This window comes from Miscanthus floridulus, chromosome 3 (genome assembly GCF_019320115.1).
Source record: "Miscanthus floridulus cultivar M001 chromosome 3, ASM1932011v1, whole genome shotgun sequence".
In the NCBI taxonomy this organism is placed as follows: Eukaryota; Viridiplantae; Streptophyta; class Magnoliopsida; order Poales; family Poaceae; genus Miscanthus; species Miscanthus floridulus.
The window spans coordinates 103,309,409-103,379,680 of NC_089582.1; the positions used below are offsets into that span (position 1 = coordinate 103,309,409).

General features: G+C 46.1%; 5 protein-coding genes and 1 pseudogene across 6 annotated transcripts; 2 read left to right on the plus strand and 4 right to left on the minus strand.

The window, feature by feature from the left end:
- The first annotated feature begins 17,861 nt into the window (after positions 1-17,861).
- LOC136544140 (uncharacterized) lies at positions 17,862-25,009 on the plus strand. The gene is made up of 4 exons (XM_066536402.1): positions 17,862-18,068; positions 18,352-18,544; positions 19,590-19,915; positions 24,860-25,009. The coding sequence occupies exons 1-4, from the start codon at positions 17,862-17,864 to the stop codon at positions 25,007-25,009; spliced, it is 876 nt and encodes a 291-aa protein (XP_066392499.1).
- Positions 25,010-28,069: 3,060 nt separating this feature from the next.
- Positions 28,070-32,299, plus strand: LOC136546301 (probable ethanolamine kinase). Of its 2 annotated transcripts, none has more exons than XM_066538277.1 (11): positions 28,070-28,416; positions 28,697-28,788; positions 29,287-29,393; positions 29,822-29,927; positions 30,180-30,302; positions 30,432-30,523; positions 30,798-30,882; positions 30,981-31,086; positions 31,176-31,242; positions 31,614-31,706; positions 31,822-32,299. In XM_066538277.1, exons 1-11 carry the CDS (start codon positions 28,253-28,255, stop codon positions 31,948-31,950), a joined length of 1,164 nt encoding a protein of 387 aa, XP_066394374.1. In that variant the 5' UTR covers positions 28,070-28,252; the 3' UTR covers positions 31,951-32,299. The 2 variants fall into 2 exon arrangements, with proteins under 2 accessions (XP_066394374.1, XP_066394375.1); XM_066538278.1 differs by having other exon boundaries at positions 31,620-31,706.
- A 1,236-nt stretch (positions 32,300-33,535) lies between these two features.
- LOC136544141 (N-acylphosphatidylethanolamine synthase-like) lies at positions 33,536-46,075 on the minus strand (annotated as a pseudogene).
- Positions 43,238-45,433, minus strand: LOC136546303 (uncharacterized). The gene has a single exon (XM_066538279.1). The coding sequence runs from the start codon at positions 44,894-44,896 to the stop codon at positions 43,820-43,822; it is 1,077 nt and encodes a 358-aa protein (XP_066394376.1). The 5' UTR covers positions 44,897-45,433; the 3' UTR covers positions 43,238-43,819.
- Positions 46,076-46,284: 209 nt separating the features above from the next.
- LOC136541984 (20 kDa chaperonin, chloroplastic-like) lies at positions 46,285-50,398 on the minus strand. Its single transcript, XM_066534202.1, has 5 exons — positions 50,051-50,398; positions 48,903-49,082; positions 48,398-48,553; positions 47,465-47,542; positions 46,285-46,613 (listed from the first exon to the last, which is right to left on the minus strand). The coding sequence occupies exons 1-5, from the start codon at positions 50,201-50,203 to the stop codon at positions 46,407-46,409; spliced, it is 774 nt and encodes a 257-aa protein (XP_066390299.1). The 5' UTR covers positions 50,204-50,398; the 3' UTR covers positions 46,285-46,406.
- Positions 50,399-50,558: 160 nt separating this feature from the next.
- Positions 50,559-56,889, minus strand: LOC136541983 (uncharacterized). Its single transcript, XM_066534201.1, has 10 exons — positions 55,457-56,889; positions 54,397-54,555; positions 53,749-54,099; positions 53,601-53,664; positions 53,231-53,448; positions 53,037-53,150; positions 52,833-52,938; positions 52,531-52,742; positions 51,963-52,066; positions 50,559-51,046 (listed from the first exon to the last, which is right to left on the minus strand). The coding sequence occupies exons 1-10, from the start codon at positions 56,834-56,836 to the stop codon at positions 50,899-50,901; spliced, it is 2,856 nt and encodes a 951-aa protein (XP_066390298.1). The 5' UTR covers positions 56,837-56,889; the 3' UTR covers positions 50,559-50,898.
- Between the last annotated feature and the right edge of the window lie 13,383 nt (positions 56,890-70,272).

A 70,272-nucleotide genomic window follows, 5' to 3' on the forward strand; every position in this document is an offset into this window, starting at 1 on the left:
TTCTCTCTCTCCCTAGTTGTTGGATGTGCCGCCACCATGCTCGCCGCCAAAGTCTAAGTGTCGTCACTCGTCGCATCACCTACTAGCCCACGCTCACCGGCCCTGCTCATACGTCGGCCCTACTGTGCAGCTAGAATGCCATGCAGCGCATGCCATCAACCTCATGTCCTACTGTCACTGGTCAATAAAAAGAAAATGTTCTATATTCCTGAGGAAAATTTTCTTCAAAGGATTTTATTTAAATATATGCAGATGAGATCTTGTTTTGAAGCATTTATTGTAAAAAATAAAATGGTGCAACCAAAATTTAATTTAGATAATGGGTTAGTAAACTATGTCTTTTAAATTTGAAAATGTTGCCACATGTATTCTAATTTCCCCCCAAGTGCTCATATTCCTTTTATGGTGTACTTTGAAATGTTCCTATAGTATCCATGAGATATTTCATGGTGCGTAGTATCTTTGGGATGTTCCATGATATATTTTCAATTTTTTGCACAGTAACCACGATATGTTATTTATTGTATTTTTAGTTGTTCACATAGTATCTAGAGATGTTCAACTCCTTTTTCCTATGTTATGTGGCCTTTTGGTTTTGTTTTTTACATTTGCGTTATGTTTTGTTTTGGTATCTATTAATTTTGTTTTCTATTTTATTGTTGTCATTTATTTTCCTTTATTTGGTATTTTTATATATTTTATAGTATTTTTTGTACCCATGATCATATGGTGATATTCGTTTGAATTATTCACTTGAATTATCTCTTACTTAATTTAATTATATTGTTCACATAGTATTTATGAGGTGCATTTTGAATTATCAGTATTCATGAGATATTTCATGATGTATTCTGGATTGTTTTGGTTATTCTTGAGTATTCCATGATGTATTCGAGATTTTTTGTGAGTATTCATTTTAAATATTATTTATTTTGCAATGTTTTTGTAGTACTCATTTAGATGTTCCATGGTATATTTTGGGTTGTTTCCATAGCATCGATAGGATGTTCCATAATATATTGTTGACACGGTTTTCATGAGATTTCTTAGTGCATTGAAAATTATTTGCGTAGGATGCATGAGATGGGCTGTCAGGCGGACAAGGAGTCAAGCATCTCGACGGGTGCAGTGGTATACTGGTATGTGACATCGTGGTCGTGGTTAGGAAGATCGAAGGCAGTCACGTCGCTGGGCCTATTGTTTGTGGGCCGAAATTACGTGAGGGTACTACTGGATCACTAACGACTAGGATCACGGCCTTAGAGACTTTAGCCCAGGTCCGACTCCAAGTCGAGGGCACTATATCATTCTCAATGTTATCTGCTTACAATTACATGCTGATATGTTCCTAAAAAAAATTTCATGCTGATATGGCGTCTTGCAGGTCAAAATTGATTTACAGCGATAGTTTTTCAAAACGTTTTTATCAAAAAGTGTTTATAAATCACACATTTATAAGGTATAGATAAATTGATTTTTTCCTGATGCGATCAACTCAATTCTCAGAGACGGGTAGCACGTCATCCTCTTATAAATAGTCATTGTGACCTGATTAACGTGGGCAAGACAACTTAAAATGCCCGCCTCTGCTCCGTAAATGGTTTCTAGAGAACAATTTTTTTTTATCTCTTCATGGATTCGAACCCGTGCTACTCAACAAAGGCAGGTTCCAGAAACCCACCCCCCACAAAAAAAACTTCTCTACCACTATACCATACACAACCTAGCTTAGTTGGTTGGTTCCTTGTAGTGGAACCTGTCACCCGGGTTCAAGTCTCCGACTTGACACGTGTGCTCTTATTTTTTCAGTGGTATGCGACGTGCCCATCGATAGCGAGGCGCCTATGGTGACTTCGTTAATCTTGAGATTTGCTGGTCCAACTCAGTTCTTCGGAGGTGCTCATAGGGTAGGGTGTGCGTGCGTGCGTTTATATGGTTGAGTGTGCGCTCGTGTATATGAACGTCTACGTCTGTAGGGGTCTCGTAAAAAAACACTCATTTCTGACTAGGATGCTTTTTTATATTAACCTTTTGTAATCTTGTATTAAACACATTGGCTACTAAATCAACTCAAATAAAAAGGTTTCAACTATACAGTTTTATATCTTGTCAAGCACCACAACTTTATGTGTCTCCATCTAAAATTGTTTGAAAATTTCAAAAAATTGAATACCAAAATATGTGAATTGAAAACAAATATTTGAGATACTAATTTTTTTTAAAAAAAACTTATCAACAAAAAACATGTAGATTAGGTCAGGTTCTGCAACTTTGATATCAACTGTGTGAACATTCAAGGTCGTTTAGGAATTCTAATTTGAATTTCAAAATCTAATTTATAACACATATTTGGGACTCTAAATGACTAAACTTTTCAACTACAAAGTTGTAGGTTGTATTGAGAATTACAACTTTGACAACAATATTTTGGGGTTCTAAACAATTTGAAATAAAAAAACTTGTCCATTATAAAGTTGTAGATCGTGTCAGTAGCTACAATTTTGATATAAAATTTGTCTTTCATCTGAGTTCATATAGAAAAGTTATAAATTAATTTTGGATGCAACTATTTATAGAGATGTCTGCCTCTAAAAATTGGTGTTTAGAGACAGACGCTTAGCACGACTGTCTCTGTTAATAACGATTTTTAGAGATGGGTATCTTAAAATGTTCGTCTCTGAAAAATCAATTTAGAGAGATGAGAATCCTAAAGCAACCGCCTCTATTAATCAATAATTTTTAGAGACAGTCTTGTGCCTCTGTAAATGATGATTTGAGGGGCATGCGAACTCTAGATGTGTCTATCTCTTTGGATCAGAGAGATCTCCTATAATTATTTTTAGTAGTATATCCGGAAACAGATAGTATTTTATCCGTCTTTAGAAACAGAACTCTTTTTTAAAGACGTTTTTTGGGGCGGTTTATAAGGTCGTCGTCTCTTTCCTAACCGTTTGTTTATAATAGCAACACTGAAATGATTGTTAAGGCAGACAAGGCACAGCATACTACGGTGAAACTACGGGCTACGGTGCTAAGAGCATCATCCCTTTCTAATCCTTAGTTTTTAGCAAGATGAGAAAACTCTCCTCTCCAACAACTCTTAATCCATCTTCCTAATCTTTTAGAACTTAGAAAAAGTCACCATGTTCCGCATAAAGTTACGCGTTTTCGAGTCGCGTGTATTTTCTATCTCCCACACGTGTTTGTCGTCCAATCTAAAGGCAGAAGGGCGTGGAAAGAATAAAGAGTAGGTAATAGCTCCTGATGCAAATGTACAAGAGAGAAAGAATATATAAAAGTAGTTAGGATAATTTAGAAATAATATAAGATTCCTGTTGTAAAATTATCTTCTATATTTTAGAAGTGGATTATTAGAAACTCTTAGAGATGACCTTCTTTATTTCTTCCAATATTTTTTTAGAAGAGGTAAAACTTTATGTTTTTTTAAAACTAGGTAGCGTGCCCGTACGTTGCTACGGGATAACTAACAATTTATACTAAAAACACACGGATCGTACGATAAGATAACAATACTGTTCAATTAAATACCAACATTAAAGTGACATTTAATCCAAAAAGCAAAGTTTATGAATTTAACACAGTCACGGAGTGCGCGGCGTCGTAGGCTCGCAAACTCTAGAGCTTCCGAAAATTGGGTCGAATTCAACATAGAGCCTCGGAATCCTGCATCTTTTCCTGGACGGGCTTCACTTCGGATGCGCTGGTAGCAATATCAATGATGTCCAGTCGATGGACCAAGTCGTATGGATCCCCATATAATGACTTAGACATGTAGATTTTGTTCTCCTTGTACTTGGATACACTTGTTCCACTGAAGCTTTCATTGAAATGTTTAGACATGAACAATGTCTGATCACCGATGTCCCTCACCCTGGACCACTCCGGCGTATGGTCGTGGAGGTTACACTTGTAGATCGTGCTGCTGTAGGTAAAGCTCTGTGTCTCGTGGAACGTGCTCACCATGGCACCCACAATGTGCAGCTCACCATTTGATTCCAGGTAGCTACGGTGGCAGAGCCCCGCAGGTGATGACAGCGATTGCAGCAGCATCGCGGTTGGATTACCGCCGACGGCGTTGCTGCTGTAGACGGAGATTTCTCCAGTGCAGTCGATCGCCAAGAACTTGTCTTGGCAGTGGACGATGGACACCATGAAGAACTCCAGTTTGGTGTTGAGCAGCGTCCATGCGCTGTCGACTCCAACCCGGCAGAACACGACCTCCCGTGGATGAAAGCTCTAGTTTGGTTTTGGTTAATTGATGAAACTCTTAGTGCTAACCTAGTTTATCAAAGTGATTATGAGATAGGTAGCACTACTCTAAGTGATGAAGCAATGGCAAAGATCATGACGATGGTGATGGCATGGTGATGATCAAATGCTTGAACTTGGAAAAGGTGAAAGAGAAAAACAAAAGGCTCAAGGCAAAGGTATAAATAGTAGAAGCCATTTTGTTTCGATGATCAAGACACTTAGCGAGTGTGATCACATTTAGGTTAGATAGCCATACTATTAAGAGGGGTGAAAATCGTATTGAAATACGGTTATCAAAGTGCCACTAGATGCTCTAACTCATTGCATATGCATTTAGGATCTAGTGGAGTGCTATCACCCTTGAAAGTATTTGTGAAAATATGCTAACACATATGCACAAGGTAATACACTTGGTGGTTGGCACATTTGAGCAAGGGTTAGAAACTTCACCGACGGAGTGTCCACCCATAGAGTGCGGATAGTCCGATGGTGCCACCGGCGCCCTATACAGAAAAGACAGGGGTTCATAGGCGCAGGTGGCGACAGCATCGCGGTTGGAGTAGCGCCGGCAGCGTTGCTGCTATAGATGGAGATTTCTCCAGTGCAGTCGATCATCAAGAACTTGTCTTGGCAGTGGACGATGGACACCACGAAGAACTCCAGTTTGGTGTCGAGCAGTGTCCATGCGTTGTTGACTCTAACCCGGTAGAACGACCTCCCGTGGATGAAAGCTCTAGTTTGGTTTAGGTTAATTGATGAAACCCTTAGTGCTAACCTAGTTTATCAAAGTGATTATGAGATAGGTAGCACTACTCCAAGTGATGAAGCAATGGCAAAGATCATGACGATGGTGATGGCATGGTGATGATCAAATGCTTGAACTTGGAAAAGGAGAAAGAGAAAAACAAAAGGCTCAAGGCAAAGGTATAAATAGTAGAAGCCATTTTGTTTCAGTGATCAAGACACTTAGCGAGTGTGATCACATTTAGGTTAGATAGCTGTACTATTAAGAGGGGTGAAACTCGTATTGAAATGCGGTTATCAAAGTGCCACTAGATGCTCTAACTCATTGCATATGCATTTAGGATCTAGTGGAGTGCTATCACCCTTGAAAGTATTTGTGAAAATATGCTAACACATGTGCACAAGGTGATACACTTGGTGGTTGGCACATTTGAGCAAGGGTTAGAAACTTCACCGGCGGAGTATCCGCCCATACAGTGCGGATAGTCCGACGGTGCCACCGACGCCCTATACAGAAAAGATAGGGGTTCACAGAGTGACCGAACGCTGGTGGTGCATTGACCGGACGTTGGGGTCCTACGCCTGGTCAGTAGCAGCAGTAAGTACATGTCTTGGTCTTGTGACCGGGCGCTAGCGCGAAGAGTGACCGGACGCTGGCAGGGTGCGTCCGATCAATGCCGACGTACGCTGACGTGGTGGCGCATAGAGGAGACATTGAGTGATCAGACGCTAGGTGAGTCCGGTCGAGCATGATCGGACGCGTCTGGTCATGATTTTGCGTGAATGGAACCTTACTAGAAATAATCGGACGCTGAGGTCCAGCGTCCGGTCACTTCGCAGTAGTGCATCCGATCACTTAACCGATTGGACCGATGGTGAGGTGGAGAAGGTCGAGAAGACCACGGCGAGGCTACTGACGGACTAGGCAACTCATTTTCATGGTGGCGAGCACGCACGACGATGGCGACGCGTGGTCAGCAATGGCGGAGCTGCTGCGGACACGGCGCTGTGCGCGGAGAAGGCGAGAGAGGGAAATGGAGCAGTGAGCGCGTTCGAGCAGGAGCTGGCCCTCTTCTGGAGTGCGAACACGCGACGTGGTGACCTCGGCAGCGCATGAACACCACGCAGCGAGCGTCGCCTGAGCCGGTCGGCCATGGCGACACTGACTGTTTTCTAAAAAATCATGATTCAGTGATCACCGACGATGACTGATAGAGCAGGTTTGATGGTGATTAACTCCTAATCCGTGACAAGCTAGACTATGCCATAGTTAACAAAGTTGATCATCTATATGTGAACTACAACTCTTGTTATTGGAGCTCGAGCTGGTTTGGCTCTGTTAGGGAGATACAAGGTGAAAAAGTTGAGTACACGAAACTGAATCCAGTTATGACAATTAGAAAATTTTCAAGTGTTGGAATCAGCCTTCAATTTTGACTTGTGGGCCATGTTTGAGCAAGTTCTAACCATTTTCATGAAATGATCATAAAATAACTTTTGTTCCTTAATAAATTAGCTACAACTTTGGTAAAGAGTGCATAGCCATGCAAAGTTTCCAAGTTGGTCTTTTGAATCAGTCAAACAGGGACACTCCAAGGGTCAATTCAAGTCAAACCTCCACTTGAGGGCATTTTGGTCATTCTGATCTACATGAACAATGTCCCAACAAGTAACCTAAGTGTAGTTAAGGTGTAATAGACCATAATCAACCACTTTACAAAATTGTTATACCAACTTCTAATGATCACATGTGATAAAGCAACTAAAACAAGCAATTCACTCATATGTTGCAATGCAATGTTTCACATGTTGCATGACTTTGTTGTTATTCTATACTTGTCACATTACTACCATGTTGCCATGTTTTAAGGCATGAGAAATTCATGCTGCATTCATATGTTGCACTACCACCATTCATAAGCAATAAAGTATGAAACAAACAGAATATGCGAATGTTGCATAGGTATGTTTCAATGATAATGGCATGATGACATAGATGATGCATATGTTTATGAAATGACATGCAATTCAGTGGAAGCCAAACACCTAGGGTGTTACAGCCCTCCCCCCTTAGAAAAATCTCGTCCCGAGATTTGGAAAGCATACCAATCAGTATAGAAAGCTGGATAGTTTTCCTTTAAATAATCTTCCCGCTCCCAGGTTGCATCCTGTTCACTATGATTACTCCAAACTACCTTGTATAACTTAACTACTCATGTATGAGTCACTCTTTCTTGAGTATCCAGAACTTGCACAGGCTTCTCCTCATAAGAAAGATTAGATTTCAAGTTGACTTTCCTTGTTGCTATTCTTTCCTCGAGAATATGAAGACACTTCTTTAGCTGGGACACATGGAATACCAGGAATATAGCTCCTATCTCACATGGTAGATCGAGCTTATATGCTACTCTTCCACTTTTCTCGATAATGCGGTAAGGTCCAACATATCGAGGCTCAAGCTTCCTTTTAATTCCAAAACGCTTTACTCCTTTCATAGGGGATACCTTTAGATAAACATGATCACCTACTTCAAACTCAATAGGTTTTCTTCTCTTATCAGCGTAGCTCTTTTGTCTAGCCTGAGCGGCAGTAATATTCTTCTGTATAGTTCAGACTTGCTCTTCAGCTTCTTTTACAAAGTCAATACCATAGAATCTTCTTTCCCCGGGTTCCACCCAGTTCAAAGGAGTTCTACACTTGTGGCCATAAAGAGCTTCAAAAGGAGCCATTTTGATACTCTCTTGATAACTGTTGTTATAAGAGAATTCAGCGAGAGGTAACCAGTCCTCCCAAGAGCCTTTATAAGAGATAAGACAAGCCCTAAGCATGTCTTCAAGAATTTGATTAACACACTCAGTCTATCCTGATGTTTACGGATGATAAGCAGAACTGCAGATTAAATGAGTGCCAAGATTCTGATGTAAGCACTCCCAAAAGCGAGCTGTGAATTGCGGTCCTCTATCTAAAACAATGGATTTGGGTACACCATGGAGACGTACCACTTGTTGAGAGTAAATCTCAGCATAATTGTGAGGGTGATAGGTAGACTTGACTGGAATAAAGTGAGTGGATTTAGTTAGACGATCTACAATAACCCAGATGGAATCACAACCCTTTTTGGCAGTGGGTAATCCAACAATAAAATCCTTGCTAATTTCCTCCTACTTCCAGCCAAGAATAGAGAGTGGCTGCAATAATCCAAGCCTTATGTGAATAGCCTTGACTCTACAATAGTTATCGCACCTTGCCATGTAGGCTGCGATTTCTTTCTTCATCTTGGTCTACCAATAATACAGCTTGAGATCTTGATATATTTTACTGCTACCAGGATGGATGGACAATTTAGAAGAATGGGCTTCAGCCAAAATTTGATTTCTAAGTTCTTTGTCTTTGGGTACCACAAGCCTATCATTAAACCAGAGAATTCCCTTATCATCGACCCTAAAGTGCTTGGTCTCTTTCTTTTTCATCTTCCGCTTGATGCGAAACACACCCACATCAGTCTTTTGAAGTTCGATAATTTGACTTCTCAGAGAGCAATCCACAGTGATATTGTGGAGTACCACAGGATGAAGGAGGTGTGCCAGATGAAAGTCTTCACTAATTAAGGAATTGCAATGGGCCTTTCTGCTTAAGGCATCAGCAACCACATTTGCCTTACCAGGATGGTAGTGCACTTGAAGGTTGTAGTCTTTGATTAATTCTAACCATCGCCATTGACGCATATTCAACTCGGGTTGAGTAAAGATGTACTTGAGGCTTTTATGGTCAGTATAGATGTTGCACATATTACCCAGCAAGTAATGTCTCCAAATTTTTAGAGCATGAACAACTATGGCTAGCTCTAAGTCATGGGTAGGATAGTTGACTTTATGCTTTCAAAGCTGGCGTGAAGCATAAGCAATTACTCGGCCCTCCTGCATAAGAACACACCCCAAACCGGTGCCACATGCGTCACAGTAGACATCAAAAGGCTTCTCGATGTCAGGTTGTGCCAATATAGGAGCAGAGGTTAGTAAGGTCCGCAAAGTGTGGAAAGCCTCTTCACACTTCGGAGTCCACACAAACTTCTCATCTTTTTGAAGTAGTTGAGTCATGGGCTTGGCGATTTTTGAGAAATCTAAGATAAAGCAACGATAATAGCCAGCCAAACCCAGGAAACTTTGGACTTCTGTGACCATAGTAGGTGCCTTCCACTCAAGGACTTCTTGCACCTTAGTAGGGTCAACCGAAATTCCATCACTAGATAACACATGACCTAGAAAAGGTATCTTGTTCAACCAGAATTCGCACTTGCTAAACTTAGCATAAAGCTGGTTGTCACATAACCGAGTTAAAACAATTCTCAGATGTTCAGCATGCTCTTCTTCATTCTGAGAATATACAAGGATATCATCAATAAACATGATGATGAATTTGTCCAGTTCTAGCATGAATACTGAATTCATCAGATACATAAAGTGTGCCAGAGCATTTGTCAACCCAAAGGACATGATGAGGTATTCGAACAAGCCATAACGAGTAGAGAAAGCTATCTTAGGTATATCTTCAGGACGAATTTTGATCTAATGGTAGCCAGACCTCAAATCGATCTTGGAGAATACCTTAGCTTTGGAGAGTTGATCAAATAGAATATCGATGCGAGGAAGAGGGTATTTGTTCTTGATAGTAACAGCATTAAGGGGGCGATAATCCACGCACATACGCAGAGACTCATCCTTCTTCTTCATAAAGATAGCCGGACAACCCCAAGGAGAAGAACTAGGCTGAATCAAACCTTTCTTCAATAGCTCATTCAACTGACTCTTCAGCTTAGCCAACTCATTAGGCGGCATTCTATAGGGCCTTCAAGAAATAGAAGCCATACCTGAAATGAGTTCTATCTTGAATTCTACATCACGGTCCGGAGGTAATCTAGACAAGTCATTAGGGAATACATCTGGAAACTCACAGACAACCGATAGATCCTCAATGGCTTTGGCTAGGGTAGCATTGGCTATATTGTGGATAGAAATATCATGAGGTAACTGCACTAGAAAACCCTTCTTATCCACAGAATCCCTCAACATTACTATATGGGTTGATGTATTGATCAACACTCCATTCCCGCTCATCCACTTCATTCCTATGATTACATCGATTCCTACCCCCGATAGAACTACAAGATCCATAAGGAACTATCGATCCCCAATCTCAATCTTTACATCTTTAACTACTTGGTTAGTCAGGATATTATTTCCAGCAGCACTAATACAATAACCACCCTTGATAATTGTAATCACATTCATCTTATGCATAGACACAAAAGTAGAACTCACAAAGGAATGCGAAGCACCCAAATCAAAGAGCACAACTACAGGGTGATCATTAACAAGGAACTTACCAGCGGTGACCACTTCACCAGCTGGAATTTCCTCTACAGTCGTGTAGTGAACATGCCCCTGACGGACATTTCCTTGAGCATTCTGCTTGGAAAGATAGGGACACTTATTTGCCCAATGACTAGGATGGTTACAGTTCTAGCATGGCCTGTTTGCTGGTGGGGCATTGGAGCTGCCCTGCCTAGAGGTATTCTTTGGCAAGGAAATTATGTACCCCTTGCGGAAACTGGTTTTAGCTTGGTTCTTCTTCTAAGGTGGGCGGTACCAGATATTAGCATTGGGTGGCCGATACTAGGTCTTGGATACCACAGGTGCCTTAGACTGAGAAGCGCCAGCCTCAAAGTTTCTTTTACGGGTCTTGGAAGTAGCATATATCTTATTATTATTTTCCTGAGTCAGGGTGTCACTAATAAACTCATTGAAGGTGACACACTTGCAGTTGCTCATAGACTTCATCAGTTTAGGGGAAAGTCCCCTCTTGAAGCTAGCTATTCTTTTAGCATCAGTATCCATGAACTCGGGAGCATACCTTGCCAGGTTATTGAATGCCTAGAGGTATTCATTAAGACTCTTGTTGCCTTGGGTTAGCTTCATAAACTCAGTATGCTTAATGGCCATGAGACCAGGAGGGATAAAGTGTCCCCTGAAAGCTGTCTGGAATTGGTCCCAAACTATCTCAATGTTAGCAGGGAAGGTGGTCCTGTGATGGGTCCACCAGATGCCTGTAGGGCCTTGGAGCTAGTGTCCTGCATACAAAGCCTTTATTCCTTCAGTCAAATGGAGCAATCCAAACCTTTGCTCTATCGTGCTCAACCATTCATCAGCTTGTAATGGTTCTTCTACCTCATGAAAGATAGAAGGTTTTATGTCCATGAAGTCCTTAAAGCTGCTGTACTAGTTCGGCTTGGGTCCCTGGCGGACATGCCGATCCTCACGGTTAGCCATCTGGCGCATAGCCTCAGCTAGCATGCGCCGACTTTCCACGACTGTCTGCATTAGAAATTCATGTTGCCATGTTGCCATGTTTCAAGGCATGAGAAATTCATGTTGCATTCATATGTTGCACTACCACCATTCATAAGCAATAAAGTACGAAACAAACAGAATATGCGAATGTTGCATAGGTATGTTTCAATGATAATGGCATGATGACATAGATGATGCATATGTTTATGAAATGACATGCAATTCAGTGGAAGCCAAACACCTAGGGTGTTACAACCGATGTCCCTCACCCTGGACCACTCCGACGTACGGTCGTGGAGGTTGCACTTATAGATCGTGCTGCTGTAGGTGAAGCTCTGTGTCTCGTGGAACGTGCTCACCATGGCACCCACAATGTGCAACTCACCATTTGATTCCAGGTAGCTACGGTGGAAGAGCCCCGTAGGTGACGACAGCGATGGCAGCAGCATCGCGGTTGGATTACCGTCGGCAGCGTTGCTGCTGTAGACGGAGATTTCTCCAGTGCAGTCGATCGCCAAGAACTTGTCTTGGCAGTGGACAATGGACACCACGGAGAACTCTAGTTTGGTGTTGAGCAGCGTCCATGCACTGTCGACTCCAACCCGACAGAACACGACCTCCCGTGGATGAAAGCTCTAGTTTGGTTTAGGTTAATTGATGAAACCCTTAGTGCTAACCTAGTTTATCAAAGTGATTATGAGATAGGTAGCACTACTCCAAGTGATGAAGCAATGGCAAAGATCATGACGATGGTGATGGCATGGTGATGATCAAATGCTTGAACTTGGAAAAGGAGAAAGAGAAAAACAAAAGGCTCAAGGCAAAGGTATAAATAGTAGGAGCCATTTTGTTTCGGTGATCAAGACACTTAGCGAGTGTGATCACATTTAGGTTAGATAGTTGTACTATTAAGAGGGGTGAAACTCGTATTGAAATGCGGTTATCAAAGTGCCACTAGATGCTCTAACTCATTGCATATGCATTTAGGATCTAGTGGAGTGCTATCATCCTTAAAAGTATTTGTGAAAATATGCTAACACATGTGCACAAGGTGATACACTTGGTGGTTGGCACATTTGAGCAAGGGTTAGAAACTTCACCGGTAGAGTGTCCGCCCATAGAGTGCGGACAGTCCGACGGTGCCACCGACGCCCTATATAGAAAAGATAGGGGTTCACAGAGTGACCGAACGCTGGTGATGCATTGACCGGATGCTGGGGTCCTACGTCCGGTCAGTAGCAGTAGAAAGTACATGTCTTGGTCTTGTGACCGGACGCTGGCGCGAAGAGTGACCGGACGCTGGCAGGGTATGTCCGATCAATGCTGACATACGCTGACATGGTGGCGCATAGAGGAGACATTGAGTGATCGGACGCTAGGTGAGTCCGGTCGAGCATGATCGGACACGTCCGGTCATGATTTTGCGTGAATGGAACCTTACTAGAAATGATCGGACGCTGAGGTCCAGCGTCCGGTCACTTCGCAGCAGTGCATCCGGTCCTTACTTAACCGTTGGGATCGGGTGCTCGATATTTGAAGAGAGGAGACATGTGGCGTACATCGCGCGACCGGACGCTAAGGTCTAGCGTCTGGTCAATCTAACAAGAGCGTCCGGTCGGCCCGTGTTCAGAGTAGTGAGGAGCCCAACGACTCTATTTCGTTGGGGCTTCTATTTAAGCCCCATGGCCGTCTCAAGCTCACTTTCTTGGCCATTTATATTGACATAGCAACCTTGTGAGCTTAGCCAAAGCCCTCTCACTCATCTCCATCATTGTTTCATCATCATTGTGAGATTAAGAGAGAATCCAAGTGCATTGATTGAGAGATTGTGTCGGTGTTTTGGAACCGGGGGTCCCTCAACCAACGAGTGAATTTGTGCTGCGTGCCCCTAATCTCGGATGGTGATACAAAGAGACACAAGGTTTATACTGGTTCAGGCAATCGAGGCCCTACGTCCAGTCTGAGAGATCGATCTTCTGTTCCTTGCACCGGAGTGCTCGTAGTAGGGGGTTACAAGCTAGGTGAGAGAGGGAGCTAGCCCCAGGTCTCGGCGAGGGTGGTGCGGGTTGCTTGAGGCGTTGTTCTCAAGCAGCGTAGAAGTGTGTAGTTCTATCGGTGTGTTCGTTTTTTTCTCTCCTCTCTCTAGAAATGGCCCCGGTCCCTCCCTTTTATACTCTAAGGGAGAACCAGGGACGTCCATACATAGCGCTCTATAAATGGGGGTGGCGTGTCCGAGCCCTGTAGCCGGCCACTGTTGTGGTATGGTCGATGGAGTGGCCCCGTCCTTGTCGTGCAGAAGTGACGCGCCGGTCATACTTGATCTTGTGCGTCGTGGGGCTCCAGTATAGCTTGATGCAGGACATGGCGGGCGACGTGCTGGTCATCGTGCGATGATGTCGTAAGGAGCTGTGACTCTGCAGATGCCGAGGCCGAGCCATCGTGGGGGGCTCGATGGACATGGATCCTCAGGCTGCCGAGCCCCTAAAGCAAACTGCCGAGGCCTTAGAGGGAATTATTGGTCCTGGGTACTGATTCCGAGGCCACAGTATCCCAGACGTGGCTCCCCATGCTGCGTTGTTCTCGGAGCAGGAGTTGGCAGCACAATGAGGCATGGGCGTCAACCATGTGCATAGTGGTTAGCACAGTGGCGGGTAACCCTTGCCCAGTCCTGCCTCCTATCCCATCGGCCATTCCGCTGTACTGTGCCGAGCATGTGGCCGATGTCAGGGGTAGTAGTTGGCTGAGTTAATGTGACACGACATTTTGTCAGAGGGACGGGTGAAGGAAGAGGCAGCGGAGTGCTGCCGAGCCCGCCTCGCGCGAGACGGAGGGTCGGCGGCCCGGCCGAGGCCTGCGACGAGAGGGGGTCGGCCGAGGCCTTCGGTGGGGGATCGCCCGAGGTCAGCGGTGAGGGGGCCTCGGGCGAGTCGGAGAATCGGCCGAGGCTAGCGGTGTTTAGCTGGTTTCGACTTTTACGAAGTCTAAGCGGTTGTTTTTTGGTTCTTGCTTAGGGTACCCCTTCTCACGGTATCCGACAGTAGCCCCTGAGCCTTGGGGGGAGTGGAGGCACTCCCCCTGAGGTTCTGACGAGAATTGGCTCTTGATAGTTCCTGTTGGGATGGTGTTTTGTACTCGAGGTTTCGGTGGGTGCGCGCGAGCGCACCCGCCGGGTGTAGCCCCCGAGGCCCTGTAGGAGTGATTTCACTTCTTCAGGGGCTTTTTTCTCTCTCGAGTGAGGGGTTTTCATTGTGTTTGCCGGGCCCGTGGGTGCGAGTTCGGATCGCAGGGCCTCGACGATGCTGCGGAAAGAGCCCCTTAGCCTCCGCCTGGAGCGAGAGGGCCGTCAGGGGTTCCCCCGGCTTTTTGTACGACCCTCGTGCTTCCTTTTCGCTCAGAAGGAGGGGTGGAAGATGCCATGCTACCCTCGGTGGGCGCGAGCGACGGCATTTCTGGTGAGCTATTATCGGGTAAGTCCGAGTGGAGGCCCGTACCCCGTTCGCTGGGGGTCGGCTAGCGGTCCGGAGACGCGCTCCAAGAGTACCGGTGGGTTTCTCTAGTGGGTGCCAAGGCCGTTTGCTGGGCCTCGGTGGCTCGGTGCCTCCCTATAGTGGGATCCCATTCAGAGACCTCCCTGCCGGTCTCGGACACGACACAGGGCGCACTCGTACAGGCTCGCCCGTAGTCGTCCCTGACTCTTTTGCCCTAGGGCAGCTGTCGAAACCCCTGGGGGCCCAGCCTTCGAACCCCTGGACCGTAACGGGCTCGGGTCGCTTGTCTTTATCTTGGGTGTAGGAAGAGCCCCCGAGCCTCCGCACGGAGCGAGAGGGTGGTCAGGGGTCCTCCAGACTTTTTTGTCCGTCCCCCGCACGTCCTTTTCGCTCGGACGGGGGGCTATTTGCTGAGCCCACTCGTGTGTGAGCCTGAGCCGCTGGGTCTTGGCAAAGTTGCAGGAGGAGCCCCCGAGTCTCTTGCACGGAGCGAGAGAGCGGTCAGAGGTCCCCCTGGCTTTTGGTTCGCCCCTCGCGCGTGAGGGTCTGTCTGCCGAGCCCCCCTCGGGTGCGAGCCTAGGTCGTGGGGTCTCGGCGTCTTTTGCAAAAGGAGCTCCCTAGCCTCTGCACGGAGCAAGAGGGCCGTCAGGAGATCTTCTGGCTTTTTGAATGACCCTCGCGCTTCCTTTTCGCTCGGAAGGAGGGTTTGTTTTGCCGAGCCCCCTCGTGTGCGAGCCCAAGTCGCTGGGCCTCGGCAATGGTATGCAGGAAGAGTCCCTTAGCCTCTGCGTGGAGCAAGAGGGCCGTTGGGGATTCTCCTGACTTTTTATTCGACCCTCGCGCTTCCTTTTTGCTCGGAAGGAGGGGCGGAATGTGCCGCGCTACCCTCGGTGGGCGCGAGCGATGGCATTTCCGGTGAGCTGTTATCGGGTAAGTCCGAGTGGAGGCCCGTACCCCGTTCGCTGGGGGTCGGCTAGCGGTCCGGAGACACGCTCCAAGAGTACCGGAGGGTTTCTCTAGTGGGTGCCAAGGCCATTCACTGGGCCTCGGTGGCTCGGTGCCTCCCTACGGTGGGATCCCATTCGGAGACCTCCCTACCGATCTCGGACACAACACAGGGTGTCCCAAGCGTTTCGCTTGCTTGGGCCTTGACCTCGTATAGGCTCGCCTGTAGTAGCCCCTGACTCTGTTGCCTTGGGGCGGCTGTCGAAACCCCTAAGGGCCCAGCCTTCGAACCCCTGAACCGTAGCGGGCTCGGTGCCCAGTTCCTTTGCCTGAAAGGAATCGGGGGGGGGGGGGTTATTTGTCTCCCTACGGCTAATAACGGCAGGTGCGTCCTTTGAGGCGGCTTTTTCGGGGAGGCGAAACGGTGCCTGCTGCTGCTGTGGTTGGACGCGATGTGGCGTCAGCCGATGGGACGTATCTGCACGCGCGATTAATGAGGAGGGAGTGGGCGCGTGGGCGGTAAGACCGGATCTAGATAACCGCGCCAGATTTTTTGGGGGAAACTTCCCCGATTTCGTCGTCCGATGGTTTCGTCTCGTCCCTGCATAAATACGCAAAGAGCCTCGCCCTCCCCCTTCTTACCTTTTCTGCATTCGCTTTCGCTGCCTCTGTGCCGTTGCTGAGAGCATAGAGCGCCGGGGAGGAGAAGGGCAAGAGCGAGAGACTGAAAGAAAGAGAGAGAGAGATTACCACCGTAGCAGCGACCTCCACCGCGCAATGGCTGGTGGTCCCGTCATCCTCTCGGCGGATCCCTGGGAGCGGTCTGATGTCACCGAGGAGAAGCTACAGTCGCTCGTGGAGGCCGGTCTTCTTCGCCTGATCACCGACCCTGACGAGCCGGAGTGGATTGCTCCGGGGAACGAGTCGGAGCCGAGGCCGCGCGACGGCTACGTGGTGAGCTTCGTCGTCTTCCACGAGCGAGGCCTCGGGTCACCGGTGGATAAGTTCATGCGGGCGCTCCCGCACTACTATGGCGTGGAGCTTCACAATTTCAGCCCCAACTCCATCGCGCAAGCGGCCATCTTCGTCGCCGTCTGTGAGGGGTACTTGGGGATCGCTCTCCACTAGGAGTTGTGGCTCCACTTGTTCCGAGCGACGTTCACCACCAAGCCGGGGGGAACGAGGGGGCTCGGAAGGTGCAGAGGGCCGGCGGCTGCACCCTTCACGTGCGCCAAGACCGGTAGTCCCTCTACATCCCAGCCCAGCTATCATCGTCCAACCGTCGTTGGTACGACGGCTGGTTCTACCTCTGCAATGACGATGGAGGACTTCCTCCTTATACCGGGCGGGTTGTAGAGAGTCAACCAGAGAAATGGGGATACAGCATTATCAAGGTTGATCAGCCTAGGCTAGAGCCGCTCTTGCGGGCCTTGGGGAAGCTGCGTGACCGCGGCCTTTCAGCGGCCGTGGTCGTGGCGGCCTTTCATCGCCGGAGGGTGTTGCCGCTGATGGCCCGGCGGCGGCGGCTGTTCGAGATGACCCCGAGCGACCCGATTGCCGGTATCAAGATGTCCGCCTTCGCCCTTACCGACGACGAGACCCTACATCGGGTGAGAGAGGCGGTAGACGGGAAGCCGAAGATCGACGATTTGATGCCGTTCCCGATGCGCCCGTCGTGGGGGCACATTTCACTGGTGAGTTGGATGTTGATGACGCTTTCACGGCCTTCTTGTTTTCTGCCTTTTTTGTCTGTTGTCTTACTTCGTCGTTCCCACAGGGGATAAGAGACGTGCGAGACTCCCCACCGCCCGTTCCCGAGGATGCCCGGCGGCGAGCCATGAATAGGGCACGCGCCAAGGAGGAGAAGAAGAAAGATGCCAAGGAGGCGAAGCGCATGAAGAAGCTCCTCACGCGCGAAAAGCTGGACGCCCATCGCCGGCGTTAGAAGCTTGACGGTCTCCCGTTGGAGCCGTCTCCCTCATCATCGGTGTCGGATTCTTCGGGCGACGGCGGCGGGCGCGAGGTGGGGATGGCCTGCCTGGAACACCTCCCCGACATTAGGGAGATGGTGCCCGGGGCGCCGGCAAGGAGCCTGACGCTCCTAGGAGGAGGAGGTGTCCTAGGGCCGGTGGTGGCCCGTCCTGGGGCTGAGGCCGACACGCCCGAGGCGCGGGTGTCGGAGGAGCGTGCCGTCAGCCCGATGGGTTCGACGGTGGAGGTGGAGCGAGCGACGGTGGGGGCGACCCCATTGTCTCCGCGAAGGGTCGAGGAGGTGCTGGGGTCCGGCGGAGGCTAGTTGGCACCGGTGGACACCGAGGCCGCGCTGCTGCCACCACCGCCACCGTTGCAGAGGAGGCTGGCGGTGTCAAAGCGGCTGCATCCCCGTTCGTGGTAAGCGTCTTTTCTGGTGGAGTCCGTAGTACTTCTTGTTTGCCCCTTGGTCGCATGCTGACCTTGGGAGTGTCTTTGCTTCTAGCCAGAAGCATCTGGTGGAAGATCCTGCCTTGGCGCCCCGTAAGGCGCTCAAGGTGAACGTTAGCTCCTCCGCCCATCAGGCAGCGGAGGCGCAGGCTGGCGTGCAACGTGGTGCGGCGTCGGGTGGGGCCATTTCGGAGGAGGCGGCTGCCCAGGAAAAGGGTGCCGAGGTGGCCGCGAAGCGAGTGGAGGAGGAGGAGCCCACGCCTCGTGATGTCGTGAGTCTTGGGGTGAAGGAGGCTAGGGCGTCCACCATTGCCGAGGCCATTGAGGGTGAGGCCGGAGCCCCCAAGACCTTCGAAGTCAGGGCGGTGGACGCCGGGGCCACCAAGGTAGAGATGGCGGAGGCCAGAGCCCCTGGATCCGTCGAGGCCGAGGCGATGGAGGTGGAGACGGAGCAAGTTTTGGCGCCGCCCCTGGTTCAGACAATCTCGTCTGATGATTCCTCCCAAGGGAAGGAGGCGGCGGACATCGAGGCGGCCAGTACCATGGAGCAGCCAGTCCCAGATCCCACCGAGGGGAGTTCGGCCCTTGCCCGGCTACGGCCCGAGCCTCGTGGGTGGAACTTCCCGCGTGTTTTCTGGCGGAACCGGGCTGATCCCAAGGGGGAGCCTATGTTCGCCCTTGAAGATATCGTAGAGGGGGGGCGGTGGGATACCCTCGAGCAGTACCGCCAACTGGCAGTGCGGTCGCTACAGACAGCGATGACTATTATGGGAGGGGACTTGCTCGGTGTCACCTAGGTAAGTACTTTCCTCTCCCGTGCCGTGTTGTTTTCTCTCTGAGCCCCCTCGCAATGTTTGACGTGCGTTTTTTGTTTTGCCTCTTTAGGAGCTCGAGACCCGATCCCTTGGGAAATCGGTATTCCTACGAAGGGAGAGGGATATCTAGGACCAGCTCCGGCGGTAGAAGGGCCTGCTTGCCGATGCTCAGGGGCTTTTGTCGGCGTGGAGTGCGGAAGTGGAGGACCTCCGCCTTCATTGTGCTGACATTCAGGCCGAGTTGGCCACGGCTAAAGAGCAGTCTGCCCCTCTGGTAGCGAAGATCAAGGAACTAGAGGAGGAGTGAGACACCTCCAGGTCTCGGGCCCAAGAAGCGACGGCCTCTGCCAAGGCCATAGCCGGGCAGCTGGGTGCAGAGCAGAGCGAGCATCAGCTGACAAAAGTTGCCTTGGCCGAGGCTACCAAGGCGGCCGAGGCCTCTCGGGTCAAGGCCTTAGACTGGAAGAGTAAGGCCGAGGGTAAGTTCTGCCAAACCGTGCTCCTTGTTCTTTTTGTTCTGGTTCGCGTTTGACTCCTGACCCCTCGTTGCGATGTAGATCTAGAGAAAGAGGCCTCCCAGGCGGCTGAGGCCTCCATCGTAGCGCAAGCGGCGCTGGATGTTGAGGTCCGGGAGCACAAGGCGCTACGCAGCGCAGTCCGTACCGCCTATGAGGCCCTGGACGTCGAGGGAGTCCAATCGGCCAGCTCCCTTGGGAGCCGCCTGATTGCGTTGAGCGGCCGCGTCCACGAGAGGCTCCGGGGGGCGTTGCACATGGGCGTCAAGCGCGCCCTGGCTGTCGTTTCCTCGCACTACGCTATCAACCTCGAGGCTGTCAGCGACGGCTACGTGTTGCCAGAAGATGACGAGGAAGCTGATGCAGAGGTCGTGAAGCTGTTGGAGGCGGCCGAGGCACCTGGCACAGCGCTGGCTGGTCTATTTGAAGAAGAGGTGGTCCCTCCCGCGCCGGCCGCCGATCCTTGAGCTTTGACCTAGGCCAAAAGGGGCCATGTAACCAGATTGAGTTAGTTGCCGTATCGTGACATTTTTGTGGCCGTCGAGGCCTTTAAAGTATTTGCGTATGTGGGTCTTTTAACCGTTTTCTGTTCTACTTCCGAGCTTGTGCCCTCTGTCTCGATCTTGGGAACCCGCAAAGAAATCCCTCAGAACCTAAGCCGTCCTTCGGCGAAGGGTGGTGAGGGAGCTGCCGTAGCCCAGAGGCGTAGACCGTTCTCACGACTCGACCGGCCCTTTGGCCTCAAGACAAGCTTTTAGTCTTTGGGTTTCTTGTGAAGGTCCTGTCGGAGCGCGAGAGAGTTTGGCGTAGAAATTTTTTTGAAAGACCATTAACAAACGGTGTTCGGGACTTAGGGGGTTCCCCCTTTTTAGCCCCCGAGGGAGGCTCGGCTTTGCAGAGGCAGAGCCGAGTCTCCCTTATAGCGCTATTGTGACATCGAGCCCCTATTGATAGACAAGCTCTCTGTACAGAACTTCCTCGGAGCCTACGTTGTCCTTTGGGTGAAAAGGTGGTGAGGGAGCTGCCGTAGCCCAGAGGCGTAGGCCGTTCTCACGGCTCGGCCGGCCTTTTCGCCTTTGAGACGATCATACTGTCCTTAGGTTCTATACAATCGACTTGTCTATAAGGGGGTTCCTCGAAAGATTATAACAACTAAGAACGCTTCTTTATTGTATTTCGAGAAACAATGTAAACGACGTTTGGAAATTTAAGGGTAGAAATGATGTAGCTGTTCTATGTTCCAAGCATTGGTGAAGATTTTGCCCTTTTCGTTGGCTAACTTGTAGGTCCCGGGCTTCAGCACTTGAGCGACGATGTACGGCCCTTCCTAGGGTGGGGTCAGCTTGTGGCGACCCTTGTTGCTCTGCCTCAGTCTCAGCACCAGGTCGCCCACCTTCAGGTCTCGGCTTTGGACGCGCCAGGCTTGGTAGCGTCGTAGGGCTTGCTGGTACCTGGCTGAGTGTAGCAGCGCGACGTCTCGGGCTTCCTCCAGTTGGTCAAGGGCGTCTTCGCGGGCGGTGTGGTTGCTTTGCTCGTTGTACGCCTATAGCCTCGGGGAACCGTATTCTAAGTTAGTGGGGAGGATGGCCTTGGCTCCATAGACCAGGAAGAACGGTGTGAATCCCGTGGCTCGGCTCGGGGTGTTTCGTAGGCTCCAGATGACTGACGGGAGTTCGTCAAGCCATTTCTTGCCAAACTTCTTCAACCGGTTGAATATTCTTGGCTTAAGGCCTTGTAGGATCATGCCGTTGGCACGCTCTACTTGGCCATTTGTCCTTGGGTGTCCTACGGCCGACCAGGCCACCCGGATGTGGTGGTCATCGCAGAACGTTAGGAACTTGCGACCGGTGAATTGTGTCCCATTGTCAGTGATGATGGTGTTAGGAACCCTAAACCAGTGGATGATGTCCGTAAAGAACAGCACCGCTTGCTCGGATTTGATCTGAGTGATCGGACGAGCCTCGATCCATTTGGAGAATTTGTCGATGGCTACCAGCAGATGGGTATAGCCCCCGGGTGCCTTCTGCAGAGGCCCAACCATGTCCAGCCCCCACACAGCGAATGGCCATGTGATGGGGATGGTTTGGAGGGCTTGGGCCGGGAGGTGCATCTGTCGAGCGTAGTACTGGCATCCCTCGTAGGAGCGTACTAGCTTCGTGGCGTCGGCCACCGCCGTTGGCCAATAGAAACCTTGCCGGAAGGCGTTACCCACGAGCGCCCGAGGCACCACGTGGTGCCCGCAGACTCCCACATGCAAGTCCCAAAGTAGGGAGTGGCCAGCCTCGGTGGTGATGCATCGTTGGAGAATACCCGATGGGCTACGCCTATACAACTCGCCATTGCAGAGGACGTAAGTCTTGGCTCGTCGCGTAAGCCGCCGGGCCTCGGTTCTGTCCACAGGAAGCTCTCCTCAAACGAGGCGATCAAGGAAAGGGACTCGCCAGTCCGTTCCTTGGTCGGCCTTGGGAGGCTCTGCGTCAATTGCCATGGCCTCGGGCTCGGCTGGCGGGGTCTTGGTGGCAGAGGGGGCCTCGGGCCCTGCGTTGGGCTCGGCCGATATGCCCTCTTCCGTTGCCGAGGCGTAGTCGACAGATGGCTTGTGGAGGTCTCTGGCGAAGACGTTCGGGGGGACCGGGGCAGTAGTCGCTTGCGGCCAAGAATTGGCGTAAAGCCCCAGGGTTGTGGAGTTCGGAGAAATCCACCCCGGGCCATGCCTCGTCCTCGTCCGAGGAGTCAAAGTGGGTGCTCAGGTCAAGAGCGAAGCGCTGGCGGCGTTCCGAGGGGTGCTCGTGAGTGGCAGTGTAGGCGTAGGCATAAGAGGCAGCGGCATTCCTCAACCCAAAGGGGTATGGGGACGGTGCCGTCTCCATATTCTGCCCCACCGGGGTTGACTCTTCAGGGAGTGGTGGAGTGGAGCTAGACGATTGGGCATCGCCGCGAGCCACCGGCGATTTTCCTTTGTCCATGCTCAGGCCAGATAGGTCCCCAGCCAGGGACCCCATACCAACAGCTGGTCATAGGATATCAGCGGGGAGTGGCGTGCCGCCCCGGGTTCGTGTAGCGTCGGGGTGGCCTTCCTCGCGTCGTGCCTGGCGAGCGCGGCGAGAGCGGCCGCCCGGGCGCCGCCTGCGCCTGGGCTGCCGGGGTGTGACTTCATCGTCGGACGGTGGGGCTCGAGGGGTGAGGAGCACCATGTCGTACTCATGCCCTAGAGACATGAACTCTAGGCTCCCGAACCAAACTATGGTGCCGAGACGCAATGGTCGTATGGGGTCTGCCATCTGGGTCCTGCTGGGACGATGAAGCTAACACGCAGCGTCCCCTACCCGGCGCGCCAACTATCGGTGTTTTGGAACCGGGGGTCCCTCAACCAACAAGTGAATTTGTGCTGCGTGCCCCTAATCTCGGATGGTGATGCAAAGAGACACAAGGTTTATACTGGTTCAGGCAATCGAGGCCCTACGTCCAGTCTGAGAGATCGATCTTCTGTTCCTTGCACCGGAGTGCTCGTAGTAGGGGGTTACAAGCTAGGTGAGAGAGGGAGCTAGCCCCAGGTCTCGGCGAGGGTGGTGCGGGTTGCTTGAGGCGTTGTTCTCAAGCAGCGTAGAAGTGTGTAGTTCTATCGGTGTGTTCGTTTTTTTCTCTCCTCTCTCTAGAAATGGCCCCGGTCCCTCCCTTTTATACTCTAAGGGAGAACCAGGGATGTCCATACATAGCGCTCTATAAATGGGGGTGGCGTGTCCGAGCCCTGTAGTCGGCCACTGTTGTGGTATGGTCGATGGAGTGGCCCCGTCCTTGTCGTGCAGAAGTGACGCGCCGGTCATACTTGATCTTGTGCGTCGTGGGGCTCCAGTACAGCTTGATGCAGGACATGGCGGGCGACGTGCTGGTCATCGTGCGATGACGTCGTAGGGAGCTATGGCTCTGCAGATGCCGAGGCCGAGCCATCGTGGGGGGCTCGGTGGACATGGATCCTCAGGCTGCCGAGCCCCTGAAGTAAACTGCCGAGGCCTTAGAGGGAATTATTGGTCCTAGGTACTGATTCTGAGGCCACAGTATCCCAGACGTGGCTCCCCACGCTGCGTTGTTCTCGGAGCAGGAGTTGGCAGCACAGTGAGGCATGGGCGTCAACCATGTGCATAGTGGTTAGCACAGTGGTGGGTAACCCCTGCCCAGTCCTGCCTCCTGTCCCATCGGCCATTCCACTGTACTGTGCCGAGCATGCGGCCGATGGCAGGGGCAGCAGTTGGCTGAGTTAATGTGACACGACGTTTTGTCAGAGAGACGGGTGAAGGAAGAGGCAGCGGAGTGCTGCCGAGCCCGCCTCGCGCGAGACGGAGGGTCGGCGGCCCGGCCGAGGCCTGCGACAAGAGGGGGTCGGCCGAGGCCTTTGGTGGGGGATCGCTCGAGGTCAGCGGTGAGGGAGCCTCGGGCGAGTCGGAGAATCGGCCGAGGCCAGCGGTGTTTAGCTGGTTTTGACTTTTACGAAGTCTAAGCAGTTGTTTTTTGGTTCTTGCTTAGGGTACCCCTTCTCACGGTATCCGACAGATTGCATCTAGAGGTACTTGGTATTCGTGTTTCGCTGCGGGATTCGCTTATTGGTCTTGGTGGTTGCCACCACATAGACGGCTTGGTGCAGCGAAGGAGGATTGGCACGAGTTGGTGATTGTTCGTGGCCATCTCCGGTGATTGCGAGGGTCTTGTGCCTTCCCCGGTGGAGCGCTGAAAGGTAACTCTAGTGGATTGCTCATGTCATTGAGTTACCTCACTTGTGGATAGGTTCTTGCGGTGTCTGATTGTGTGGACGAGGTTCGTGCAACACCTCTTAGCCGCCAAACCACCAAGTGTTGGTCGACACAATAGGGACGTAGCGTGTTGGCAAGCATGTGAACCTCGGGAGAAAATTGGTCGTCTCTTGCCCTTTGGTATTCTCCCAGTGATTAATTTAATATTCATCTTGTGATTGGTTCACTCCTCTATACGGCGGTATAATCACCCTACTCACTCATTTATATTCTTACAAACTAGTTATGGCAAGTTCTTTAGTGTAATTAGAATTGAGAGCTTGCTTTGTTGTTTTAAGTTCATCTATTGGAGCTCTTTAGTGTATCAAGTGTGAGAGCTCTTAGTGAGTAGTAACATAGTAAATTATGTGCCTAGTGATCATAGCAACTAGAATTGTTGGATAGGTGGCTTGCAACCCTTGTAGAGCTAGAGCAAGTTTGCATTTCGCTATTTGTCATACTAATCAAATTGCTCTAGTTGATTTATAGATTTTTAAATAGGCTATTCACCCCCTCTAGTCATATTAGAATCTTTTAGTGGAGCACCCAAGCATGGCCATGGCCACGCACTCGAGGCCAGCGGTGTCAGGCGGCGTCGAGAGCATGATCTCATGGAAGAACACGTCCCTCATGTCTTCTAGCTTGATGGCTCTGCTTGCGACATCCGTGTCCCCGTAGCCGTTAGTGGGATGGAGGACCCATCGGTCGTGGACCCTAGACACGCGTTCCGATGAGGCCACCGCTGCGACGTGTTCGCCTGCTAGCGGGAGCTCAACGCGGGGGGCACGGGTACCGACGAATGAATTCAGCAGCGTCACGGACGCCACCTCATCCATGAGCGCCAGCTACCCACACGAGGAGCCACACGCCACCTTGCCGCGCACGTCAGGCAGTGTCTTAGACAAGACCTTCTTCTCTGGGACGCAGTAGAAGCCGACGCGGTCCGAGTCGGGGTCGAACGGGAGCAGCAGGAGCGGCCCGAAGGTCGTGAACGGGACGACGGTGCGCCATGGGGAGCAAGCGGATCGAAAGGACGTCGCATCGTGGCCTGACGCGAGACGCTGCTCGATGTACTCGAGGAGATCCTCTGACAAGCCGGATCTCCAGTCATGGAAAGGTAGGGACCTTCTCTTGGAATTAGAAGGCTAAGCCATGAAAGACATATGACATCAACTATGGTTCACACAAGAAACAGCAAGCGAGGGTGATGGAACATGTGAGCGCGAAACCAAATGAAATGAGGAAAAAACTGTCCCTTTTGCAAATGCAAAGAGGGGAAGTAATTAAATGTAGGCAGATTTGGCAAGATTCTCAGAAATACAAAGATGTTTCTTTTGTCTTAGTTCTCTTTTCCTTCTGTGTTAATTCTCTTTCCTTTTGCTCGTTGTCATGTATGCTGGTGCATGCAAACATGCAATGTGTATATGGATAGCACAATAATTTTCTACTTTCTATTTTTCGTAATTCCTCTATCACATGACAGACAATATTCAATCAAGGAGATATCGTGGAATCGCAGGCGTGGACAGACGGACGAACCAAAATAAGGGTGTGTTTGGTTGAGCTGTGGCTGTGTGAAAAAAGCTGCTGTAGGCTGTGAGCTGTGGGAAAGCTGCTGTGGGCTGTGAGCTGTAGAAAAGCTGAAAGCTGTTTGGTTAAACAAGTATAAAATATACCTTCTATCTTTATCTCTCTTGAAACAACTATGAAAAAGCTTTTTATACCACTAATTTCGAAAAGCAAAAAGACAAAAGCCAAAAGCAGAATCAAACTAGCTTTTAAAAATGTACTACGGAAAAACAGCTGCTTCTGAAAAAGCAGCTCCTTTGGTTGGGCTTTTGGCTTTTTAGACTAAAAACCAAAGCCAAAAGCCTAACCAAACGCACCTTAAATATCACACCAAAAAATATCCGCACTTTATTTTTTTTAGATACTTTTGATAGGCTCTAACGTAGCAAGTACAGGCTCGCCTAATGCGTGCAAAGTCTGTGCATTATTTAAAGGTACTTAAGCGAGTATCACGTGTACTACGTGTGGCAGGCGTGTGCAGCACGATCAACTTCCATAAAGATGATGCTAATATTTGCTTCGGCGAGTAGAACACAAACAACGACCATGCACGAAAAGGTATCTTTTTGTCTGGCGTGAAACACTGGACCTCGATTATTTCCGTTGTTCCAGTTGTCCTGATTACTTTGCGCGTTGAGACCACGCAACGGGAAAAGATACTTCCTTAGCCGAGCCCAAATATATGACACTGGTCACCTTTTTTTTTCTTTCCAAAATCATATTATCGTGTATTTATCTCTATGAACCTGCGTAAACTACTCTAAAAACTAAAAATAAACCAATAAATCTTGAGATTCATAAAATCGTTACAGACGTCTTGCTGCTCGATGGTCCTGAAAATGTTACGTAGTAGTATTGGCTTATTGCTCTTACTCTTGATTGGATGGTCCTGAAAATGTTACGTACTTGTGGTCTTGAGAATCAGGCTGTGTTTAGTTTAGTTCGTGAAATTTGGGAATTTGGCTACTGTAGCACTTTCATTTTTATTTGACAATTAGTATTCAATCATAGACTAATTAGGTTCAAAACGTTCGTCTCGCGATTTCCAACCAAACTGTGTAATTAGTTTTTTTTTCGTCTACATTTAGTGCTCCATACATGTATCGTAAAATTCGATGTGATGACTACTGTAACACTTTTTGAGAAATTTTTTAGGAACTAAACACAGCCTCGGGTAGTTTGCCTCTCAAAATACTGTGACAGAACTGTTGCGCTATAAGGAGCGTAACCGTGTTTCATATTTGTTCGTCTATATGTTTTCACGAGTATAATAATCACATCTCAAGTTGATTGCCCGCACTAGTAAAAAAAGAGGAGATGTCGTGCTTGATCACACACTCACTCGCACCAAAAAAGTATAAAGAAAACAATTCTCATACAGTGTTATATTTTAATATCTTTAGTTTGACCGGCTATAGAAAAATATTAATATTTATGATATCAAATAGATAATATTTTGAACATAAATTGATTTTGGAGCAGTAAATGTTAATACAATTTGTTAGAAACTTGGTTGCTGTATTATTTTTGGGACACTAGATATATGTCTGTGCATTGCATATGGGTCATAATTTTTTTTTAATTGATGAAGCTAATCGAATGCGGACGGGTTAGTTCTGAGAACTTCATATCGGACACTGACATGTAGATCCAATCTTCGTATCGAAACTGGGTAGGGACATGGACGTGTGAGCTTTTAGTGAAGTACGATTCATGTCGAACGCGGACGCGGACGCGGACGCGTGAGTATGGATCAAGATTTGGTATCGCCGGGTTGACGATGGCTTTAGAGTATTTTTAGATATATAATATATATGCAATAGATAGATAGATAGATAAATAATATAGGTGTAGACATAGATATAGAATATATAGATAGAGAGAAGTAGATGACACGGACGAAATGGAATCCGTTGTCCCCGACTCGCAATCGCAACAGTCGTGGTCTGAACAGCTGTGGCGTGGAGTGCAGTCACTCCAGATCCCCAGGGGCCATCTCCGCCGTCCATGTCCATGGGCCCCGTGGCCCGTCGCTCTCCGGCCTCCGGGGTCAGAGGCCCGCGCCAGACGCGCACGCCACGCGTTAGGTCGGGTCTAGGCACGCACGAGCACGCGACCGCCCTAAACCGACGTGGTTCGGGCCCGCTATATAGCGCGCGCTGTCCGCACTCGCGCTCCCTGTCTTGCCTGCTCTCACGGTCACGGCTCACGCTCCCCTCGCCTCCGATCGAATCGAGTCGGACCGGGTCGTGTGGGCTCGTCGGTCCCGATCTTGTCTTTGGCTCCCAGCCAGGAATAGAATAGCGCAGCGAGATCCCTCTCGCGCGCGACAGGGCGTGGCCGCTAGGGGAAATGGGATCGGAGGGACGGGCCTGGAACGGAGCGGGCGTGGCCGCCGGCAGCGGCGGCGTAGAGGCGAAAGCGATCACCGCGGCTGTGTCGGCCGCGGAGGTTCCCAGGTTGGCGGTCTCCGTCGACATCTCGCTGCCGCTCCCGGAGATGTCGCCTGACATCATGTAAGTACAACACCGCCGGACCGCCCCACCCCCCCAATCTCTCTTCGATCGTCTTGCTTCCGCCCGGGCTGGTCTCAAGCTCCACTGCTCAGCTGCGTCTGTCGGCTCGTGTCGTGTTCGAGTAGTCGCGAGCGCGCGGGGCGGTGTAGGTACCCGTGCCCGCGAACGATCGAGCCGGTAGTGTTCGAGGAAATGCCTCCGCGTGTGTGCGGGAGACAGACAGGAGTGTGCTGATGCACGGAAAGTCTCTCTGATTTGGGGATCGCTGGTGCCTTTTCAGATTTCTCTGCAAGGAATTGGTCATTGGGTGGTGTAAGTTTGACAGCTCGCGCTTCTCCATCGAGACCGTGTCTGGAGGCATCACCAATCTATGTGAGTTCCTGTTCCCCTGCCCTGACAGTGGCATGGCATGGCTTGTAGCGCCGTCCAGATTCCTCACCTTTTCGCCTGAGCAGCATGGTGATTGTAGTAAATAAATGGATACAGTAATTCGTAGTTAGTTGTTGCTTGAAATGTTGCTTTGACATGAGGACATGACCTTTTTCTTTTTCTCGCTGTAAAGTCTGCTTGTCCGCTTCCTGCTACTCATTCTTCCCATTTGCTGATGAAGCAGCAGAACCTAATGCTTTTTGCAAACTTTATGCGATTAGATACTCCCCCACCTCTGGCCTGTATCATTTCTGCTGTCATTGTCACATCTGCCCCATCATGCTTGCAGCATTACAAAATAATAAGAGCCTGCTGTCTCTGTATCTGCACCTAATTCAACCATAGTGATGATTCGCATGAACAATTATTCACTGATTCATGCGCGCAGCAATAATTTCTTTCAATCTGTAGTCCATGATGTTTATTCGTTATTACCTACAGTGCTCAAGGTTTCTGTCAAAGAAGACAACGGCGATGAGTCTTCTGTTACTGTCCGGTTGTATGGACCAAATACGGACTTGGTGATTGATCGGAAAAGGGAATTGCAGGTGAGAATCTGAGTGGTATTATATGCTTTCAATAGAAGCAGGGCTTTTGCTTTTGGTCTAAAAAAGAATCTGAGTGGTACAAGATTGTGTGTTACCTATAGTATTCCACAATGATTCTAGGCTTCTAGCATTACCCCTTGTGTTGGTGCCATATTTTTATAGTGGCACATTCTCAATTCTTCTAGACACAGAATAGTCATGGTTTTGTAGTAGCATCTGTCCTACCAAGTGCATTACCTTTTGTTTAATATCTGTACCTTTTTCCCTGACGAATGGATTTCATTTCATTTTCTGAAAAATGCTAACATAGAATGATAATTTTTAAGGGTCCCTAGACTGTACACATAGTGTAATGTACCCACAAAATTAAATCTCATTTCGGTTCTAAAATATTTCCTAATGCATACATCTATTACCGTCATGGTTAGGCGATACCGTATCTCTCAGCTGCAGGGTTCGGGGCTCGGCTACTTGGAATATTTGAGAATGGAGTAGTTCAGTCATTCATCTATGCTCGAACACTGTCACCTGCAGGTAGGCATACTTCCCGTCTGAATAACGTATGGGTGTGGGGTCCTAATCAACTTAGTGCAATAGTTTCTCTATTCTCCTTTGTAGTTTTAGTTGCAATTTCAAATGCAAGTTCAAAGGAATTGTGTTTTTTCCTTTCCCTGTAGTCAGCATTATCCACGATTTGGTATGTCAATTTGAAGCCTTGGATGTTTGGAGGTTTTATGAAATGCTTCTGTAAACAAATCTACTGATCCTCATTATTTTGTTTTCTAGACATGAGAGATCCTAAAATAGCAGCTGAAATTGCCAAGGAGCTACGCAAATTCCATCAAGTAGACATGCCAGGGTCTAAAAAACCGCAATTGTGGAATGATATATTCAAGTTTTTGAAGAAAGGTAGGTGACTTATGCTGCCCGTTTGAGACTGTTGCTTTTATGTCAATGGCATCTCAAACATGACACCTTTCTTGGCACAAGTTAGTAACATAAATAATATTTTTGTGTGCTATCAAATGCACCTTGCAGCTGCAGCATTGAAGTTTGAGGATAACGAGCAGCAGAAGACATATGAAAATATTTCATTTAGAGAAATACAAGACGAAGTTCAAGAACTTAAGGTACCTTGAAGTTGACAATGTACCTTCTGATATTTCGGGTCCATTTTGCCCTTCTTAGAGTGATATTTTCCTATTTTTTCCTTGGGCACAAATAGTAGTTGATCCTTCCCTGGTATAGTGGGCCATGTAGCATAGTTACGAAGCAAAATGCTGGTTGTGGTGGTGATGGGTTTAGGCCCATACTAGGGAACTAAAACCGAAGATAGCAGTTACTCCTGCCAATTCCTACTATCTGTACTTCATATTTCTTCATCAATGTCCGTGCACCTTTTAGGATCTCTTGGACATTCTGAATGCGCCTGTGGTTTATGCACACAATGACTTGCTTTCAGGAAATCTGATGCTCAATGATTTGGAAGGTAAAATATTTTCCTTTGTATCAGTTTCCCCCCTTTTTATTATTACTCATTTGCAAAACTAACCATAGTGGCGGTGTGCCTGTTGTTTCCTCTGTCAGGGAAGCTATATTTTATTGATTTTGAGTATGGGTCATACAGCTACCGTGGTTATGACATTGCAAATCATTTCAATGAGTATGCAGGATTTGATTGTGACTATAATTTGTAAGTTATCTCCATGTCAATGAAATACTCCAAAGCAATATATTGTTGTCATGTTCTTAGTCAGCAGTTACATTTGATTGTGTTTTTAGGTACCCAGATAAAGATGCCCAGTATCACTTCTTCAGGAATTATCTACGCCCTGATAGACCTAGTGAGGTATGTGAAACAAAACCAATTGAAATCTATTTTTGGAATTCGAGTTCTTTCTAGAGTAAATGAAGCTTTCTGCTAGTACCTTCTCTTGTAACATATATTTGACGCTATGAGTAGTTCCGTCTTTGCTTGTTTTTTTGAAGTTAGTAATGCCTCCATATGTGCTACATGTGTTTGATATTTAGAGTGTTCTTAAGCTGAACCTGGTTAGCATTTGTTTGTATTAGCTACTGGGATATCTCAGATGTTTGGCATTCATAGAAGGCTGAAAGACATACAGGAGTTCTCATTTTTTTCTTTACCGACGGCAGAACATTTGGAATTTTCTGTTCTGATGTAATTCATAATTCTCTGTTTTCTTTGGCAACTGAAAGGCGCAGGCACAAGATATGGAAGTGCTTTATGTGGAAACAAACACTTTCAGACTAGCATCGCACATTTACTGGGCATTATGGGCCCTTATTCAGGTGAGCAAAGTTATTGATTCTGCACACATGATTTTTTTTTTTTTTTGGGATCACCTAGGTTCCATGTAAAAGATACTGTGAATGGCAAAACTTAATGATTAGCACTTGAATGCAGGCAAAGGTATCCCCAATTGACTTTGACTATCTTGGATACTTCTTCCTACGGTACGGTGAGTACAAAAAACAGAGGGAGTCCTGCTTCTCCTTGGCACAAAGCTTCCTCTCCGAGCTAAGGAATGGCTAGAGCCTGAGAATCTGTTGACGAGTTCATACTGTTGTACGGATATACTCGGGGCGGGTACGCGTTGTGATCATCGGCTGCTACTCAGAAACTCTATTATAGTGGTGGTAGCAGCCCCGCATTGTCTATCTGATGTTAGGTTCGTCATTGCCTGATAGGAAAGTCGCATGATCCTTCCTCGGGAACACGGGGTGGCAAGATCTGTTTGTTATATTTGTAATAAACACAATCCTGGTGGGTTCTGCCCTGTGCAATTTGTTGTGCACATAAGCATTCCGTGTTTTGATACATTCTTGTGAGGAACTGCATAAGTTTTTTTTTCCGATTAAATCTTATACAGTATTGTTTTTCATGTCTGGGTAGTCCTTTGGATGTGCGTACACACACAACGCATAAGGATCACAATCAACTACTCCTTCGAACCAGTTTGTTTTTTGGATTATATATATATATATATATATATATATATATATATATATATATATATATATATATAGGGGATATGATGCAAGCCATACCTAATTACAAACCTACACCCTGTTCGCTTGTTGGTTTCAGTCAGGCTTATTCAACTAGCCAACAATGTTTTTCTCTTACAATAAATCAGCATCAGTCAGCCCAGAAACCAATCAGCGAACACGCCGATAGTCACATAATAAGTCTTTTGAAAGCATGTTTGAGTTTACATCAAGTTCAATGTTCACATAAGGTTTACAAAAGCATGTTTGAGTTCGCATCAGGTTCAAAGACTCCACGCTCATGCACATAGGCCAAAAATGCTACAATGGCACTCATACAGTAGACAACATAAGCTGGTCATGAGGCCAAGACATCATTCTCGTATCATATAGCCATCGGCCGTCTACTCAGCCCACTCCATCAGCGGGAGCTGTTATGCCCCGGTTGCTCGAACGGAAACGAGGCATATCACAGAATTATTTGAGATTGAGAAGAAATATTAGAAAATAGGAACAAAAATAATGTGTCGGTCGGTTGAATACAAGACTAAAAGATTAAGACAATCATTGCTCACCACTACACCATTGTAACCTGAGACTTCGACAAAGGTACCCCTTTGCTAGTTCCTTGCATTAGTTGTCTTGTTTGAATTGTTTGCATAAATAATACATATCTGTGAATTCAAATGTTTTCGACATTAGGTCCAAATTCTCCACTAGAAATTATGACCCAATAAATTTGGAAGAAATTGGAAAGGGAAATGAAGCTTGGATCTTAGAAGACAATCCACCTTGCTTAACTCTAAAGAGCAGAGCGCCTTTAGCTCTGAACTATCCGCACTAAGTATACATTGCAGCGATGGTAATGTCTCTTGTCAGTTGTGAAATCAGTTCAACATACTTTGTTTTTGCTTATTTACCATCAAATCTAAATTCATAAACAAAATTTTAGAATTGGTGCTAGACTTGGATGTTCTTGAGGCTGATGCAATGGAAGAAAGTGATTGAGATTTTGGACAACAGGAAAGGGAAAGGCAGGAAGATGCATTTGATTACCATGGCATTGCACTTGACGTTGATGGAGCAAGTCCTGATGCTACTGCATGAAGATGAATGGGATCCACTGAATTTTATTGAGTACCAAGTGTTTTGTTCTATGTTTGTATCTTTTCAGTACAAATTTGTTTGGAACTTATAGCATGTTAGTACGTTATCACGCACTTGATATTTTGTATTAAAGAACCTGCCAGCCAGGTTCTGCATTTCTATATTTTATTATTTCTATGATGTATGAACTACGAAGATGAACTTTATGTTATTGTTATCAGGCACTTGATCTTTTGAATTTTAAGAACATATTATTTTGTACCTGCATATGTATGAACCTTATGGTTGTACAATTAAATTGTGCCGTTTACCATCTGTCAATTATTAATTATATTATATATGCCGACTCAATGTATTTGTGTCCGGTCCAAAACAATTGAACTGGCGGTTCAACCGGTTCTAAACAGTTGGACCAATGAACTATCGTCAGTCGTCCGGTCCTAATAACTATGTTATAAACCATATACGACCATGTAAATCTAAGAAAAAAGTATTTCCCATAAGAATAATATTTTAGATAAAAATATATCACGTGACATCTCATAGAGTGTAGAAAAAACTACGTAAGAGATAAAACAAAATAAAATATAAAAAGAAATAAAAAAGAATAGAATAAGAAAGATTATAATCAAAAGTAATAGAGGAAATGAAGAAAACAACCTAAAATACATTAAAGAACATCACATGGACACTACTTGAACAACCTAAAATATACAATAGAACATCTCACAGGTTCTACGTGATACTCAAAAATAATCGGAGAACATCGCATTTATATAATGTAAGCATTATAAAAAATATCATAAAAACATCGCATGTATACTATGTGAACATCACAAAAATACATTGTAGAACATCACATGTATACCACGTGAACATCACAAAAAAACATCATAGCACATCACATGTACATTACGTGAATGTCACTAAATACATCATGTTACATCACATATATGCTACATGAACATCATAAAATACATCATAGAACATCACATGTATAATACGTTCACAACACAAAATACTTCATAAAAATCATATACATACTACGTGAATATGACAGAATACATCATACAACATGACATATATATTACGTGAATATCACAAAAATACATCATAGAACATCACATGTTTACCACCCGAGCATCACAAAAATATCACAGAATATCACACGTATATTATGTGAACATCACTAAATATATAGTGATGATTATGAACATGAGCCTGCTTGCCGACGCCGCAAAACATCCCACTTGCAACTCGATACCTACGGTGTTATGTATGTATGATGATGGAACCATTCCAACCCTCGGTCATCATCTATATCTCTTAGCCCGCTACGTAGCCAGTAGCCTCTTCTGTTGCATCTGCTACGTCTTCGACCCCTCCAACCATGGCAGCGATGTCCATCGAATCTGCTACACCTTCAACCCTCCCACCAAAGCAGTGGAGGTCTTCCCACAATCCAAATGGAGGAAGAAGCGTTCCTAAAAGGGCAAGTACAAATTCAACCTTCTTCCACTGAAGGTAAGAATGCCAAAGCCGCTGCTAGCAGTCCGCAAGCTGAGGAAGAAGACGGAAGCCATTGATAGCGTCATCGAAAACCCCATGTGTCGTAGGCTCGACCTGGAGGAGGAAGCTGGTGATAGCGGTGTCGGCGAAAACCCCCTGTTGGTGTGCCGTAGACTCGACCTAGAGGAGGAAGCCGGTGATGGTGGCGTCGTCGAAAACCCCCTGCTGGTGCGCCTTAGGCTCAACCTGGACGACACCAAGATTGGCAGCAGCACACTACTACTATGCTTCAACAGGGCCACGCTCAAGGACAACCTAAGGTCCCTTGCCAAAGTTTCCTTGGACGACAACAAGAAGCCACACCACACGTCAGCATCGTCGAAGATGGATCTGCGCTCCTACAGCTGAGCAGAGCTGATGGAGAACCTGAGGATCCTTGCAAGAAAAACACCCTGTTGCTACCCCTCGCCATCATCAACACCAGCTCCACCTCCACGACAGATGAACAGGGCACGCCAACAAGGGAAAGAGCAAGGCGATGGCAACAAGAAGGATGGAGAAACTTACCTTGGTGCCTTACAAGAGCAAGTGTGCCACTGCCGCAGTTGACGAAGGTGACACATACCGTTGCCGACGAAGACCTTATCGCCATGGTGCTTGTCATTCGTAACGAGTCAGCTAGACCAGAGGTAATGTACGTACTGGATTGGAGGTCCAAGTCTGTGGTACTCCTTGACGTGAAGACGCTACGATAGCTAGTGCGCATCACCCCTGTGATAGATGCGACATAGAATGAGCTGGTGCAAGCGGACGAGACGTGCTTGGGTGAGGACCTGGACAGCGTCCCAGAGGGCCCTGAGCTAGAAGAGGAGCACCAGCGTTTGCATGTCTTGGTGGATAAGTTCATGGGGCATGTACGCGCAATCATCGGTAACATTCATTTGTAATTCCTGTGTTCATGTCATGCATTATTGACGCCTTTTTTAAGTTAACATGAAGGAAGCCCTAAGATATATTTTGGTGTATTAATGTGTTTAAGTTACCACGAAGCAAATCCTGAGATATATTTTCGTGTACATACAGGTAAAATGGAGTTTTCTAATTGGAAAGGAACCGTACTTACTTCCGTGGTCGGCACTTTTCAAACACAAAATGTCACGAACATTCACTCAAGGTAGGTTGAACTCATATGTATTTGTTTTTAATACAATTTCAAAATTAATTGTTTGGACGATCCTATAACTAGCCTTTTGGATTTTTCAGCAATGCTTTTATGAACATAGATGTGAAGTTCTCCTTTGAGAAGAATGAAAGCAATGTTGCCCAAAGTATAAATGTAACTTTGATAATAGATGGGTGTGATTTAGGTTTAGGAGTGTCTAAATAGCGTGATAATGACAAAAACGAACTCATTACATCGCTTAGAATAGGAGAAATATCAAATTAGTCTAGGGACAAAGAGCATATAAAGAATGTGTTGCTAGAAAGGCTCAAATTTCTGATGATGATTACGCAAATTTCACAGGACATTAAATCTTTCATAGAAAATGATACCTCTCGTTGGAAATATCTGCTTGAGGAAGCCTACAAAATGGGTATAGGAAGGAAGAAACAAGTGAAACAATTGATTGGGAAGCTCTGTTGCATGCATCATTTGGTGAAATTGAAGAATTATTGCATCAAGTGCCATGGAACTCAAAGCCAGATGGCATTCATAAAACTGGTACATAGTCACAACTTATACCATTTAAAATTTCAATGCATGTCTTCTTCTTCTCTTTTTATGACACCTAATTTTTATCTACCACCTTTGTTTTGAATGCTAGTATTTCGAACATGTATACAAAGATTTCTAACTACATAATAATTATACAAAATAAACTATAGAAAGGTGCATCCAACATGGAGACATTTCAATCTAGAGATTTTATATTTTGTTTTGTTTTACAAGCATAACTATTGTTAGTTAAAATGCCAATTTCTTGATTCTTTTCATTAACATCACAACTCTGTTGCATTGTCCTTTTGAAAGCATAATCTTTTTACAATGTAGTACTCTTTGCTAACATTCCATTTTATTTGTTGTAATGATGTTGAAACTAACTTTCTAGTCGATTAAATGAACATAAGGTGTATTCAGATCAAGAGAGACCAAGGAAACATTGACCTCGAGTGGCTTAGATACGTCCCCCGTGCAAAGGCAAAGTAATATATATATATATATATATATATATATATATATATATATATATATATATATATATATATATATATATATATATATATATATATATATATATATATATATATATATATATATATATATATAACTACTATCCTGTAGCTGGCTACAGAATAACTTATTCTGTAGCCACTTTGAGTTATGATAATTACTATGTTAATTTACGAGATTATAGTAACTCCTTACTAAGTGGTTTAATATAACGTTATGGTAAATATCCCCATGTGTTATAGTAACCCAACTATCGTAAATATGTATTGACATTATGGTAAATTAGTATATAAAATTATAGTAAATGGAGGTGGCTACAGAATAACTTATTTTGTAGCCGGCTACTGAATAGCCTCTCCCTATATATATATATATATATATATATATATATATATATATATATATATATATATATATATATAGACACACACACACACACACTCGTATTAGTGCTTTGTAAGCTTACACAAAATATGTGACTCTTTAAGGGACTTTAGCAAAGTAATACAAATACATTTATATACTTGTATTAGTGCTTGTAAGCTTACACAAAATATGATTCTTTAAGGGACTTTAAAGAATAGCGACAGTAAATTATTCATTTTAGTGAATTGATAGTATACGTTTATACATTTGCAAATAAAAAATTTCAGCAAAGAATGAATAAGTATTCATATTTTCTTTTGTCCATCTAGGGAGTAACTACAAAGTATAATAGGGATTGGATTGGATATAAAAGCGTTGACTGCATATGTCTCCTATCGCTGAGACACAGAGGATTTCTGGCAAGCTACCACTTCCAAATTGAAATAGTTATTGTCATAGGAGAGTGCATTTAGAACTAACAAAATTATGAAAAAATCTTCTTATTTTAGGTTGAAGTAAATGTAGCTTGCCTAGTGACAAGGTTAGGATAGGTCCAACTTCAACCTTTAGGTGATTCTAGAGTTCCATATGGTGGACAAGTAAGATCATCTTTTAGTTTTTTTTGTCATGCACATTTACATATTCGAACTTTAATATTTCTCAGCAACATCTTTTGTCCATGAGTTAATGTGTGTTTGAAGAATCGAGACCTTGGTTAAAGAGATGGTGGCTTATGACAAGGCAGGTTACGATTTTATTAGAAGATTTGTATTGGTAATGCTCGGTACTGTGGTAGCACCAGTCTCCTAGGACTATGCTTCTCTATCGTATATAATTTAGTCCGCAAGCTTTTGTGGACAAAGATCCCCACAACCAAGAGCAGACTTTTGTTGATAGAGGAACAGAAAGCGTACAAACAGGAAATAAGAATTTGCCATGATGTTCCAGGAGAGCTGAGATGCTGCTATAGAGAAGCTCGTTTGTCAAGTGCAGTAAAGCTGAGATGAAGAATTCTCCACCTCCATCACTTGAATAATGAAGATTAGCAATATATGAACGTCCATCAAGAAAATGGCATGCGTGCAATGCTATAGAGAAGGTTCAGTTCTGTGTTTTCTAGAACCATGTATGAACTATTGAACGCTTGACGAAGAGATGAACACAAGCTTCACTTCTGGTTGCGCGTCCATATAGGAGTAGTAAAGTCATCGTGACAACCAAGTGTAAGACATCGAGCACTATATTAGTTCTCATTGCATATATGTGATCCATGACAGTGTAAAAGATGATCCAACTACAACATCATTTAAAATATTTCAGAATGTTATCTAATTGTCACAAAAACATGTATGACAGCTTCTGGTAAAGCCATCTCTACGTGGCCTTGTCTTGCCCATCTGGTGTAATGGTTGGCCACCCCTTACATTCAAAGGATGAATCACAGGGTACCATCATTGATGCTTCTTGCTTCAAGCTTGGCATGTCAAACTCTATTGGTTCTCCAACAATGATATCTATCTTCTTACTACAAAGTGGCACAAGTGATCGCGTCCAAAGAATGATTTTTTGGCATGACCTGGAAGTAAATGGCAGCATGCTAAGAATATATTCATATTTCAGAAAGAATGTTCTATACCACATACTATGAGGTCTTCACTAACAGGATGCCATATCAGTTCCATGTACCTTTTCAAAACTAGAGTGAACAATTGGCAAAATTATTGGAGTTATAGGTGCTCAGACAATAAGATTAGCAGTTCCCCACTTCAATCTTCTAATTGGTTGATCGTCTTGCGCCATTTTTCCTTCAGGGAATGTATGCAACTGTTTGAATATGTCATGATAAAATTTGGAATTAAATAGAGGACAGAATCCATAGGTAGGGATATGGCATCTGTTGATGACGGAAAGATCAGTATGTAATTGTAAAAAATAACCCATACCCATCCTCCATTGCTAAGCACGTCAAGGGCTTCATTCATGTGTTCTTGATAGATCCCAGACCCTCTTGTGATTGGTATGCATTTCCCTATGGGCACAATTATTTGTCATCTTAAAAGAGAAAATTAGAATAACTGAAGAATGTGAAGGGCAAATAATAAGCACTAGACATTTAAATACTAATTGAACAAAAGAGAACGAGGCAATAGATTTGATAGCATTTGTTTCTTGTACTAGTACGATAGCACATAGCTTAGAAATCATTAGCTAAACTTATCTAATACACGATACCCTGCAAATGAGGTACTGAAGATATTATGGCAAATGCAGAATACAAACTATACAAACTCTGGCAAACTTGAAAAAAGCATGTATAACTATTTTTGACCCGTCTCTGTCTGACTCTGTTCATAAGTCATATTTTCCTGTCTTTGGGTTCCAAACTTGGTGACATCTCAAGGATCTAAATCTACTGTAAGGTTGCTGGTCTTCATCGTGCAACAGTTCTGAACGTACATTCACGTTGAGCTGAACAAGAAGCAAAGTTTCATCTGTAAAACACAGGCTAGGGTCTTCAGATGATACAAACGCTTATGTGGACTCTATATTTGGTTCTATTACCATTGGATCCTACATTTCGAAATTATTCCCCACCAAGAAAAGAAGCAATCCGCAAGCAAACTTAACACAAGAAATGTGCAATGCAGTTTCTCAATTATTTGGTGCTTACATTAACAAAATGGATGATCACAACACCAAAGCGTGATGCATACCTGGTTTCAATGCCCTCTCGTCGCTCTCAACCATCGTGGATGGCCCCTGGCACATAGTGCTACGCGGTGAACTCTCCAGGCCATCTGTTGTGACCACCTCCTCAACGACATCGGGGGATGCAATGGTAGCTTGACATTTTGGTGGTCACGCTGCCTCATCGGTGGGGCTAGTGGCACCATCCATGGCACAGCCGCGCTGTCCATCCTCGCACACTTGAAACATGGGCAGCAGTTGGTGATGAACTTCCATCAGTATATACACCGTGCTGCCACCCTTGGCCCGCTCGGTGGTGACCCCGCAATTGTCACCGCCACCACCGAACCTAGCCTAGTCGAGGACGTGGATCTCCTCACCCTGAATCTCAAGCATTGCCTAGTCAAGGACGTGGATCGAGGCACCGACCTCCTCATGAGGCAATGCCAAATCGGACGGCGCCGCCAAACCTCGGCGGCTGCCAGCACAACGAAATGGGATCTAGGGAGGAGGCATCGCCCTCTGCTCCAGTCCGGTAGTCGCCGCTGCTCTGGATGTCATCTCCTTCGACGACGGCGTGAAAGGACTGAGGATGCCGCCTAGAGGGGGTGAATAGGTATTTCTAAACATTCAACCCTTTAAAATGCGGAAACGATTAGCGTTGGATTTTCCAATTACATGAAGCTCCAAATCAGAGAAATAAATCCCCCACAAGTCAACCATAGAGAATATAAACTATAAAGAATAAGCCTGAAAGCAACAGCTCTGCAACACAAAGATTAGAGCCGTGAATAAATAAAATCAGCGCAGGGGTGAAATACCGGACACGTCCAGTATTCACGGGCTAGGCAATTCAGCTCTCAAAATGCTCCTTTTGAATTTTCCTTCACTCCAAGTTCTAGGCAATCACGGGTAACCTGCAGACAAGCTTAAGCAATGCAAATAGATCACAAATACCAAATGTAAAGGAGATCGAGACACGATATTTATTTTACCGAAGTTCAGACTCCGTCGAGTTCTACTCTCCATTGAGGGGGCTACGAGTGACCCAACAAAGGTCAGCTCTAGAGGACCACGAAGGTCACCCTAGCCAGAGTTTTTTTCAACTCATTTTCCTCCTTTCACTAGTTGATCACTTCCCTTACGGTGGTGGAATCAAACCGTTACAAACTTTCGAGGCACACCACAGTCTCTTGGGTGCCCTCTAGCGACGCCTAGCCATCTATGACTGAAGAGTACAAGAGTAACAAATGCAAATCACGGGATCGACAAATATGCACAAGTGATCAAGGGTGGATTGCTCTCAATTTTGAATCTCACTCAACCCATAAGTTGGATTTTATAAATTAAATCAATCACTCACTAAGAAAGGGTTGGAGTGTGTTCTCAAGGCTCAAAAATGTGTATAGAAGTCAGCAGAATCAACAACCTCTAAAGGTAGAGGCCTGTGGGTATTTATAGACCCCACTAAAAACTAGATATTTTATAGCCGTTGGAATACCGGACACATCTGGTATTGTCTGCACAGCGCCAATGGTCACTAAGTCAATAGCACGTGTGAGGCGTCGGAATTCCCAACGATTGCCGACACTTTCGACTGCCGGAACTCCCGAAGATTGTCGGAACTCCTAACGAACCAAACCGAGAATACCGAGAAGGATGCTTGGCCAGGCCAATACCAGACACGTCCAGTATTTCCAGCCACAGCTAGGTCAAGTTAGCTCTGGAGCCTCTGTCTCACTCAAACCTCACAAGGGGTGGCTTGAGCACTTATGAATAATCATCTATCAACGTGATGCATCCCTCTTAATAGTACGGTATACATATTTACTCAAGATCAAATGAAAAACAAAATTTGAAGCGCTTGAGTTGATTTCCTTCATACCAATTGACATAGCTTTCAATCTTCAACAAGTGAGGGTATCAACATGTCAATTTTGATTTTCTCCTTGAGCATAGCCATCTTGAGCATGTGACTCGATTCCATTCATTGAATGTGAGTTAATTTCAAATGTATCAAATCACTTCTAACAATTTATCAAATATATTTGATCCTCCATTTCAATGTGACCACCATAGTTTGATTAGTACCTCAACTAAATGCAAGTACTTTCTTCTTCACTCTAACTAGGTTCCTCGGTCGCCAAGCCATCGCTTGCCCTTCACCCTTGCTTAGTACCTCGAAGCTTTCCTTGCTATCTTCACCATCTCAAGCCATCAGGTTACACTTTTTGTTGAATCATTTATTAGTTCCATAATCCATCCTTTCATTTGTTTAGCAAGATTCAAATATGAGACCATTTTGTATGCAATTCTCAACGTGCTTGCTTTCTCATGAATCATAGATATCCCACCATGAATAAGCCTTACATGAAGTTTATTTGTATTGTTGTCTTGTGTTTGAACTAGATTTTTATGCAACAACACATCATTTTTGCTTTTATCAAATACATGTGAGATGACCCATTTCCTGTCTAACACTTTGCAGATTGGTTAGACCTTTAATCATGTTGTCATTTAATTATCCAAAATCCACTAAAGGGCTAAATGTACTTTCACGGCGTCGCCGAACTTCCTCGCCGGCTGAGATAAGGGAGGAGGGGGAAGGAGGGGTGGCCCCTGGCTCGGTCTGCCAGCAGCCGCTGATGAGGCCGTCTTCTACTTCGACGAAGTAACAGAGCAGCACGGAATAAAGGACGTGAGAGCTGGCTGGACTCGGGGCTGGGTTGGACAAATTGAAGGCAACCGTGACACAGGCAACAAATCAATAAGAAAATAATCAATTAGTTTAATAGAATTCTTTGATATTCATGCTGCTTTTAAAAGAAGTACCAGATCAGTTGCCTTTTTTCACAACACATAATTTAAAATATTTTTTATAGCTCATTTTTCATCTTTTTCGCAGCTCACTATAATCTCTCCATGTCTAGTAGCTAAACCAAAAGAGAGCCCTTAGTCTGATGTTCCGCGGCCCTAGTCCGTGTGGATACGGCAGCGTACGCAATGCCTTCCGAAATCTGAATTAAAACAAAGGGCACCGCCGAAATTTGAATGCTCCAGCGGCGGCGGAGATCGCCAGCAACACCGTACGTTACGGTACGGCCGGGACCGTGCCAGATTTCGCTATTCATTCGTAGGATGCCTCCATTTCGCAAGCATAATCCAGACGTTCAGATGGGAACACAAACCTTGTTGTAGTACCATGGAAATTAAAGCTACAGAATTCATCTCTAAGCTCCAGCGGTAACAGCAAAAACTTCTCAACACGGCCCGTTTGTAAAGGCGAATTCTCTACGAAAGACTCTAAACCGACTTTGCTCACTAGTTTGGGGCGTTGGGACTTGGGGGTGGTCTCTGAACTCTGCTTCACACCAACAAGCAGGGAGGCACAGGGAAGGGCAGTGAGCGACGCTCTGGCTCGTCGAACCACCTGAGCTGACCTGAACGCGGAGCAATCAAGGCGGTTCTCATGGCGTGTCACACACTGTTCGGCGCCGTGCCGCGCAGGGCCTCATCCGGAGATGCCAACTGCCCGCGTCATGGGGAACCGGTGACCGTCCAGGCTTGGGCGGTCGAACGGGACGTCGACGTGGGAGCAACCAGACCACTCCTTGCTCACGGGCTTCCCACTCCCGCGCGGGCTGGGCGCCGGGACAGGCTGGTCACCGCCGCCGCTCCTGCCGCCTTTCCTCACGAAGCTCAGCAGCTTCTTGAGCCCCTTGGACAGGTCCCTGTGCGAGTCGGAGAACATCGCCGTTGGCCTCTCCGGGCTGCCCCACCGCTTCCTCGACCGCGCCTGCGGCGAGGCCAGCGCCGCCGTCTCGAACGGCAGCTCCGACACGGACCGGACGTGGCGCGGCGCCTGGGTGTGCGCGTGGGCGTGGCCGAGCTGCTGCTGCTGCTGCTGGGGCAGCGGCCTCGGGGTGATGGCCACGTCGAGGGTCGGCAGATCGTGCACCCGCGTCGTCCGCAGCCTGGCCGGCGCGGCCGCGCCGCCCGTGCCCGTGCCGCGTTTCAGGAACGGCCTCGGCGTGGCGCACTCGCCGAACTCGGCGAGCACGCCGAGGCTGATCCGCCTCTGGTGGTGCGACGACGGCCTCGCCGGGCTCCCCGTCGCGCCGCCGCTCACCGTCCTGCTCCTCGGCAGCGCCGAGCCGTCCCTTCTCGGGGTGCTCGGGATGGACACGACCGGCGTCCTCTTCGCCGGGGCGATTACCAGCCGCGGCGTGGCGCCCGCCTCCTGCGTGTCGCGAGCCGCGCACCGGAGCGCACTACGCGGGCTCATCGGCGTCGTGCGCCCCGCGGCGCGCACGCCCCGAGGTTGCTGAACCTTACTATTCCCCGGTTGCTGCTGCTCGGCCGACGCGGCCACGCGCCTGGCGTCGCGCCGGCGCATGTAGGCGTCGTACTGCCTGCCGCGGGAGGTGCTGCCGCCCCCCGGCGTCTCGGCCCCGTCCGCGAAAGCGAAACCCCCGACGCCCGCGTCGTCCCCATCCCCGCGCGCGGCGCGCAGGAGCTTGTACGCCGCGAGCTGCACCTCCAGCTCGTGCAGCTTCGCCCACAGCGCGTCGTGGTGGGTCGCCATCATCACCACACCGCGCGAACGAGAGCGAGCAACTCCAGCCCGTGCGTGCCTGCCAACAACCGGCTGCTGCCGCCACGACCGCGAGCGGTGCCGCTATATATACGTGCCTGCCGCGCGGCGCGCGATCAATTGGGCGCCGTCGAGCCGTGACCGTGTCGGGGGCAGCGGTCGCGCGTGGCAGGCTCAATTACTAGTTTACTACAGGTTTGCTGCGTAGGCAGCACGCGGGCTCTGGAGTGTGGACGTTGGTGGGGTAGGAAATATAGGAGTGGCTCGTCGGGGTCGGGCCGTTTTGATTTGATTTGGTCACGGCAGGCAGATGGGAATACCTGGTAGCTTGAAGCCTTGAACTTGGCTTGGTGGTGCAGACAAGCTGATTGCAACGGCGGCGGCGTACATGGCAGGGCAGCGACGACCTGGCCAAGTTCTGGCATCTCCAGAAAACTACGGGCTTGTTCAGGGAAGTCATGCTTTGTAAGATCCTATCACAGGCCGTGTCGTCGTCGTTGTTCGATCGTCGGACTCGTTAAAATAAAATGACTTCCCCCTGGACGTCGTCTTGAATCGTGCTTGTAGTTACAGATCCAAATTTTGTTCTTCTTGTCCGTCGAGCAGCATCGTGCCATCCTAGGAATAGCCATAGGGAAGTCCGGTGCTATTGACGTGGACTTCGGTAGACGCACCACTGGTGATGCCGACTGTTGCGGTCGTCCGGTCGAGATTCTAGAATATGCATGTGGCAGTGTGGATGGCTCACAGAAACTCGGCGCATGCTCATGCAAAGCCCGGTCGTCAGAATGGACTGAAGACAATTAATTCAGGTTCTGCACGGTGCTACAAAGCAAAGCATCGTCTCTGATGGAGTGGCCCCGTTCAGCTGGCTAAATGTTGGCTAAAAAACATGGTTCCGGTTCCGGCTGAAAAAAAGAAGTCAAACAAGCTAGATATGGGGTAAGCCAAACCGAGCCACTCTGTCTTCCAGGCTCCAGCCGTCGCAGTTGGCAGCAAGGATTCCACCAAATCTATTCTTCCCGGCATACTTAAAAAGAGGGATGCCATGAGCGGATGAGGCCATGACGCAGCTTTTGTACAGGAGTTAGATACCCTCGTGCCGATGCAGAAATAACATTCCATATGACCCTTCGTATTGGCGCCAACTCTCCTATCATTATCCACTATCATCACCCTCCACCAACCGAACCAATGCCCCCGTTCACCGTTCACGCCTGTCGACTACGAACTCCCCATGTGTCCTTGCAAGAGTGAAAATGTTAGTAATATTGATGCTGTTGGCCAATCTTGGTGTAAAACGCTGACTGCCAAGAAGAACAGCCGAATCCGACGTGCTGGTCAGCTCACCTACCAGCCAAACAGCATAGCACAGTCCTGTCTCAAGTCTACGCTACTCAGCTTATTTTCCTTATAATTCGCACCAAAATACAGTTAAGACCTTCCAACAATTCCAAACAAGAGAAAAATGAAAGATAAGGATCGGCCTCAACATCAAAACTTCCTACATTTCATAAATGGCGCTGTATGCTTTGGGGTCAGAGGTAAGAACAGCCATCACGTCAGACGCGCTGAGCACAATGTACTCACCGTCCTCGCCCTTGAACTCACTCCCCGCATACTTGCTATACATCACGTTGCTTCCAGGAGTGATCCGCAGGGGATTCCTGCTGCCAACCTCACCCAAGGGCCCTGGGCCAACGGCTACCACCTGTGTACACCGTGTATTAGACTCAAGAAAACGAGCTCAATGTCAGGACTGAACGAATAAAATGGAGAATGTATACATAGTATGTAAGGAGTACAGACGGATGAAGTATAATTCTGTTTGATTGTTTGTTCTTTTTTAGTGAGGTGGTCACTCTATTGTACGAGTAACTCTTAGGCAGCTGCACTTTCCGCACTAAAGGCTGCACGTTGAACTCTGTGTGTCTTGTGTTTTTCCATATAAACAGACGACCAATGGTATTTAGGGCATGTTTGGAAACACATGGCTAGTTACTAGTTGGGCTAAAAATTAGCCCCAATTAGCTATTGTTGGCTACAAAAAAGAAAAGTTGGAGACTTGGCTAAAACATTAGCCCACCTATTAGCCCTCTTGTTTGGATACACCATAGCTAATTTGAGTTAAAATTAGCTAGCTAACAATTAGCCCATGGTATCCAAACATGCCCATAGTAACCATCTCCAAACCTCTGTAGCGAACCATACAAGCAAGAGACAGCTAAAGGGCATCAATTACTGGCCAAGACCTGCAGCTTTTTCAAATCAATTCCCTTTCCTTGCAGCATGTAAGCAATAATAAAACTGTTGAAACTTAAAATTCAAGCATACTTCATACTCAGCTGTTACTAGTCCACTAGAAGTCTAGAACATGTTAAATGCACTACTGATGCCCACCACCAAAATTCAAAGGCCCAAAACAAAATAAGCAAGTCTTTGAAAGGATTCAGCTGTTGAGCAGCTAATGTGTTCATAACTTGAAAACATAAGCAATCATAATCAACAGATAATCAAATAAATAACTGCAAATGCTGCATATACTAAACCTAAAATACTCACTGTTCCAACAGAAGGCTTCTCCTTAGTCGCCTGTATCAATAGCAAACCACCAGCAGTTTGTTCTTCAGCTTCAGCAACCTGGCACAGAAGGAGAATAAAAAGATTCAGTAAAAAATGGTATTGTAAATGTAGATGTCACAGTTCACACTCCAACAGCATAGACCATAGCTGCTGCTTAGCATGCACTAAAACACAGATTTCCTCTTGACCAGATGGAATATGCCGAGTTATTGTCCAATTTGACTATTTGAAGAATAAACTAGTATAGAACATAATATACATTTGAATCTTTAAAGGAGAAAATGTCACTGCAGAGGCCAGTATAGTAGTATGTTACTATTCCATTATCCCAAAACAAGGAATAACGTGTCACAGAACCACTATCACAGTGCATGCGTACGAGATGGATAACCTTAGGCTGGGGTACTCGACATGGTGCAAATGTAAGACAAGTGCCAAACAAGATTTGACTCAGAATGGGTCAGTGGTGGATTGAGTCAAGCCGAAGAGTTCCCATCGGCTATGGAATGCACGAAATGGAGCTTCCTGGACAAGCTTTGCTTATAGTATCCAGACTTGACAGAAGAAATGAAGACATATCGCGAATAAACAGAGCATCTGCCAAAGACATCATAAAACTTTTGTGACTTCTATCCAATGTGTGGCTTTCCTGTTCTGTTGTTAGTGGATGAATATGTCGTATTATATGGTTTATTTCTGCTGCAAATGGTGCAAACACAATTTTCTAAACTTGATATAAGTTGTCACTAGGGATGAAATCTTTCATATATGGCATATGCAACTTGTGAGTGAAGTTGGCAAACAAATTGTGGCATGGAAAAAGGTTTGCTTCAAATAACATGAGCAGAACAGGAGTACAGTAGCCAATTAATCTGGATAGTGTCACAATAGTAATATTCTTGACAAGCATACCTTAATCAGAATGCGATCATTCAGTGGTTTCAAATCCTTCACATCATCACTGTCGAGAATACCAATTATGTCATCTTCTTTCAAAATGAGATGGTCGGCGTCATTGAATTTCAATTCTGTGCCTGCGTATTTCGAGTAGACAACTTGTGCACCTACCTGTACAAGATTATAAATCGATGTCAAATTACTCAATTACTTATATAGGACAGTACCAGTGTGTTCAAGGAAAAAACATGTTACTGGTGACAAGGCCATGAGGCAAATGGTCTTCCAGAACTAAAAGTTCAAACCTAGAAGAAGATTGGATACAGCAAAAAGCTCAGCATACAAAACATACAGCTACTTTCTTACCTTTTTTATCATGGATGGCAGTGCAGCGGTAATAGCACTTTTAGTTCATTGATTATTTTTCATTTCTGCTATTCGTAATGTTTAAATACATAAGTATAGAATTACAGACATGTCCGCTTGTACAAAGTAAACTTAGCTGTGCAGAAGTACATACCGGAACACTGATCTCAATGCTGCTACTTCCGAAACTTCTCCCCTCACCAACTGCAACAACTTCCCCTCCTTGTGGTCTTGTCTGAACTGATACTGGAAGTAAAATCCCTCCATCAGATTTAGCCTCAGAGGTCTTGATCTTCACAAGTACTCTGTCTCCCAATGGTTTTATGGAAGTATACTGCAAATTGCATGGATGTATATGAACACAACTGCTTACATAAAAAAGAATCGCACACATTGCTAACTGAGCAATAGAGGTTTGCCACACACGGAAACTGTAATATCATGTGGACACGAGACAGCAGATTTGTAAGTGCAAGACTTGACAGCATAGGTGTTCGTATACATGGCCAACCAGGCCGCACAGCACGGCACTGGCACGAGCACTACAGCCTGTCATCCATGCCGTGCCGTGCTAGTCATCACTCATGCCTGGGGTTTGCATCAGGTCACTGAAATAAACAGGTCTCATCACGCATCCCCTTGAGAGCTAGTCTTTCTCAGTCAAGGGGGGCAGGAGCCAAGTTTGGCTCCACTAGGCTCCACCCCTCACCCCTGGCTTGCATTTGTATGCTGACTAGCTAGTTATTCGGCATACAGGGAAGGATTATCATAACTATTTGGAAAACCGGAGGGATTGTAATTCACTTTAATTCAACCTTGGATACTTGAATCTTCTAATGGGAAATGGCTGATATATCAGGCAAAAATCCTATTGAAAAACACCAATCATACTCTCCATACCGAGCTGTTATGCTATGAAGCAAAGGTGGAAGTCCAAGTTACATCGATGATATACAGCAGGCTCCATTCTCTTAACAAATGGAGAGAAACATTGCTCCTCATTTGTGCTCTAAGATAAGTTTAGCTGTGGGCTTTTGTTCTTTCAATCAGAAGGTTCTCTTGCCTCAGTGAATGACAACTAATACAATCTTGCTCCACAAAGGATTTTCAGTCTTCCTAGCAATCTCCCCAACCACGACAAATAAGTGTTTATATCCCGTTTACTTGAAATTTTGAGATTTCTCATACGAGCGTACCGCCCAACACCCACAGAACCGAACACAGGCCACCAGGCGCGGCCTGCAAGTCTGCAACCACAGAACCCCAACGCGATAAGCGGCAGCACAGCGCTCTGTTTGTTACCTTGGGTGACACGACCGTGGCGGCCCTCACCACGAACCCCCTGGCCCTCCGCCCCCTTGGCACCGCAAGGGACGGCGTCAGGAGCATCCCGCCCAGCGCAGCCGGTTTCGCAGCCGCCGCCACCCGCGGCCCAGACAGCTGCACCGACGCCATGGCTGCTGCCGGCAACTGCAAATGACACTGAGCACGAGGACGACAACTGAAGAGCGGGGCGGGGGCAGGTGTTGAGCTTAGGATAAGGGCCGGTTAACCTATCTTGAAGCGTTGCTGCGGCGCTAATTGGACTGTTGCGTTTAGGGGGAGGACGCCGGATAGTTCTAGAAGATCTGGGGCGGTGGACTGGTGCGGATGGCCGCAAGTGCTTCTGGTTGGCTGGCAAGTAGGCCTCCACTGATTTGGCCAGTTTGATCAGCGTTTTAGGAGCTCATGGTAGGACTTCTTCTGTTTGCAGGTAATCCCTGGTTCACCATCCCTGGAAAACCCTGTACAAGTTTGTGTACAAATGGACTCATAATGAGATGCACTCAATTAATCGGATGCAAGTTCACTCGTTTGACAATTACAATTCACGGTTCACAGGGTTTTGGCAAAAAAAGAAAATCAAATTCATAGCTTCCGGGTACAGATCTTGGTTGACGATTTGTCAACCAGCCCCCACGGCGCCAACGGTCGCACACCCTGTATCTCTGGATTTCCACATCAGAACTCCGGGTGTCATCATCAGGAATGCTTCCGCCAACACTGCATTAATCCTTGGAAGTTAGCTCTCCGGCGTTCATCCCTTTCATCAGATGGTCTTCAAACAGAGATCTGTAGTCAAGCCGAAGATGTTGGAGCAACGAATTCCACTACTCGTTTAACAGCTGGGCAAGCATAGCATCTGCACTCTCAGGGCCATCGTTGTTTACACTAGGGATTATGTGCTCCGGTGATATGAACTTGACAAATTGTTGCAGTTCCGTGAAACTGCTGTGTTCACTGTAGGGCACTTCGTATCTGTAGAAACAAAACGAATGGCATGTCAAACTTTAGTCCAGACACGGTATAGGTTTCTTAAAATTGTGGATATTTCTTTAGGGCAGGCACTAATAGCTTGTTTGGTTGCCTCTACAAGGCCCGGCCAGGCTCACTGGATGCAGTTTTCGGCTGTTTGGTTGCATCGACAAAGACCTAAGCCTGTTCCGCCGGATGCAAAAAAGCTCCTTCAACTTGGCTCCCAAGAAAGAAGTTTCATTTGCGTTTCCTGCAGGCCTGGCTCGCTGGATGCAAGGTGTTTCCTAGCTAATGATATAAGTACTCCCTCTATCCACAAAAGGATGCAATTCTCACTTTTCAAGTCAAACGATTTGAAGTTTGACTAAACTTATATAAAAAAGTACTAACATTTATGATACAAAATAAGTAGCATTAAATTACTTATGAAATATATTTTCGTAGTAAACCTAGTTGAAGACATAAATGTTAATACTTTTTTTGAACGCAACATAAATGTTAAGACTATTCACTATAGACAGTTAAAGTTAAGCTAGTTTGAACAGAGGGAGTATATATTAAGTGATATTAGTGTTTTTAAGAGCTAATTAAGGCTTAATAAGGAAAACTAAGACTACCAAACATACTTATATACAATAAATTAAATATAATAATTATTTTTATCTTAAACATTTTATCTCTTGTGACATCTTCTCATACGGACAACCCCTACACTATACCTTAGACAGGATGGGCAAATACGAGCAACTAAACAAAGTGACCTTGTATGAGTTCAGCCTGTCTTAATGAGCCTGGTTCAGCTCATACGAGGCAGGCTAGGTGATACAAATAACCAAACAGACTACAACACTGTCCGATAAGCCCCAGGACAGATTAACAAAAGGAAAAATGTATAAAATGAAAAAATCCAGGATGGTACCTGATGATTGATCCTTGTTGCCACCTTTTGCCTGGTGTCTTTTTCCTACCTTTGCCAAATGCCCAACCAGTAGGACAAAACGCCACTATGAGGTCAAACCGACCCTGAAGGTAAAGTAGCTTTTCAGAAAATAAAAATGTATCACAGAATTCGAAATAAAAAGGAAAAAATGGAGTGAGTTGTGATTTCTTGCTGGATGGGAATCTGGAACAAAGATGGAACCTCTAGACAGTTCACCTAAATGAAATGCTAAACATAATGAAGGGAATATAGCAATTTGTCTCAGTTCTGAAGTCCTGACTCCTGATAATACAACCAGAATATATGGTTAAAGATGAGGTTTTTAGTTATCTCTTCTAAGTAGAATAATTCCTAGCAACATCTAGCTATGAGCATCCATGGACCTATTTTTCTTGGTGGTGTTTCATCTAGGAATTTCTGGTTCAGTTTGAAGTTCAACAAAATTCCTAGGAATTTTGATCATGCCCACTATCAGGAAGGCCCTTAAATAAAAATGAAATCTCTCTTACAGTCTTCTGAAGGCATAAGACAGAATACAAAGACTTACAGCATATTGATTTGATAAATATTTCATCCGCTTGAAGCTTGCTAGAGTCCACATGGGGACAACATGTATGTGACTTTCTGCTTCATTGGCTGTAAACCAGTGCATAATATCCTGAGGAAGCTCTAAATGTTTCAATATTTGCAGCTTTGCAGCTCCAACATATATTTTCTTCTGAAGCAAACGAGCAACCTCCATAAACAGTCTTTCTTTTCCTGCATACAAGAACACTTGTAAGTAACGATCCTAAGTCGTAACTTAGAGAAACACCAAAATACCCCTAAACAGAAAATACGAGATAATACCAATTGTGTAGCTACCAATCAAAAACAATGTTTTTGGATTGAAAGCTTCTGCTTGGATGGCCTCAATAACGAACTGTATTACAATCTCTTGACTTGGGAAGTCATACTGCAAAATAATTTTATTCATGGCAGATTAACCATGTCAAAATTCAACTCTAAACTTTGGAAACATATATTTTTTCTGGGCAAACTAAAAAGACATACCCGTGGATTGCAATAGGTTGTGTCAAGTATTAGAGTGTGGATATGAGAAGACTGCAAAACAGGATTGTTGGCCATCTCGGAAGAAAACCGGAAGTCTCCAGTGTGCAAAACAGCCTAAAAAGCAAGTAAAGAAAAATAACATATTGAATAGTTATGTCAAATAGATGGAACAAAATACTCAGACAAACACTTACTTTACCGTTGGGAGGCTCAAAAAGAATAATGATTGATCCAGGGCAATGGTTGGCATCAAAACATGTCAAACTAACTCCAGCTATAGTGTGCTTTTCATTTAGGGTCAATACATGCAATCTATCCCATGGGATACCAATCTTATGATGCACAAGACTCGCCGTAATTGACGAACAGTATATCTTCCCATGACAAAAGCTTCTAGTCAAGCCTTGATAATCTGTTGAAATAGAAATATGTGTTAGACATTGAACATCAGCATTAGGTGCCTAGCAATAATGAGAAAGAAAACATGTGGGAACCAGTTTGCTAATATGCTAATAGTTCAATTCAATATAAACTCAGGCAACAAACAATAGAGGTTGTACTTACGATCCACATGGAAGTGTGTGAGAAACCAGTGGGAACAATCGCCTCTCAAGTAGCGAAATGCATCCTGCAGCAACATTTTAAGTTATGGAACACGCTGATTGATATTAAGGATAAATGTTCTTGTAGGTCTGCAGAGATAAACGCATACCACTCGAAAAGGGGTCCCTGGGATGCAACACCAAAGAGGTGTATCTTTAACCTTTCCTTTACCAGCACTTCTTCTAGTGGGTATTTTAGCACTAGAAATTTTCTTCTCGTTCAGATTAGATGGCTTGTTGACTTTGCATGCCCTTCTTTGTCTTTGATCAAATGAGGAACATTGAAAGTATTCAGTAATTAATTTATTACCATTCATCGGAACTTTAGTCTTCTTAGTATTTTCTGAATTTAACACATCTTCCACTACACTGGGATCATCATGTTTCTTCCGTAACTCTCCTAGAGCATGGATAATTTTCTTTCTTGGTCCAAGAGAGGTGATCCCGATACCCAACAGATCCTGCAGTCGATAGGGCAAGTGTTAGTTGTTTTACCGAAAACCAGAAGTATCATTTGCCTATTGGAGTCACATCCAATATATTAACAACCAAGCAATTCTCTCAAAATCTTAGGATTTTGTGGAGAGCTGATCCATCTACTCATGCTTCAACAAGATCAAATCAGCAAAACATGCAAATGAATGCTGCGTCAGGAACAGCCTCGACTTACAAAAGATGGGTCACATAATTTAAGCAGTAATGAAGTTATGCTCTACACTTGAAAATAAACTTGCATCTAAGAATAAGACAGAATGTACCTCTTCAGTGAGCCACTGCAAGGTTTCCCAGTCAACTTCTTCTCTGATAAAAACCTCCTCATACTTGGATAACCCAAGGTTTCTTAACCATTCGACAACATGTCCAATTTCAACATTTTGTCCAGCACAGGGCTCTTTTTTATGGTTGGGACTAGATTCCTGAAAAAGATAATTCAAGTATATGACTACTTTAAGATATATGTTATTCTTATTGCAGAAGAAGAAGAAGAATTAGGGATGTCAAATGAACTAAGGGGGTGTTTGGTTCCATGGACTAAATTTTAGTCCATGTCACATCGAACGTTCGGATGCTATTTAGGAGAACTAAATATGAGTTAATTATAAAACTAATTACATAGATGGAGACTAATTTACGAGACGAATTTATTAAGCCTAATTAATCCGCCATTAGCACATATTTACTGTAGCACCACATTGTCAAATCATGGACTAATTACGCTTAAAAAATTCGTCTCGCAAATTAGCCACAATCTGTGCAATTAGTTATTTTTTTCGTCTATATTTAATACTTCATGCATGTGTCCAAACATCCGATGGGACAGGGACTAAAATTTTCCTGTAGGAACCAAACACCGCCTAACTCATGTTCTTTGTATCCACACTCCACTAACTTCATCTCTGAGTTTTGTTGCTCAGCAACCAGTAAATTGGATGATAACATGAATGTCTTATTGATGATTAGTCAATTGAATCTAAATAAACAGATTTCATTGCACCACTTGTTCTTTTTTATAATTCATTATCAGGCAAATATGGTAGGAAAGCCTCCACATCATTGACATTGTTGTAAATTACAATCCACTGTTGATACATTTTCAGTGATGTTTGTTTATTGCCCCAAATAGGCAGGTGATGATGTACAAAAACAAACCATGATGATAATGGTCAACACTATGCAAAGAAACAATACCATCAAGCAGAGGATCAACACAAAAGCAGCAGTACTTTTGAGCTTCTAGCCAAAACATTAATTTAGCATGTATATTTAAGGCACATTAGCACAAAAGAAATTATAATATTAGGACATATTGAACATAACCTTAGCTGGTTCGTCAAGACAATTGTTAGTATGCAGCTGCCGGAGCTCCTCGCTTAAATCAGATATATCCGATCCACAGAGAGGGCATTTCACTTCATAGTCTGAACTGAGTCGCTTAGAGTCTAATGTGTTCTGTTCCATGGGAGATGCACTTAAGTTTGACTGTCCCTCTATGGAATCCTTCATACACAAGTTAATGAGCTCACTGAGCTGTGTCCCAATCTCAAAATCATCACAACCATCAACTTCAAAGTCATGGATCATATGGGATTCTAGAAGCTTTGATTCAGATGAATTAGAGCGGCACTGCCCCTTACAAGCCTCAGGTTCACTTGATTTATTCTCCATAGTCACATTTTCAGGGGTTGCAAATGCAGAATGTCCTGCTGCTACTTTCCTCTCTTGTGAAATCAAGTTACAGGCTCCCAAACCAGGCTCTTGGATTTCATTGCTAGCACAAACTCTAGAATCATACTTTATGTTCGACATTAGAAGCTCTGACTGTAGAGAATCCAAGTGATAGCTCCCGTTCTGAAGCCCAAAACCACATTCAGATGCCACCCCATTTGCTTTCTTCGTGTCCTGTTTATCAGTCAGCGAGCCAAGAATCCCTGAATCGAGCCCTTCTGAATCATATGAACCTGCACTTAAAAACTCGCGGTTTGCATCTGATTCAATAAGCGCCGGTTCAATCAACCTGGAGTTGTAATGTCCCTCTACAGCTCCAGAACTGCCCAGCTTCTTCTCCGTTTTCGGAGGACCACACTCAGAGCCAGCCAGCTCCGGTGTGGCGTGCCCCTCTTGAAGAACTGAGGTACAATTTTGGGAGCCAGCTACTTGAGCCTCCTCACAACGCCCAACTCCCAAATCACATACCGCACCGAGCGCCAAAACCCTCGATTCTATCGAATTGGGCAAGGAGCTGGAGCTCCCTTTGCCATATCCGTATCTATCCAATCCTATCTTCGGTTTACAGCTTAGTTTGGCGCTATCAGATCCGTACCTCGAGAGGCCACAAATTTCTCCTGTCTTCCGTTTCTTCGGTTTGGGAACGCCGCCACTAACCCTCGAGCCGGCAGCTAGGGTTTCGGCATCCTTCGCGGCCGTCGAGGCGCTCCCCACCGCGGTAACGGCACCACCGGCGGCGGAACTGTTCTCCTTCCCGGAGGAACCGGAGGAGGATGAAGCCTTGAGCTTCTTACGGAGCCGAAGTGCGGCGGCGCCATTGCAAGGCTTCAAGGGGCGGGGGCGAGGAGGTTGGAAGTCGTCGTCGTCGTCACTGTCACCGAGCAAGGTAACGGCTGTGAATTTGGGGCGCAAGGCGGGAGCGACCGTCGGCGAGGGGGAGGGCTTCGCCGAGAGCTTGCCACTCGCCGGCATCTGCTCGCCGGAAGCGGAAGGGTGGGAAAATGCGAAAGTTGAAAGTGACCCAAAAAAAGTTGTTTGTCAAGGCGTTTTGAAAGAGGACCGCAAAATTAGTGAAATTTTTGTATTTTGATTCTTTTTGAAAATATTTTTTACAAATAACCTCCTGGAGAAAATATTTTTTACAAATAACCTCCTGGAGAAATATTTTCTAGAAATAGACTAAACTCAGCGTGTTAGGACACAACGCCGTGGTCTGTGCCTCGGTGCAGTGTCAGTTGACGCCGAGGTACCGCCACGTCAGCGTTGACTCAGGTCGTATTTTTTACCGTGGCCCTAGGGCCCGCAGAGCTCGGCATGGGCTTAGTTAACGTCGAACCTCATACCTTGGCGTGGCCCGATTCAACGCCGAGGTCTGGGCACATAAGGCCGCGCCACGGCCCCCTTCTTCCTCCCTCCCTTCGTTCTTCTTCTCTATTGGACGCGGCTCCCTGCTGTCTCTCTCTACCATTAGGCCCCCAACAAACCCTAACTCCCAAATGCTTCTCTAGGCGACCGGATCTCGCCTGCCGACGGTTTCCCGAGGTAATGCTCCTTCCCCTCTTCCAATCTTTCCGCATAGATTTACTTGCATTGTCCCTAAAATTGTGGAAACATGGGGGTATGTTGCTATGGTATTTTTGTAGATGTATTTGTGTAATGTATGACTTAGTTTGATTTGGTAGGTCATTTGAGGTCTGGTTTTTAGGTAGTTCTTGTTAAATATTTGTTAGTTTGCCTAAGAGTTGATAAATTGGCATTAGGGTTTCATGTGGATTGATGTACAAATTACTATTGTTAATTATTTGGTGTATGCTATAATTGTAGTAGGCATCAGTGTGTTAATTAATACCTAGTGGTAATTTTAGTTAATTGTTTTATTGATTTGCGTATTACTTATGTCCGATTTGTTATTAGTTCGGCTCTGATTGAATGATATTAGCTTGATATGTGACAACATTTGTTGTGTGATGGCAGTAGATGGATAAATTAGTGAGGTTGCATCATGGAGGATATGTTGTTAGGACAAGAGATGATAGTGTTGAATTTGAGGACATGTTTAAGGATGTATTGATTTTTTCGGAGTCACCCTTTTTGACCCAGTTAGTGGATCGAGTGAAAGTAAGGTTAGGTTGGTCCGAAGGAGACGTGCATGTTCAGTTTGAAGGGGTCATTGATGTTGGGTCGTGTAAGGGTCCACGCATCAATAGGTTGCTTAAAATTACAAGCGAGTCCGAATGGAATGATTACAAGATAGTTGTGTTGGCCTCCGAAGTGCGATCTTTGGATTTGGTGGTAACTAAGGAGTATGACATAGGAATTGAGAACATTGAAGCATGTCCATCGTTCGACGCTCGCATAGAGAATGGTCCTTCACTAGAAGAAATAGTTCTTACACAACAAACCTATGGCAGTATTGAAAGGTTAGGATTGGGCGAGGGAGATGAAGGTTGTTGTGATGGCGTCGGAGATGATCATGACAATGCGGGAGCCGATGGTGATGATAATTATGGTAGTGATGATGATGATGAGTCTTATGGAGTTGGTGAGAGAGAAGAAGCTTTGGACGATACTAGCAGAGATGACTTAATTGATGATGATCTTAGTGACGAAGCTGATCTTAGTAGCGAAGATGACTTTGACGATGTCAGGGCTATGAACCAATTTGATATGGAGGTAGCTGGAGATGATGAAACCTTTGTAGAGAAATTAGCTAAAGACTCTGACGATGATCGTCCTGTTCGTCGTCTTGATGATAGGGAAATAGAGATATTGAGGAGAGTGTTTCCTAGGAGGAATCCACTAGTTCCTGATTTTGAGGACCTTAGCCATGGGCATGGGGTAGTAGCTGATGGAGGACCAAGTGATACAACAGTACCTGATGTTAGTGGTTGCAACATTATAAGAAAGGGCATTTTGTTTGCTACCATGGATCACTTGAAATTATGGTTGCAAGAGTACTCCATTGTGCACAACCGTCCATACAGGGTCATCAATTCATGCAAGGACTCTAGGTACACTGTTGCATGTGAAGAACAAAGTTGTGGGTGGAGAGTATACGCTAGGAAAATGAAGGCAGGCACATGGAAGATTACTTCAGTGAAGCAACCACATGCTTGCGTCATGGCTGAAGCAAAAGAGAACCATTTGTAGCTCAATTCTAGGTTCATTGCTAGGCAATTATGGGTCGTGGTGAAGCATTTGCCAACCATTTGCGGTGTTCGCGTTGGTTGAGATCATCTTCCTATGTTACAATTACTATGTCATGTATGGAAAAGCATGAGGGCAAAGCAACGTGCTCTTGAACTTATCTTTGGAGATTGGGAACAAGCGTATGAGCGTCTTCCTGTAATGTTGAATGCAATGAAAGCTGTAAATCTCGAGATGCACTTTGAGTATTTGCCTAAGGAGGGTGAAATGAGGAATGGGAGGCAAGTTTTTGGTAGGGCATTCTAGGCTTTTGGCCAGAGCATCGAAGCATTCAAGCATTGCAGGCCCGTCGTCTCAATTGATGACACGTTTCTTATAGGAAAATTTGAAGGCACAATGCTTATATGTATTGGAACTGATTCAGAAGACCAACTTGTCCCATTGTCCTTTGCGATTGTTCGAAAGGAGGACACGAATAGCTAGTGTTGGTTCTTCAGACTAGTAAGACAAGTGGTTATTAGGGCGAGGCATGATGTTTATGTCATATCAGACAGGCATGCTGGCATTCTAAATGTTGTACAAGAAGAGATGCCTGGTTATAGCCAAATACATCACCAATGGTGCACGAGACACCTTGCTCAGAATCTTATAAGGTGTGATGGCACAAAGGACAACTTCAAGTTATTTGAGGAGGTTTGTAGGTAGCTTAAGGTTAAGTTATTCAATGAGAAGCTAGACACCCTGAAGTTAGCCACAAATGCTAGCGAAAGATAGTTCCTCGCTGAATTGATGTCGTCAAAGGAGAAATGGACCCTTGCATACGACACCAGAGGTTGGAGATGGGGCTTTATGACTTGTAGCATGGTAGAGATGTTCAATAGTCTTCTAAGAGGGTGATGGGGTCTTCCCATGACTGCTATTACCTCGTTCACATTCTACAAGTTGAATGCTTGGTTTGTTGTGAGGAAAAAACATGCGAGATCTCTATGGATAGCAAACAAACCTTGGCCACTGTTAGTATCTCAACAACTCTCTTTCTCAAAGAAGAAGTCTAAAACACAAAAGGGAGCATGTTTTGATCCTTTGAACAATGCATATGAGATTATAGGGAGTGGTGGAACTAACATTGGTGGTGAAGACCATGGTGCTACAAAGCATAAAGTAATAATCAACAAGAACAAATGTTCATGTGGGAAACCAACCATATACCATATGCATTGCTCCCACATGATTACGGCTTGTTGGATTAAACATGTTGATGTTGAGGTCCCTCCCGTTTGGCAACTGAGTTCTCATTGAGAAACCTTATGAGCACTTGGAATCCTCAGTTTGAGCCATTTCTAGACGAAGACCAATGGTCGTTGTATGATGGCCCGAAGTATAAGGCTGATCTAGGCTTGCTTTGGAAGAGTAGAGGACCCAGGAGGAGGAATAGTTCAAGATGGACATGGACCGAGCCGCCAAAGGAAGATCAACCACGAGTAAGGTCGACACACATTTTGTAGAGGACACTCAACGTAGTCGTTGCTCAAAGTGCCATAAGCTAGGCCACAATAGAAGGAAATGTCCTGAAGTACTTAGAGAACAGGTATCTAATGTATTTGTTTGCTTAGTAGTTATTAGAGTGTTATTACTTGTTTTATTATTACTGTTTTGTTATCTTTTGATGTACTTGTTTTTCTCACAGGCATCTAAAGTGTTTTTATTTAAATTTTGTTACTTGTTCTCTTACCAATGTTTCATAATTTTTGTCATCAGCACTAATGCTTTATCGCTTGTTAACATGCAGGATGGACCAGTTTCCCTTACTTGATCCAAGGTTTGATGAGAAGCATCGGGCTCAGAGGATAGAGTAGGGAGAGGTAAACTTCAATTGCCTCCATTTCTGTGAATTCAACAAATGTAATACTTACTTTCTATTCTATCTGTTTTGCAGGTGCTCAACGTCTTGAGGCCAATGACACATGAGTCTGCTACAACCATGGTCTATGACGAGCGCTACATGCCCCTCCTGAAGCGTGTGAAGCTTGCTACCGTTGCTTATGTCTGTCCTCATGGGGTGCCACCTTTCAACCCGGTGTCCCTGACAGCGATGATTGATAGGTGGCGACCAAAGACACATAGCTTCCACCTGCCGTGCGGAGAGATCACGATCACCTTGGAGGATGTAGCCATGATCCTTGGACTAAAAATCTAAGGATTCCCAGTCACAGGAGACATGGAGTCTGCTGGCTGGGAGGACCATGTGGCTCAGTTCTTGGGATGTTTGCTACTAGAGCTTTAGCCTGGCAAGAAGCGGCGCAGCAGTGGTGTGCCACTTAAGTGGCTTCGGGAGCAGTTTCATCAGTGCCTACCCAGAGCAAATGAGGCAACCATGAACTACCACTATAGGGCCTAGATCATGCACATGTTTGGTACTGTTCTATTCCCTGACAGCACCAGGGACACAGCATCATGGATGTATATCCCTTGCCTTCTTAACTGCGACGATGCCAAGAACAGGAGCTGGGGCTCGGCGGTACTTTCGCTCATGTACCATTAGCTGTGCAAGGCTTGCTAGTAGCCTTTAGGCACGCATGCTACAATGTCACGGTGCACCACACTTTTGCAGGTAAATGAAACTTGTGTAAGTATGAATTCTTCGATTGTTGTTTGTTTAACACATTTTTGTAACTTTGTAGATTTAGATGTGGGAGAGACTTCTAGTTGGGAGGCCACATAAGATTGAACACCCTCAGGCTTGGTTCCTAGAAGGAGATGTAGTCATCACCCCTACTGTGGCACACCTCTATGAGCGAGCCTACGATACTTACCACATCTCCCACCATGCGTACATCAGCTACACGAATGAGCTCGACATCCTATTGCCACAACACGTAAGTTTGTGAACACGCTAACTCCTATTTGGATTTGTGTACATATTGATCACCACATTGTGTGCAGGTTGAATGGTGGCCATATACTCAGGAAAGAATTATGGGGATGAATTTGAGCACCCTATGCAAGAAAGACAAGGAGTTGTGGACCATGAGGTGCCCACTTATTTGTTTCTACGCAGTGGAGTACCATCTCCCTCACCGTGTCACATGATAGTTCGGTAGCCTATAGCCTTGTTCTCTAGAGGACTTCTCCACCAACTGGCAGCTCCACAAGTATGTAACATTGGAATGTACCATTTTCCACTATGTCACATGTCATTGGAATGTACCATTGTCTTTGAATTGTTGTCAATATTGTAGCTTGAATCGATAATGCCAAAAGAAGATCATGAACTGGCAGAGCGAACACCAGTGTTTCATCGACGAGTGGCATTTGTTTGAGCAGAACAACATGTGAATCCATGCCGTCCATCAAGATAAGGCATTCCATGAGTACCTTGTTTGGCTAGGGGAAAGGACAAGATTACATTTGAAGCTGGCCTAGACAGAGCAAGATATTGCTGAGATCACAAGCTCGGATGAAGGTGACAACCCCTATGACCAAGCTACCCGAGGAGGACAATAGGTTGAGGTTGCCCCTCTCTTAACCTGAGCGGTGAGTGAGAACCAAAGCTTGTTTTTTAGTTTTGGTGGGCAACATACTAACGAATTGCTTGATTAGGGAAAGGAAATCATGAGGACAGTAGCAGAGCAAGGAGTGGCATTGATGATCCCCAAGGGTGATCCTGATGAGGCTAACCTACTATGATAGGTGCTTTAGGTGATCCTCAAACTTTTGTTGTCTTCATACAAGGATTTTGAACAATTGGTTAGCTTGCATCATGTTGACAACCACAGCATGCCATTTATCGCCTACGCAAAATAGTAGCACGCATTGGATGTTGACATGGCCAAGACATTGTAGTCCCACCATAGCTTGTTGCTACTCCATCTGGTTCACATGGTGCAGGACCATCGGCTTCACATGGTGGTATAGGTATGTCCAGCGATGCCCATGAAGATGAGGAAGGACACCAAGGAGGCGACCAAGTAGAAGATGATGACGATGACGATGATGATGACGATGACAATAATGACATTGACTATGATGAGCTAGGCATGTCACAGCTTGATGATGCACCTCTAGGAACTCAAGGATCCTCCGCTGCTGGACGTCCACATAGGACGAGTCAACTAGTGGATAGGTACACTCTAGGGACATATGCACTTGGCAGAGGCAAGCGTAGGACTCGAGCTCCATGTTAAGGTACAATCCTTAGCTTTCAATGTTACATTGGTTAACCCCTTTGTGCTATTACTCCAAGCCTTACTCCAAACCCCACTATGCCTTTTAGTGGTCTACTCTTGTAGAATGCATCACGTCAAGTGAAGTGGGCAAAGTTGAGCCAATGCCATCTTATGACGCACACGAGTGCTTCCTTTTGATGTGCCAACTTTTGTGTCAACTGTTGGCAACATGTCTTGGCTATGTTGCAAACTAAATGGATGGATTATGTTGGAAACTTGTATGGACCATGTGTTCTCTTTGAATAATTATTGGGAACTATGTGTGCAACTTGTATGAACTATGTTGAAAATGTCGGGAAATGGGGTGTATTCAGTTATGTGGAATTACTTTATTGCAAATAGGTCGAACTAGTTGCCATCATGTGTATGAAATGAACAAATCCCATGGTCGGTGTTCAATCAACAAGCGCCGAGATAAGTAACCTCGGTGTCATACAATTTCACATTGAGGTAGGCACCTAGAGCCAATTCCTTGCTGAGTATTTGTTTGCCATGACACCGACATGCCCCACCTTGGCGTTAAGTCAAAAGACGCTGAGTCGTAGGCCTCGATGCTGACTGACTCTATGCCGAGCTCCGCTGACCCCAAACCTCGTGATGGTGGGCCTAATCCTCGTCGCTCTACCACCATGGCAGCACTAACCACTTGTGTGGTGGCCGCAAGGTAGAGCAGAACTGATTCCCCATCGATCGGGGGGACTAGGATTGGGGCCTTCATTAGGAGTTGTTTGACCCTGTTAAGTGCCTCCTGGACCTCGAGCGTCCATTTGAAACAGTCAACCTTCTTTAGAAGACAATAGAGGGGGAGACCTTGTTCGCCGAGGCACATGATAAAGTGGTTGAGTGCGGCGAGGCACCCTGTGACTTGTTGTACCCCCTTTATGTTTTGAATCAGGCCCATCCTTGTGATGACTGAGATCTTCTCCGGGTTGGCTTCGATGCCATGCTCGGAGATGATAAAACCCAGTAGCATACCCCTTGGGACCCAAAAAATGCACTTCTCGGGATTGAGCTTAATGCCATTTGCTCAGAGTTTCGCAAAGGTCTGCTCTAGGTCGGCTACAACCTAGTCAGCCCATTTAGAGTTGACCACGATGTCATCCATGTAGGCCTCAATGGTCTGCCCAATGAGATCCCCAAAACACTTGAGCATGCAGTGTTGGTATGTAGCCCCCATGTTCTTTAGGGCGAACAGCATTATGACATAGCAGAACGATCCGAATGGGGTGATGAAAGATGTCATGAGCTGGTTGGACTCTTTCATCGTAATTTGATGGTACCCGGAGTATGCATCAAGGAAGCAAAGGGTTTCGCACCCTGAGGTCGAGTCGACTACTTGGTCTATGTGTGGCAAAGGAAACAGATTCTTTGGACATGCTTTGTTGAGACCAGTGTAGTCAAACACACATTCTCCATTTTCTACTCTTTTTTCGTATAAGAATAGGATTGGCTAACCACTTGGGGTGGTATACTTCCTTGATGAACCCGGCCGCCAAAAGTTTTGCAATCTCCTAGCCAATGGCCATGCGTTTCTCCTCGTTGAAGCGACGCAGGCACTGCTTCATCAGCTTGGAGCCTGGCCTGATCTTCAAGGAATGCTCAGCGACTTCTCTCGGAATGCCTGGCATGTTCGAGGGGCTCGACGCAAAGATGTCTCTGTTGACGTAGAGGAAGTCGGCGAGCGTGCTTTCCTATTTGGAGGAAAGCGTGGTACCAATGCGCACCACTTTGCCCTCGGAGCTGCTAGGGTCTATGAGGACCTCCTTGGCGCCTTCTATAGGCTTGAAAGACCCGGCCGACCACTTGGGGTCGGGTGCTTCTTCGATGGCCTCCTCCCTAATTGCCGCAAGCTCCTTGGAGGCGATAATTGCCGTGGCATGTTCGCAGCACTCGACCTTACACTCGTAGGTGCGCTGGAAGGAGGTGCCGACGCCGCTTCTCGGTAGGCTGTCCCACTGCTGCTACCGCATCCGTCTCAATTGTGCTAGTGTTGGCCAAGGTCATATTCATGAGGCCAAGCTGGTGCCGCTAGCCGACATGAGATGGCTGACGTGGCACCTATTTTACCGCCTATTACACCTACCTTGCTCCTGCCCATGTCCTCTGTTGCTGTGTTCGATCGGTGGTCCATCCATAGCGAGGATGGGATGTCTCCCTACCCTGCTCTACCGCTAGACAATGGTGGTGCATTCCCCCTTGCTTGGAATCAATCAATTCTGGTTTATTAGCATCACACTATGTTGTCGGGCCCTGTTGCCGTGTACGCATGTTTGATTGCCACCACCGACGGAGCCTGTCTTAACTGCTCGTGCCATGCTACCCTACCCCTACATTCTTATGGTTGGTGAGCTCGGGGCTGAGCTCAACGCCGCCGCCCCCTGCTACTCCTCCCTTGGCGTCCTTCCCTACTCCTAGTTCCTTCGTGCGTAGCATCGGTGCCTCCTCACTCTTCCTCTTGCGCCGCTCTTCCCTACCCCTATCTTTGCATGCTCTGTCGAGCCGAGCATCCACCTAGGTTGGGCCCACCATCGCTGGCCCTCCCTCGTGAGCACATGCAAACCCCATGGCTCTACACTAGAGCTACAGCCGGTAGCACTGCCCCACCCGCATCCCTGCCATCGTCCACGTTGGTATGGCTTTGCCACCGCTGCCGCTTACCTCGAGCCGCATGCAGCTCCACCTCGCCTTGAGCCTCCTCTGTGTCACCATTGCTGTGCCACATTTCCCGTGTGGCTGCGCCCATGGCTCGTGGCTCCGAGCGACCTCCAGCGTGGGCTCGGTGAGGTCAGTCGGCTCATCTGCGCCTCATAGCTCCCCACCGTGAGCAGCCTTCTATTTTGGCTAGGTTCCAGTGTGCCGCCTTCCCTGCCGCAGCCGCGTGTGGCCACCGTGCCAAGCTCCACCTCAGTCCACGCCGTGGCTAGGCCAGGCCTGGTGATGGACCGCGCACCTTCCCACCGCCGCCGTGCCTTCCCTGGTCAGGATTGACCATCGGCCGATGCTCCTCTGCTACGCCTTAGGAAGGAGCCAAGGTGAGAAAATTTAAATAGAGAGTTTTAGGGTTCCCAACACAATAACTGTGACTCATATGAATAGTAGCATACCGAATAGATAGAAGCATGGGGACATTTTTGCAAAATGCGCCCCATGCCTGGGCCACTCCACGTGGGCCGACCTATTAGGCCGCTCGCCCTGCGCCTCCATGGCCGTGGCCTGCTCGGCGCCTCGCTGGGCCAGCCTTTCGCCGTCACGGCTAGGCCGCTCGTGCTCGCCCTCCTCCCCCTTGCCTGGGTTGCGGCTTGTCTGCCCACCTTATGCCGCCCGCGCCTATTGCCACTGCCGCTAGGCTCCCCCCCCTCGTGGACCGGCTAGCTGGGCCGCCGCCTGCGCCGAGCACAGTCACGCCCCCGTGTGGTCCGCAGCGGGCCGCTGGGCCGATTTGGTGGCCGCTGGCCCCTTTAGCTTTCTAAAGAAATTGCTAATTTAATTTCAGAAATAAACTTATAAAATCAATATAAATTTGTGTAGTTGTCCAAAATTTATGAAATCAATTTTGTTAGGCTCCTAAAATCATAATCTATCTATTAGCGTAATTGGTTCATCTAGTTTTAAAATGTTTCCAGGGTTGCCATAATTATTTTAAAATGTTTAATATTGTTAAAATATGAACTTGTGGGAATTTTTGTGGGGAAATGGTGATAGTGTTGGCTCTAAAAATTTTATAGTAAATTACTAATATTATTAGCTGCTCAATGTAATTTTTGTAGCTCTAGAGTAATTAGTTTGCTAGATAGATAATGATATCCTATTTTGAATAAGGATTAAATCGATAAAATAAAATAACGAAACATCTTGGAATTGTATAACTAAAACACTTGTTGGGAAATGACACCTTTCTTGACGATATTGATACGTAGATTAGTACGTTAGTCATTAGAGCTAGCTTGTTAGTTCATAGTATGTACTCTATTTTAAGAGTTGTTGTTGCCTGGTTAATTAACTGTTGCATCATCTCTACATCGTATTGCATACCATAATAGGGACGACGATGGATCGTGGAGTCATCGGGAGTTGCTGGTGAAATAGTACTTTTGGAGTATCGAAAAAGATGGAATACTAACTTTTGGTTATATTTTACCCAAGCAAGCCCCGGTGCATAACCCCTACTTTTCTGCACTTTAAATTATATTTGTGCATTAAGTTTTTCGGAGTTGAATGAAACCCACTTGCATATATATATATATATATATATATATATATATATATATATATATATATATATATATATATATATATCCCATGAGCTTTACTAGTATGACAGGATCGTGTAGATTGCTATGCTACAGGATTTCGATAGAAGTCGAGTGATTGTCTGTCACTCGCAAGAGATAGGAAATATATTATTGTCGTTACTATATTATTATCACTCATGATAAGAATGGTGAAAGGAAAAATACAGACCGAGTAGGGATATGGTTTGAGTATTGGTGGGTGTAAGAGGTATATATATCTTTATCCTATAAGCTTTACTAGTATGACAGGATCGTGTAGATTGCTATGCTACAGGATTTCGATAGAAGTCGAGTGATTGTCTGTCACTCGCAGGAGATAGGAAATATATTATTGCCATTACTATATTATTATCACTCATGATAAGAATGGTGAAAGGAAAAATGCAGACCGAGCAGGGATATGGTTTGGGTATTGGTGGGTGTAAGAGGTTGTGTCCTACGGCCAATGTGGCATTGCTTGGTTACACTGTTTTCCTATCTGTGTTGGTTAAGGACCGGCCATTGCATTGGGTTTTAGGCAGGTCACAAACTTATTATCCCGAGCACATACTTGGGTATGGGCGCAGGAAAGACTTGTTACTCTCTTGTCATGGGTTCTGGCTCTTTCTGGACTAACTTTTAGGGTGGTTTTTGGGTGGAGGTCTTTGCACCACACTGAGTCCAGGACTCAGGGGTGGGGGCTTGGAGTCCAAGTTTGGATAGGGACCTGAACCCTGTGATAGGAGGATAGTGGGTTGGTCTAGCTTGTGCCTGGGGTACAAGTGGGACGTGTGTTTTTGGGGTACCCAGCTGGGCACATTGATTTGTGAATCACTAGGCAATCCGGTATGGCTTGTCTACAGTCTAGCAACATAGTAAGAACTAGAAGATGAAAGATGGTAAAAAGAAATCTGATTACTTACCACCTACTTAAAAGTAGCACAGGTGCTTATATAGAATGGTTAGTTAATGAACTAATGACGACTGCTAATAAAATTGAATATAAGGACGCACGCTTAGTAATGCTTCCTACAGATGCAATAAACCCATAAGTCAGATAGCCTCACATATCCTTGGAGTCTTTTCTTTCCTTCTGTCAGGTAAGTCTTGCTGAGTATAATTGAGTACTCAGGGTTTTATTTCTCTCTATTACAGGTGACAAGTGGATGCTAGAGCTGACCCTTGTGTGTGGATTCCTCATGGTGGGCTCAGAGAGGATTCCTTTACGCTGCAATCATAGTTTTATTTATAACTCTCACTAAATGTTTTTATAAATGGAAGTTTAATAATCTATTGTCATAGTTTATATATCAATGCTTCATCATGTCAGGAATAGATATTTATTTCTGTTGTAACTCTAATCACATGTTTATATTCTGTTATTAAATTAAATTGTTCATAACTCTGATAACATGATTATATTCCATTGTTATAACAATAAATATTATACTCTGATGTTGCATGAAAAGTGATGTAAGAAATGGCTAAAATATTGTAAGCTTTATTCTCTCATTCGTGATCCTGATGAAAAATATGGATTTTCGGGTTCTCCCTTTGGGTGTGCTCGACAGAACAATTTGGTGTCCTCCCTTGAGTACTTAATGTTTAATAGAAGACGAGTACTCCTGGGAGGCATTAGATTAGGCGGTTCTGCCGTAGCGCTGAGCTGGCACTCTAACCTCCCATAATCAAAGTCAAGGAGCTGGTTGCTCGTGGGGGCGCGGGCCTCCGATGCATGAAGTTATAGCTCCTCTAGCACCTCGGCGATCATGTCGAGGCCAGCGGAGTGGAGAGGTTGGATGGCGGTGAGAACCTACGCCAATTCTCCCTTCATCATAATGATGAAGTCTAGGTTCCCGAAGCGCATGTGCACGCCCAGGACCCAGCGAACGCCGTGACTAGCCATCCAAGGCCTGATGTGGACGTTGAGATGCGCAAAAAGCCCCTACCTAATGCGCCAACTATTGGTGTTTTTGGACCATTGATGAGTAAATTTGCATTTGCGCATCTAGCTTGGATGGTGTGCTCAGAGGACACAAGGATTTATACTGGTTTGGGAAGAACGTCCCTACGTCTAGTTCGATGCTACTCATGTTATCGACACTTGGTTTGTAGTATGGGTTACAAACAGGCGAGAGAGGGAGAGGATCCTAAGTCTCTGGTGGAAGGAGTGAACGGGTGTTGAGAGCTCGCTTGCCGCTCAGTCGTGTGCTCATGTCATACTCTTGTGTTTTGATCTCCCATCTCCCTGGATCTCGATCCATGCTTCCTCTTTTATAGGCGAAGGGAAAGTGTAGGTTATAGAGGAGGAAATAGTAGAAGAACGAGAGAGAGAAGAAGGCTTCTAGGGTTGCCAGGTCCTTCTTCTCCTTTATGCGGGTCCCACTGATCCTGTAGATGTCAATAGGAATGGCTCCATGTCTTGGCCTTATTCGTCACTGGCGCCATGCATAGGCATCATCTGCCAGTCATGACATTTCACTCCATCTAGGCAGACATCGTGGTGAATTGACGTGCGTATCAGCGTCCATACGAGGATTAGGCAGAACAACACCGGCACGTCCAACACTATTCTTGATGTCAATCCCTAAGTATGGCCTATCATGGCCATGGGTTACATCGAGGCATGCCAGCCTCTTCCCTGGCATTAGAGTTTTGACTTAGGCCCATACACTTGGACCTAGAGTGGTTGGCAGCAGTATGGGTCCCTTTAGACGAGACGGAGAATGCATCCTTGGGGTCGGGCGAGATAGAGCCTACACCC

Excerpts from the sequence above, each read along its gene's own strand:
- LOC136544140 (XM_066536402.1), top strand. The coding sequence starts at position 17,862 with ATGGTGCCCGGGGCGCCGGCAAGGAGCCTGACGCTCCTAGGAGGAGGA. Across the intron at positions 18,069-18,351 it reads CTCCGCGAAGGGTCGAGGAG|GCAGCGGAGGCGCAGGCTGG; the intron begins GTGCTGGGGTCC and ends TCCGCCCATCAG. Across the intron at positions 18,545-19,589 it reads CATTGCCGAGGCCATTGAGG|ATCTAGAGAAAGAGGCCTCC; the intron begins GTGAGGCCGGAG and ends GTTGCGATGTAG.
- LOC136546301 (XM_066538277.1), top strand. The coding sequence starts at position 28,253 with ATGGGATCGGAGGGACGGGCCTGGAACGGAGCGGGCGTGGCCGCCGGC. Across the intron at positions 28,789-29,286 it reads TGGAGGCATCACCAATCTAT|TGCTCAAGGTTTCTGTCAAA; the intron begins GTGAGTTCCTGT and ends TATTACCTACAG. Across the intron at positions 30,303-30,431 it reads ATTCAAGTTTTTGAAGAAAG|CTGCAGCATTGAAGTTTGAG; the intron begins GTAGGTGACTTA and ends TGCACCTTGCAG.
- LOC136546303 (XM_066538279.1), bottom strand. The coding sequence starts at position 44,896 with ATGATGGCGACCCACCACGACGCGCTGTGGGCGAAGCTGCACGAGCTG.
- LOC136541984 (XM_066534202.1), bottom strand. The coding sequence starts at position 50,203 with ATGGCGTCGGTGCAGCTGTCTGGGCCGCGGGTGGCGGCGGCTGCGAAA. Across the intron at positions 48,554-48,902 it reads GCATTGAGATCAGTGTTCCG|GTAGGTGCACAAGTTGTCTA; the intron begins GTATGTACTTCT and ends AATCTTGTACAG. Across the intron at positions 46,614-47,464 it reads AGAAGCCTTCTGTTGGAACA|GTGGTAGCCGTTGGCCCAGG; the intron begins GTGAGTATTTTA and ends CGGTGTACACAG.
- LOC136541983 (XM_066534201.1), bottom strand. The coding sequence starts at position 56,836 with ATGCCGGCGAGTGGCAAGCTCTCGGCGAAGCCCTCCCCCTCGCCGACG. Across the intron at positions 52,939-53,036 it reads CAACCTATTGCAATCCACGG|TATGACTTCCCAAGTCAAGA; the intron begins GTATGTCTTTTT and ends ATTATTTTGCAG. Across the intron at positions 51,047-51,962 it reads CAACAAGGATCAATCATCAG|ATACGAAGTGCCCTACAGTG; the intron begins GTACCATCCTGG and ends TTGTTTCTACAG.